General features: G+C 45.8%; 1 protein-coding gene across 3 annotated transcripts; it reads right to left on the minus strand.

The window, feature by feature from the left end:
* Positions 1 to 19,857: 19,857 nt before the first annotated feature.
* Positions 19,858 to 50,525, minus strand: LOC138582177 (uncharacterized). Of its 3 annotated transcripts, none has more exons than XM_069653241.1 (4): positions 50,387 to 50,525; positions 49,254 to 49,423; positions 27,567 to 27,642; positions 19,858 to 27,082 (listed from the first exon to the last, which is right to left on the minus strand). In XM_069653241.1, the coding sequence occupies exon 4, from the start codon at positions 27,061 to 27,063 to the stop codon at positions 25,201 to 25,203; it is 1,863 nt and encodes a 620-aa protein (XP_069509342.1). In that variant the 5' UTR covers positions 27,064 to 27,082; positions 27,567 to 27,642; positions 49,254 to 49,423; positions 50,387 to 50,525; the 3' UTR covers positions 19,858 to 25,200. The 3 variants fall into 3 exon arrangements, with proteins under 3 accessions (XP_069509342.1, XP_069509341.1, XP_069509343.1); XM_069653240.1 differs by lacking the exon at positions 50,387 to 50,525 and adding an exon at positions 49,899 to 49,996; XM_069653242.1 differs by lacking the exon at positions 49,254 to 49,423 and having other exon boundaries at positions 50,387 to 50,517.
* Between the last annotated feature and the right edge of the window lie 21,564 nt (positions 50,526 to 72,089).

The raw sequence follows: 72,089 nt of genomic DNA on the forward strand, positions 1-72,089 counted from the left end.
CAGAGCACCCTCCACCCATCTGGCGTGCTCCAGTAGATTCCCATACTCTGTTTTCAGTTCATTAAGTTTCCGGAGGGCTAACTCACTCCCCGGTAACTTGCTGATTTCCTGGCTTAGGGCATCTTTCTTCTGATTTAGGATGCCTCTCAGTTCAGCCAGGCCATCCCTTTGTTGCTTGATGATAAATTTCTGGTGCTCTTCATCAAATTCTGTTTGAGAGTGGAGGTTTCTCAAGATTAACTTATTATTTTCCTGACACTATTATTGCTGCTTCTAGTTGGGCCTCTTGATCTGCATTATTTTGCTGTTGGCGAGCCAAATCCTCTTTTAATTTTATGATGTAGTTTGCAGATTCTACCTCCAACTCTTGGCTCTTTTGTAATGTGTGTTCCGCTAAACTTAAATCAATCTGGATTTTATTTAATAGTTCAGATTGATTCTGCGCTAAAATTTCATTTTCCTCCTGCATTTCCCGCATCACTCCCGTGTGGAGATACAGGTAGGCCGTGATTCTGGCAATTTTTTCTTTGCTCCTCTTTAATTTTTGGCATCATATATAGCTCACTCAGAGCTTGGTGTAATAGGCCACCGTCCTGACATGTATACAGGTCCATGGTGGTGACCTATTGGGTTATTTCTTGGTGCCAGACCTTTTCATCCTGTTCTGGCCACTCACCTCTGACAAATAGCTTGTGCAGAAGGTGCTCCCTAGCCATATTAATCTCTACTGCAACAGTCATTTTGGAAATGTTCTTTCTTTATTAATTATTTCGGGGTTGATTTAATTTTACTTTTATAGACAGGGACGGTGCTTAGAGTATTTGTTTTGGGAGGTGCTTGTACAGTGTAAGCCAGTATTCACAGGTGAGTCTGCTGTGTTAGATTGTCACGGGTGGCAACCAAACTCAATCCCGGACTTGAGCCCCCAAATTTGTTAAGGATTTCAATCAAGCGACACACACCTTGGTCTCGGCCTAGTATGCAGCGCACGACTGAAATGCTTATCTTTTTAGATTGATTCAATATTGAGATGGTACACCACTCATATCACACCCCCTTTTCAAATACCCCGGGTCACAATGGACCATGAACCAGGCTGGTAGGTAAAATACAATATTCATTTATTTATTTTAAAATTCAGAAGAAATGTACACTTTCTAATATAGGGCAGCAATCACCAATGGGATGATAATTACAATGAGAATGTGAGCAATGCACCGGGTTTAACTTTCATGGGGAACATATACACAGCATAGCAGAGTAGGAGCACTTTTTGATTTAGGACAGATAGCACCCAAGTTAGAATTTCCCCCTGCAATGTCCCTCAACCCACAAATAATCAATTCTGAGTGGATAAACAGAAGCAGCAGGTTCTCGGGAATGAGAAATAGGAAACAGAATCCAAATCTGATCTTCCCCCCCCAAATAAGAGAGAAAAACGGATTTTAAACCCCTTGCAATGTTATAAAATGACACTCGAAAATGGACAAATAAATTATGAATGTGTGTTAAAAAGTTGAAGCAAATATAATTCCTCACTAAAGCAACAATATAAAGACACTAATAATCACAAAGAATGGATTACCAAAAGCATACAGTTCGAAAATGAGTGGCAAGTTTAAAATATGTTGCAGCAAAATGACATGTGTGAAGGTTGCATTTCTTTCTAGTCCCGCTTAAAATTAACCAAACAGTTTTTAATAACAACGGGTGAAATACACTGATTCGGATTGCGGTTTATTGGTTGGGGTGTAGAGGTATATCCCGGGTACAATATGGAAATGAAAGTAAGTCTCTAGCTGGTAAATTGAGAGAGAGATGGAAGGTAGAGTGAGGTTCGTTTTTAGGAAAATAGAGCAGTCAAAAGAGGAATCGGCTTTAAAATTGAAAGGCAAATCTCACTTAAACTAGGTTTGATGGCTAAGAAAAGAGGAACGCCACCCGTGAATATCAAAAGTTACGCTGCAGTTGTAACCCTTCACGCAGTGTACCCCTTTTCTTAAAGGAAAATTAATTTATTTAAACACAATATCGCTGAGGACTTAGGCTCTATGCAAGACAGAAATGAAGAGAAACGTGGCGCTAACACTAGAAATCAAGGGCAAAGTTGCAAGAATGATTTAGATAGTTTTAACAAGTTATCAGGATAAGGATAGGATGACTTAGAGAGTGAGATAAGGACCAAGGCAAGACCAGATATACTATGGGTTCAGATTGCGTAGCGATGATACTTACAGTCCACTTTTAGTTTGAGATTTTGGACCATCAAGGGTTCTTGTCACTACACGGCAGGGCGCCTGGCAAACAGCTGGGCAGTTCTGGTCACCGGATGGCACTTCTGGACTGGCAATTCTGATCACTGGATACTAAAGATCAGCTGGATGGCATGGCAGGTTTGCAAGATCCATGCCGTTAGTGGGATCCGGATGCTTCCCAAAAACACTACAGCTTTCCCCTTTTTAATGGGAGATAAGTGGGTTTTCAGAATGTAGGCCTTGCTGGAGCAGGATCAGCAATGCTTGGGTTTTGCAGTGGGCCCTGGAGTAGGGTCAGCAATGTTTTGGCCTAGTAGCTGGGATCTGGAATCTGGATGGATGGAACAGGAACGTCAGGTAGAGTGTGTGTGTAGAGTCTTGTCAGGGACCCTTATTTATTGTGAAAAATGACATCATCAGAGTATAGGCTGGTCAGAGTTAACTAAGCACACCCCTAAACTACTTGGATTGGGCAGGGGTGCTAGTCTCCGCCTTGCTCTCAAATGGTTGGATTTCCAAGGGAATGATGTCAGGTTTATGAGGGGAGTTTTACAATGTCCAAAATCTCCCACATTTACTTAACTGAAACTCTGATTTTGCCAAAAACATACATTTACACCATTGCAATCTCTTGGCAAATTATAAACACAGGTTACATATTATGTGCAGCACATATCAGTCCAATCCTCAAGTCTGTGGGACCTGGTTTCGCCCTTCTGATACATTTTGGTAATTTTAAACAAGAGAGATTTGTACTAAAATTCCAATTTTATACAAAGATGCGAATTATCCCAAGGAATGTATGTACAAAATGTTATGTTTGCAACATTGATACTTTTCGATTTATCCTCAACACTTTGCATTTTCTGTCCCCAATGTGTCAGTGAGTTCTACCATGTCTCTAAAGCAAGCACGAAGAATCACTTTTAAACTGCAACATTTTTACAATTTTTCAAAGTCTTGCTGCAAAGATAGAAGTCTTCAAAGTTTATTCCTGAAATAGTCTTGGGGAACATAAGGCACTCTCTTAGTTCCTTGGTCCATTTTTTTCTGCCCTTCCACTGCTGCCAACTGTCCTTTCCCTTAGAGCAGGTGGGTTTTCTCACTTCATTGAAGTTATATTGCCCACTTCGCAACTCTGGCTTCCTTCCCTGGGAGCTTTATTGTTTGGGTCCCATTGGAGACAAAAGTCTATTCAACCCCGTAATTATCAGGGGGTTGTCAGTATCTGCTGAGAGAGAGAGCCCTCCTTTTTGTACCACCCCTCCAAGCAGAACCTGTTTTTCAACTTGCAGCTCCAGCCACCATATTTTTTTACCTTTTAATTTCTGATTTTAGATCCAGAATTAAAGCAAGTCTGTTGCATAAAATAACCCAGGTTATATAATCTCACCAGCAACAAACCCCTTCATATTGCCAAAGACTGACAGGCTTTCATTCACCAGTGTACTGTTCCAAAACACAGACATTTGTTTTTCTTTAATTTGCAAAAGCCAATGTTTTTACACGTGGTGCAGCCGGCCTTTCCTTCTTAATTTCAACTTTTCATCTCCAGCAGATTCACACACTGTCTGCAGCTATAATTATTCTCTTGCAATGCTAGAGTTGGTCTGAAACACGTATACATTGAAGCAGGCATTACTCAGCTAGTTAGAGTCTCTCTCTGAACAGCTGAGTTTTGAATACTTTTGCAAGGAAAATGACTGTGTTTCCCGTGTAAGTCAAAGTAAAGTTCCTGGTTCATTTTTTTTTAGAGTTGGTTTGACTGCGCTTGTCAATTCAGAAGTATGCCTGTTTTTTCTGAGTCACACTGAAACACACAGGGCTTAGTAGGGCTTATTAATCACAGTGACTTTACTGAACAAGGGGAATTAGCATCAAAACCACATTTTTTTTAAAGGTGAAAAAGGGTTTCTTTTCCATGGTGATTTTGGCTTTTGCAGCAAAGCAACACTGCTTTTTCCACTTTCTTCCTTTTGTTGATGTCAGTACACATTGGCAATCTCCTTCCATGTGCCCCCTTTTTTCCATCCTGCCCCATGTGTGCTTGGCAGGACGGTGCAGCCATTTTTGGTTGTTGTTGCAACATGCAGTTTGGAGCCATGGCGCTCACAGGAGCCAGTGCAGCCATTTGGCTGTTTCTGCGCCAATGCAGCTTAGTGATGTGGGGCAATGCCGTTGAGTGGGTCAATATATCCCACACATCAACTTCCTGCACTTTTCGGTCCCCCGAGGTCATTCCCACCACAAGCACGTTGAGGCCATACTAATGGGATAAAGGTGCTATACAAATGACTACTACTATAACCTTTGACTCGAGTGACTCATTTGGCTGAAATAAACAGAATTGTTGTCACAGGCCCGACAGACTGGGAATTTTGGGAAAGATACATTAAAAAATAAAAAAGTTATTAAGAAAGTTTTTTTTAAAAAACGGTTTCGGTCGAGTCCCCACTCATTTTTCCAATATAGAATAAGTCTGAATTTTGCTCCAGCGCACAGTCGAAACCGCTGGACGGAATTGGACTAGACAACTTGGTCATGAAGCGTTGACTTGATTCCCGGGGGAGGTCTGGGGTTATTCCATTCAACAGTTTTGAAAATATTTGACCCCCTTCACCTAAAATTATAGCTATATCTCTCATGGTGCTTTGCAGCAGAGAGGGTGACAGGCTTTTCAGAAATTCTATTACTAATAACTTTTGACTTGCTGGATGGATTTAGAAGACATTTTCAAAACAAAGTTTGTCATGGTCCCCTCGACCACCCTACCCCCCACAGCCCCACACCCAAAAAACATTGAATTGTTTGAACAAAACGTGGTAAAATGAAAACATTATTAAGAAAAATAAATTACACCGTTTTATAGATTTCACCCATATAGAAAAAGTGCAGTTTTTAAACAGCTGACACCGAAAAGCGATTGGCAGATTTGGACTAAATAACACAATTTAGCCACAAAGCATTGACTTTATTTCCTTGACTGGTTTGGGGTAAATCCAGCAAGTAATTTTTAAAACATTCGACAGAGAAAGGGATATCCCCTGTGCCTTAAAACCTTTATATGGGGGAGAGCGTGGCGCTGTTGAGCAGCTAGAGCAGGGTTGTCCAGGTCCTGGCCTCAAGGGCCAGAATCCTGATGGGTTTTCAGAATATCCCTCATTAATATTCATGATCAGAAGTGTGTATACATTTAGAATCATTGTATGCAAATGTATCTCATGACTATTATTTATTCATATTTTTAAAGCACACATCAGCCCTTGGGCATCGTGGCGCTTGTTACAGATATTCATTGTTGGTTACAGAGGGAGGAAAGCTTCATGGTTACATAGAAATGTGCATTTAGTTTCATCTTAGAGTTACATAGAAATTGTATTTGAGGTGTGTTTGCCGGATTTGGATAGCTAGAGCCCTGAAGTGATGTGTGAGGCTATATGAAAAGCGTGGTTTTGAGGGATTTGCAAAAGGAGTACAGAGAGGGTTGGGTAGGGCATTCCAGAGTTTGAGCGCAATATAGGGGAAGCCAATGCCACCAGGGTTGGCTCTTTTTATGGGGGGTATGCAGAGTTGGTTAGTGTAGTGGCTCCTTTTGGGGCAGGCAGAGATGTTCTTGGCTATTGTTTCTGATAGGTAGGACGGGGCGGAGAGATTGATACATAGGGAGCATGACTGACCACTGTTAGGAAAGATTTCCAGTTAAGCAAAGTTTTCTCTACAGTTGTGTACCCCCTTTTTTGCTCCTGTTTAAACACCATAGTCTGACTTTGCCAGTGAAGCACAGCCTTCAGCTGCACTCCACTTGGCTTACGCTCACTTTGTTATGGGGAAACTGACATTCCCTTAAAGACAGTCAGTACTGGGAGACTTTCTTTCCCTTAGTCCTTTCCAATGTTCCAATGTTACAACTTTCTGCAACATGTTACAAGTGCACAATGTAGCTTACAGTACAGTGCGCTTGGGTCTTCCTTTCGTTTTCAAAGGCCCTAGAATCCCTAAAAGGATTTTTCAGGAGAAGTGCAGATATGCCTTGGAGAGGGCTGGTGGCAGCTTATCTTTTCGTTTTACTTTAACCCTTTCTTGCCATGAAAACCGCATTTACCGTGGTTGGCACAGAAAGGTGTCCTGTCTTTTGGCCATCTTGCCCCTTTGCCTTCCCCAGGTCAAGCCGACCCAGGGGAGTCCTTATTTGGACATAGATTCTCCCGCGAAACACCAAGCTTTCGCAGGCTTCTGTGTGCCTCCAGGATGTGGGCTGGACTGTCTAGTTTCAATACACATCCTGGGTGCCAGAGAGTCTGGTGTGCTATGAATGACTGGGACCACCGTGATTGGTCCACGTCTGGTGTCCCTGTATGTGAGCAGATCTCCCACCGGGTCCTCTTCGTTTTGGCGCAAATGAGATTCTGGATAAGAGAAGGCTCCAAACACCCATAACATGTCGATCTCTGGAGTTCTCACTGAATGAAGGATAGGATCCAAGTATCCTGAAATTAAGAAGCCCAGTCGAGGAACCGCTGGTGACCTGCTTGAAGGTTTGGCACCCTGAGCACGCTGTTGTCCCGCTAGACACCTCTGTATCTGATTGAACTAGAAAGTCTGCGAACGCTTCGACCCATTAGAATAATGGGACCAACTATTCTCGGCACCTTCATCAAACCCTGCAAGTAAGCCTTCTCGGAAGTGTCCCTGGGCCAACCAGTGGGCTGACCAGCTTGCGCAGGAACTTTGCTCTGACGCTGCTGCCATTTCAAGGAGACCCTTTAAACTTGGTGCAATGCAAGCTATGTGTTCACGGCACTCTAACACCAGATTTCATACACTTGGCATTCCCAGGTCTGGAATAAAAAGAGAGCGCCCAAACCATAGTACATAGGTTTACCGTGTCAACCCAGCCGTGACAACGAACATCGCAGGTGCCTTGCTGCTGTGCCCCTCTGAGCCCTGAAGCCTGCTACAGTGACACTGGCCTGATCCATGAAACAGGAGCAGAGAAATCGCCCCTGTGCCTTTTGTGAATCAATGCTGTAACTTTACCGCTGAAAGTCGCACAACTGCCGCATTTGAACCTGCAACCGAAGTGGACTCGACTGCAGATGTTTGGTCTGGAGTGCGCCGGGGGTTGGTGAGTACTTGCAACCCTTACCGGTGGTCCCTAGCGCATCCAATCACTTTTATGCACAAGTGTCTCCTGAGGGCCACTCTCCTTTCCTGTGTTTGATAGCCTGTTTGATAGCCTGTGCTATCAAACCATTCCCAACTCCTGGAACCTGTACTGCCCTTTTGGGGAGACCCTCCATGAATAGGGAGAACGTATTCTGCATCACCTCATCCACCTTCCTGAGCTGCTACAGACCCTGCAAGAGACCCCGTTTTTACCCTTCTGCACTATTGCGTGCATCAGCATTTGAAAGTACATTTGAGTACTTGTAGTGATACACAAAATTGCAAATTTGCCAATCAGGGCTTTAGATGACAGCATTAGCCGCTGAAAGCCAATAGTTTATTCAAAGTATGTGCCAAAAATGCTGACAGTAGTCTGTTGTAGCACTTCCATTATGCAGTAGTGAGCTACAAGGAATATGCAGGCCTAGTCGGGGTGGTAGGTCACATTATGCATTGTAGATAAACAGGCAGGGCGAAGGCCCCAGCTCTGTAGCTAATAGACATTATTGGAGTGTTTGGAACATTATGGCACCTATATAGCGCTTAGATAGCCAGTCTTAAGCGCTATGAACACTAAGCTATGAGTGCATGCCTTTTAGAGCTTGCTCACATGGGGTTAATTCATCTCGGCTTCTCTTAGAATATTCTGCCTTTCTAACGGTAGCCCTGCATGGCTTCGTAAACAAATCCTCTTTCTCTGAGAAGGCACTGATAAGACATTCCTGAGCTTTCGCGCAGATGGGCTCCAAGTAGGGAGGGGCACAGAAAAGGAGCACAGTGGAAATTCACAGAGTTGGGTTTTTCCATGAGCAAGCCTATATTTTGCACAGGGAAAGTTCTGGAACTGTGCGTCATGGACTGACAGCACGAGATTATAAAAATGCATGCCCACATGACTCAGGTGGGAGATCGATCTGTGGAGCAAGATCAAGTGTCCGGAATTTATGGCTCTGTCGGCACCCTGCAGCGCTGTCCTCTGAGCGGGGCTTGTTACATCTAGTTTATGAGGGCCAGCGTCTCCCAGTGCTGATTGAAGGGGCGTAAGACTGTGTTTCTCTATGTTTTTCTAAGTTCTATGTTTCTCTATATTTTGCATTTCTCGAAGTTTTGTGCTTTGTAATCTTCTCTAACTTGAATCCCAAGATGTTGCTGAAATTCACTGTTTAGAATAAAATACTAAAACTTATTGAAGGTGTCATTTGTCACTAGCATGAGTTCGCTGCTCAGCACAATAGAACCTGTATTTTGGGCTGAATTGGGTAATTTTTGCTCCCAAGGGCTGGTCCCGAGGAAGGTTTGCCCAATATCAAGACAGTACTAGGCTATACTCTTCGTAGGGACTGGACTGCCCCTCAGTTAGGAATTGAACGTTGTAGAACTGCCTAAAGTGTATTTGCACTACTTGCTTCCTTTCCTTTCAGGTTGGGACCCATTCTGTGCTTTTAACCCTTTTAGGCCACTTGGTCTTGTATATATGTATTTTAGTAGGATTTTATTGGTTTAAAAGTATTAGTGTTGATAACTACTGTGTGTTGAAACTCAAAGGCCTTGAATAAATGCATTTGTGTTTTTAATATATATACACCTGACTGGGAGGGATTTGTAAGTGTCCTTCACTCTGTGTGCTCATTGCGGTCTTTCAGTCACCCTCAACCCTCCCGAGACCTAATCTTGACCGCCACCAATGCTACCTTGACTGGTCTGTCTTGTCCAGAAGGTTACCCTGTTCCAAGAAACTAGGCTGGCCTTCTGAAGCTCTGCCCACCAGGTCAGAATTCAGAATTCCATCTTAACAACCGCGTCGAAGCTGGAGGCAGAACCCGTGTATGAATGGGCTGGTGAACAGACCGCCCCTTGACAGGTGCCCGGCAACCGATACCGCTGGTGTTGCACAACGTGAGGTCCCGGCCTGACCGTATGGAGTGCGGGGAAGATGCTTTCGGCTTCAATATGAGTGCTGAAATATAGCTCTCGAGGACATTGTTGCAGCACTGGTAAAAAGCGCTTGGTCAGGCATGTATATTTCGCTACAGCACCATCAATCTTGCAAAAAAGATGCTTTGCATGGGCTGCTGGGTCTACATTGTGTAAATTAACAATCAAAGATCCATACTCAATGTGTGAAACCGTGTTTGCTAGTGTAACACAAAGTTGAATATAGTATGACTTTTTTTGCATTCATTGAATGTGCTTAGAAGGAACTTTGACTTAAAGCAACAATCTTTCCACACCAAAAACAAACACATGACCAGAAATGGCAGTGCTTCTAACATAATAACAAATTCAGTGGCAGCGTGGGATCTTTTTGAAGCTGGATCATTGGCTGAAGTTTACACAGCTAAGAACTGATTGCCACCCTTAGTCCCCACCTGTACTCGCCTCATCTCTGTGCTATATCCCGGTCTGAGTGACTGGGACCCATCGATACAGTGGCAGAGGGCTGCTGAATACTTCTGGGTAGGGGCGAGTACCCGGTTGTATACGAATTGAGCGAGTTACAATTGTCCGAATGACAATTGACCTTTTGCACAATTGACCGAATTTTAAAGGTCAATTAGTACATATATGTGGGGGGGAAACCCCCCCACCGAATCCAAAACCCCTACAACCCCCCACCCAAACCCCTTGTATTATTTATAATACGAAACCAACCCACTATATATATATAAAAAATAAAAGGTCAATTGTGCAAAAGGGCAATTAGGACCATTAAAATTCGACCAATTAGGTCATTTGGTCAATTGTATTCGGTCAATTTGGGTAATACCGAGTACCCACCCATAAGTTGCTGAAGAACAACTGTTTTAAAGAGGGCCTATCCCACACAATAATCTCTGCAAACTAGGACTTCCCGAGGAGGGTGCATGTATGGAGATCTTCTTGGAGCAGTGACTGCTGGAGCTCAAAAGAATGTTCCAACTTTTTTCCACTTAAAGGGCGCACAGGATTTCTGCAGGCCGTCCCACTCCGAGCCCCCTCCCCCACAAACACATGGTGATAGCCAGGCTACAGAATTACCACGATCATGACGCCTTACTACAAATGACACGAGACTCAGGCCCGAACACTTAAAATGGATCCAGGATCGCTTTCTTCCTAGATTACACCAAGTAAATGCAAAGATCCAGACAATCCTCTGATTCCATTAAGAAGAAACTAAACTCACATGGCATTAAGTTTTCCTTCTTCTTCCCGGCACAACTTAAGGTGTACTACAAAGGGATCATGCATCTTTTCGGCAACCCACGTGAGGCTTGGGACTGGTTTGAAATGATGTTGCCCCCTCTGCATCTCCCAAGCAACGCAATGAAGATAGAAGCCTGACACAGGAGCGAGAGCAGTTTCTGACATGGCGTAACCGTGAGCTCCCTAAGTCACCAGAGATGGTTGAAGACCCACCATCGACGGGAGACAATGGATGAGATTTGGACTCCTACACACCCACATTTGGCACAAGGTCATGCCCCGCGATTCCAGATTCAGAACTTGAGTCCTCTTACCAACTGGGGGCTCCGAAGAACTTCATATCTTTTGCCTCTGCTTTTTCTAAGTTACCCACGCAGATAACTGCATTTTGGTTACTTGTGTATGTTCATCACAAGGTTCGGGCAACAGGTGATTCTGGTTGGGTTGAAGTACAGGGTGGTAGGAGGGGGATTGTTGTTTTAATGGTTATCTTTGATGATTGGGACATTTGCTGGGGTTGCGCATGTGGCACAGTGGCTGACTACTTTCTGATGACTATAGTTTTTGCTAGATATGCATGGCGGATGAAAGTTGCTTTCCTTTCTGACCTGGAATGTAAACGGGCTGGGATCCATTGTTAAAAGTACTGCAATACTGGCCCAGTGTAGCTTTACTCACCGAAACACATCTGGCCGGGTCAGAATTCAGGTTTTTCAAGAGCACAAATTATCAAACCGCAGTTCACACTGGCTTGTCAATGGGAGCCAGGGGCATCCTAATATTAGTGCATAAAAGGCTTCCCCTCAGGCTCCCATCAGTGCCACAGGAACCTCAAGGGCGCTTTGTGTTGGTGAGAGGGGAACTGTGCGGTATTGTGTCTATGTACGCCCTTTCGCCCCTGACACTCGACGGCTTAGACGACCTTCAATCGGCTCTCTTGAATAGTCAAGCAGACACTTTGGTCCTTGTGGCAACTTAATGATGTGATTAACCCACTTATAGATCAGAGCCACCTCAGTAACAGAACCCCAAACACTTCCACAAAATTATATACATTCTCAACAGCACTTGGTCTGGTGGATGCATGGGGAACACTGCATGACCAGGAAAGGGGCTTCTCATTCCTCACGGGAGTACGTGGCTCCATGTGCAGACTTGATTACTTTCCCATCCCACAAGGTGATCTACATAGGCTCACGTCAGCTAGATTTCTGACCAGGGGTATATCCGATCACTCTCCACTTATAATGTAATTCAAAACTGATCAAGTCCAATCTTGATCATCTTGGTGTCTAAATAGTTACTACCTGGGCTTGCCGCAATGTGTTAGAAGACATACAGTCTAAGACAGGTTAATACTTCACCTTGAATGAAGGGTCAGTGGACAACTCAGTGTCACTGTGGTAGGATTACAAAACGGTGCTTCGAGGTGAGATGGTTTCCCTTGTCTCCCCACAAAAAAGGTACATGTGCATGAGATACGGGAGGCCTAAGAACCCTCGACCGGAGCAGAAGACTTTCTCGAACCGGGGTCCTCAGACGCGCAGGAGGCCCTTCTCATTGCCTTAGATAATGCCACACAGGCACACTGGGTTAACCGCAGCCAGGTTTACATAGCGGGAGACAGAGCGGGGAAGATGGTGGCTTAGCTTGGAAAGAGGGACGGTGGTCAGACATTTGAGTCAAATAGTTGACACTGGGGAAAACAGGGTCACGGAAGACATAGGGATTTCTGAGGCATTAGCCTCTTATTAAGAGGAGCTCCGTCGTACACGCCACTTCTTGGCCATTCAAGCCGTCATCACTCTTCCACGATTAACAAAATCAGCAGGTGTTAGATTTGGAAAATTATATTAAGAGATCTTGCTGCCATTTCTCACCTTGAGTCAGAGACAACCCCTGGGCCGAATGTAGAGTTTGGAAGAAACACTCCGTTTTTATGCTCACTGAAATGAATAACTTGTTTAAGCACTATACAACTACTGGAATTCTTCCCCCTGATCTCAGAAAGGCCTGTATAGTAGCCATCCCTAAAACCGGCAAGTCACCTGAATCCTGTGCCTCTTATAGACCAATTCCCATGATAAACGGGGAAGCTAAAATCAGGTACTCGTGGACAGCTTTAATAAGGTGATCACTTCCCTGGTTCATCCGGATCAATGCAGGTTTATTACAGAGAAGTCCACATGCATGAACATCCACAGATTGCACATAGCAATATCTCAGGAATCTGCGCTGGCTGATCCGCTTGCTCAGGTTTCGGTGGATTTTGAAAAAGCTTTTGATTCTGTAGAATAGGGTTTTCTTTGGGGGTTATGCACCAGATGAAGTTTGGAGCAAATTATATGGGCTGGATTTGCCTGCTTTATGCTTCACCTGTCGCAGAAGTACAGGTCAATGGAGTGTCTTTCAGGACCTTCCCCTTAGAGAGGGGGACGAGGCAGGGTGGTCCTCTCTCCCATCTGCTGTTTACACTTGCCATTGAGCCTCTTGCAATTAGGTTCAGAATGGATGCAACCTGGTTGGGGTTCCGATGGCAATCTAGGGGGGAAAATAGGGTCTCGCTCTATGCAGATGACCTCTTATTATACATGGGGGAACCAAAACTAGCCTGCCTGCAGATCACACAAACGCTTCAGGAATATAAGGTGACTAGTGATTTTAGGGTGAACTGGCAAAAGTCAATTTTCTTTCTTCTTCAGGGGGAGGATGTAGTTATTCCCTGGAACTGCTCTTGCCAGGTATTAAACACAGGCTTTAATTATCTAGGCATGCAAGTGGGTTCTAACCTTAGAGATTTTACGCATGCAAACCTCCACACCATAACTGACAAATGTATCCATGACATAATCCACTGGAAATCCCTCCCGCTGACAATGCTTGAGAAAGCAGCCCTTTTCAAGATGTCAGCCATGCCCAGATATTACAAAAATGCCCCACTCCATATTCCTAGAGCGGAATTTGAGAAAGTTGATACTACCCTGCAAAACCTTCCATGGGGCGGCAAACTCATATTGCCTTGGTTACAATACAATGATCGGTATGGGAGGGGGCACTGTACTACCCAACATGCAGAGGTATTACTGGGCCAGTCAACTGGCAACAGTAACCTACTGGATACACAGAGATCCCACACTCCCACATATTAAGGCTGAGGTGGAAGCAGGGACTGCCTCCTACCAAGATACTGTATAGTGGCCCAAAGAAATAGTTGCACCCAATCATGATGCAGGACACTAGATAGGTGAGAGAGGAGGCACACCAACATGTGGGTTGCGTAGGCCGGGTGACCCTGGGTCAGCCTCTATGGCTATTTGTGCACCTGATGAAGTTTGGGAAAATGGGCTGTTTAAGAATGTGGGAGAAGTAGCACACAGCATCTCTCCGATGTGATAAAGGAGGGTGAACTGGTTCCCTTTGTTGTACTCCGAACAATACCACCACATGCTATCACATGCCCACTTGCAAGATATCCTGTCCTGTTCTCCTCTTGAGGCAAATTTACTCATAGTGCGTATTTGCACTAAGGTTACCCCCACCTTATACCAGATCATTATGGCCTTGAGGACCAGAGGGTTAACCACTCTTAAGACAAGATGGGAATGGGATGTAGACTTCCTTAAATCAGAAGAATGTATGGAAGCATTGCTGTTCTCAAGGGAAATCTGGAGCTCAGCCAGGATACAGCCGATTCAACTTAAAATTTTCTACAAAGGTTATTATACTGGTGGTGCACTGTACCGCTAGGGTCACACCAACCAAGCTTGCTGTCTGAGATGTAAGGGGGCGGAAGGTACCTTTGTGCATGTTATCTGGGAATGCCCGCAAGTTTAATGCTTTTGGAAGAAATGTCTTGATAAGCTAAATAGTGTCATGGGATGAGTGATCCCGCAAGATCCAAAGTTGTTTATACTGGGGATATAGGGAGAAACTGTTTTTAGTAGATATGAGAAACTATTTCTATCCACTGCTGTTGGCCTGATGAAACCAACTATTGCATCCTTATGGGGGGTGGCAGACCGCCCAAGAATGAGTAAATAGACCACAGAAATGGACATGTGCATCACCCTGGAAAAAAGAATATATAATGCATGGGGTTGTCTGGAGAGAAAAAAAAGTGTGAAAATATGGGGTACAGGGGAGGGTTTGGGAGGAGCATTGTTTATATCTTGGTGACCAGGTACACACATGTAGCCTGCAATTACCCAATCATGTTATGTTTGCTGTTTTGCTTTGCATTTTGTCAAAAGCTTCAAAACAATAGAAATGTGTTGTAAAAAAATAAAGAAAGAAAATCCAAAAAATAAACCTTTTATATCGGTCTTGGTGCTTTGCAGCAGAGGGGCTGAGCAAGGATAATAACGGTTGACTTACTGGATGGATGTTGAGGACATTTTCTAAACCAAGGGTTTGTCAAGGCACCCACAAATTGGACATTTTAGGAAAAATGTGTTAAATTAAGAAAAGATAAAAACGTTTCAGCCTACTTGGATTTATTTTCCCCATAGATAAAATGTCTTTTTTGAACAGCCGTAGCGTGAAAACCGCTTAGGAGATTTGGTCCAAATAAGAAACAATATGGGTACAAAGCGTTGACTTAATTTCCTTGACTAGTTTGGGGTAAATCCATCCAGTAGTTTTAAAAACGTTTGACAAAGAACGGTGTGCCCCCTAAAACCTTTATTTCGGTCCACTTCTCCCACAACTATAGCGATATGTGTGTCCCAAAAGGCATCAGCAAGGCTTTTCAGAAATGAAAAATCCACCTTTTCTTTTTTGCACGATGTGGAAAACATTTCACTTGGGAGGAGGAAAAAGGATGAAATGACATCAGGCTAGAGGTGGGGCGGGGGGGCGAGAGGATATCATGTGAAATGGAGACATGGGGGACCAAGTTCTCAGCGCAAAGGTTTTTCGCATAACAAGGGTTATTCAGTGGGATAGAAAACTAGATTGTGAATGAAAGTGCGTCAGACAAATGGACGAGTGTTGGAGGGCATGGAAGTAGGCTAGAGAGGGGAAAAGAACTTATGGGCAATGGGGAAGCATGGCACGAGGAGGGGGAAACTTGGTGAATGGGAAGTTTGGGATTTTGCACGCTTTTGATGGATAACCGCGGTTATCCGTAGTAAATTGAAAAGGCTATTTTTTAAACCGCCGTTAACAAAAATAAGAATGGGGTGAGGTTACAGCTACAGTGAGGTGGGTGGTAATAGGCATGGCCAAAGGCTATGGCTACTGGGTTACTTTAAGGAACCGAATGTTCAATATGCAAAGTGTCCATGGCCCAACGAAACCTAGTGGGCAACATGTCAAACAGGGCACAGCAAAATGCCACAGCAGAGTGCCCATAAGAAGCCTAGTGGTGTGGCCATGGCCAAAGGCTGGAAGCCACTAGTCATGACTGAAGGCCAGAGCTAGTGGGCATGCCTAGTAAACCCTATGGGAGCAATATGTAGAGTGGCCACAGCTGAAGGCCGTGGGCACTGGGCATGGCCAAAGGCCATGGCTAATGGGACCAGAAGAAAGCTATTGGGGCAACATGTAAAGAGGTCATGTTGAAGGCCGGGGCCACTGGTCATGGGCAAATACAGTGGGCACAGTTGAAGGCCCTGGCTAGTGGGCCCGAAAGACTTGTATAGGGGCGACGGCCAAATCCCAGAGCCACCTAATGGGTCCGAAAGAAAAAAAACAATGGTATAACAAAACCCTTGAATTAACGGGAACGTGCAGAGTTAAGCTGGTCATGACTTTCCACATCCACTGAATTACAAGGGTTTTGCTGTGTTAAATCTTCTCAACTTAACGATGCGAACTCACATTTTTTTAGTGAATATAGATACTCTCATGCTGCGACCCTGGAAATTGTGGCAGAAATTGAGGTTTAAGAGACACTGAATCATACAGACTTCCAGAACCGAATATGCGGTCTAGTCCTCATTCATAACAAAGATATACACTGCAACCAACGCCAGATCAATGTCAAAAACACAACACAGATATACGAACTGCGAAGCGATGGAGGGACAGATATCCTATTCCACAATGAAACCTGGCTAACTCAAAACCTCAAGTTATAGCACGCGATTCCCTACCCAACAAATAATTGAAACAAGCCGAGAAGGAAAAAGAGGTGGTCTCGCCGTTGCATAGAAAGGCCAGCTAAAAATGAAAACAGAACCTCCAATAGACATCCCAAACTGCCAATCACTCCTCCTGCAATTAGCCTAAGACCACCAAACCAACATATCATTCCTACTGATCTACAGACCACGAACATGCAACCCTACCACAGACACTTGTGGACACCACCACCAACATAAAACATACTGGGAGATTTCAACATCTGGTTTGATGAAGAACGCATTGACACACCTAGATTCTAACAAATCAGCTAGCAACAATGCATCTACAACAACTGGTGATGCGCGCCACACACACACACAGCAGGCCATACACTAGATGCAATCTTTTGCACACAAAAAAACCCTGGTCACAACTGTATCTCCAATGCAAATTCTCTGAAGCGACAACCTCATAATATCCTTTGTGATCCACACGGCAATGCAAATACTAGCAAACCTCCCAACAAATCCTCCAATTTCGGAAAAGAAACTGGAAATAAACATTGCTGACCTATACACCAGACTGGAAGCCGCAAAACCATCAATCACCATCTTGGACTCATCCAACATTGAAGAAATAACTGAGACAATCCAAAAATGGATCACAAAAGCACTAGGTGATTATTGCACCAGAAAAACCATTCACCTACTTCCCTAAAGAAAACAATGGTGATATAATTCACACCGGTCATCAGAGCACTCACGAAAACTAACAGTAAAGTGGCGCAAGAATGGAGGAAAGACTACAATGAACAGAAAAACCACATACCAAAGATGGATACGACTATACAAAGCAAAAATACTCAAAGCAAAAAGACATACTACAACGAACGGATCACAAACTCAAGACACCCAGAAAGAGATGTTCAACATCATCAACGAGCTACGAAACTGCAAAAGCATGCAACACACCCATGCCCTCACAAAAACTAGGCAATGACCTTGCAGACCGCTTCAAAAACAAAACCATAAACATCCAGCAAGTCATTAAGAGTATACCCAAAAACACCAACAACCCCTCTAACTAACCAATGGCGGAACCATCTACAAGAGTAAACAACTACCCACCAATTTTGACCTAAAAATCCAACAGCCTAGGAAACAAAAGCTACAGAGCCACCTCTCCAGCAGACCCTGCCCCCAGGCTTATACAAGACTATCCTCATGCAGAAAACACCTGCAGAATATTTCCTCAACCTCTTCAACCACTTACTACCAACAGGAAATGTGAAACCAGCCTTCAAATCTGCATACATCAAGCCACTCCTTAAAGACCCATTGAGAAAAAGTGAAGACATAACCAACTACCAATCAATTTCAAACATCTCATACCTGGTGAAACTCATAGAAAGCTATGTTTACAAACACATTGTGGAACATGTAGAAAACATTTGGATACTAGACCAGGCACAAGTTGGCTTCAGACCCATGAGAGGAACAGAAACAGCATTATTATCAATATGGGATGATCTAAAAGCCAACGCAGACTCCAACGTCAAATCAGCACTAATACTACTATCAGCAGCCTTCAACACAGTCTACCACGAAACACTCAACAAAAGACTTGGAGATATTGGAATTGGCAACGCATTGTTACTTTGACCAAATACGGTCATGGCAGAAACAACATGGCTTACCCCCTTCAACTCAACACCCTGCAGAGCAACTTGCGTAGTCCCACAATGCTCATGCCTCCCCCCACGGCTATTCAACATCTACATGACCTCTCTCATCAAAAGACCCAGTATCACTGGCGACAATTACGCAGACAACACACAAATCATCAACAAAATCAACAGTAGCGGAGAACAAGACCCAACCTTATCAACTGCCTCGCAGAAATAAATAATCGGGTATGTACCAACAGCCTTAAACTAAACCCGGACAAAATAGAAATCATGATTATGCCCAAGGACACGTCGAACCAACACCGTATTCCATGGCGTCCTGAAATAAGAAATCGACTGGAACCATCCGAAGTGGTCATAAATCTCGGAATATTAATGAATAACAACTCAACAGTCGAACCACAAGTCAACACAGTAATAGAAAAAGTACTCCTTCCACATACACACAATCAAGCGGATACTTCCCTTTTTCACCTTCCCACATAGAACACGCACTGTCATTTCTCTCATCATGTCAAGAATAGACTACGCCAACAGCATCCATCTTGGAATGCCACACTACCATACCAAACAACTACAACAAATACAGAACATAGCAGCAAGACTATTCCTCAGACTCACGAAGAGAGAACACATCACACCAGCACTGAGAACCCTACATTGGCTCATAAATCACATTTTCTTCAAAACACTATGCATAACACATAGAGCATGGCCAAGGAGCAGGATTCATAAAGGGAAACATTTCTATATACAAACCAAATCGGCACTAAGGTCCAGCAATGTCATTTGCCTCGAACCTAAACAATTCTCAAGGCGGAAATTTGGTGGAACAGCGTTCTCCTGCATCGCAACAAAACTTTGGAACCAGCTATCAAAGAAAAAACGACCAACAGAAGATCACCTTAAGTTCAGAACATTGGTACATGCATGGCTCTTTAACTCACTGAGCTAAACAGGAAACATAATTGAAAGGAACGGCCAACACATAACAATAGAACCGAAACATGGCTACCCAAAGAAATAAAGCATTCTACCACAAAACACCATAGAATAATATGAACTCGACAGATCAACAGAACCATGGCACAAAAGGACACAGACTCTCCACTAGCCCTACTAACAACTCCAATATCCTGCATACTCACCCACAAACACTTAACAAAACACACTCCTACCTCTACCACAGCAAAAACCTAAAACCACTACAACCAGCCCACACTCCGCAACACCCAACAGGAAACTAAACCACACACAAATCAACCCATACAGCAAACATCACATAACATCTACCAACTAAAAACAAACCAGCAGACAGTAACCATGTTTTTCCAAATTGAGGCTAACTGCATAATATCAGAGCTTTCTGTCTTGATATGGGCAAAATCTTCCTCGGGGCCAGCCCTTTGAGAGCAAAAATACCCTATTCAGCCCAAAATACAGGTTCTATTGTGCTGAGCAGTGATCTCATGCTAGTGACAAATAACACTTTCAAAGTTTTTAGCATATTTATTCTAAGCAGTGAATTTCATATACATTTGGGATTCAAGTTAAAGAATATTACAAAGCATAAAACATAGAGCAATGCAAAATATAGTGAAACATGGAACTTAGATAAACATAGAGAAATATAGAGAAATATAGAGAAACATAGAGAAACACAGCCTTACGTCCCTTTAATCAGCACTGGGAGACCTTGGCTTTTCATAAGCTAGCTGTAAAAACAAGCCCCGCTCAGAAAAACAATGCTGGAGGACACCGTCAGAGCCAATTCCGGGCACTTGACCGTGCATGAATCAAGTCCACAGGACGATCTCCCACCGAGTCATGTGTGCATGGATATTTTATAATCTCGTGCTGTCAGTCACCATGACGCACAGTTCCAGAACTTTCCCTGTGCAACTGGCTCATGGAAAAAACCCAACTCTCTCTGAGAGGCTCCCTGCTCGCTCCTACCCCTCCCTGGTTCCCATCTGCGAAGGCTGAGGAATGTCTTATCAGTACCTTCCCAGAGAAAAGGAAGATTAGCTTGGAGCCAGGGCTACCGTTAGTGAGGCTGAATATTCTAAGGGAAGCAGGGATGTATTAACCCCATCTGCAAGCTCTAAAAGCCATGCACTCATAGCTTAGTGTTTATAGCGCTTAAGACTGGCTATCTAAGCGCTATATAGGTGCCATGATGTTCCAAACACTCCAAAAATACCTATTAGCTACAGAGCTAGGGGCCCTCTCCCTGCCTGTCTATCAACAATGCATAATGTGACCTATTTCATACTAGGCCTGCATATTCCTTGTAGCTCACTACTGCATAATGGAAGTGCTACAACAGACTACTGTCAGCATTTTTAGCACATACTTTGAATACACTATTGGCTTTCAGCGGCTAATGCTGTCATCTAAAGCCCTGATTGGCAAGGTTGCAATTTCGTGTATCACTACACTTTCCCTCTCAATCCCACTAACTAAGCCTTCCCAGCCCTCCTTCCATTTCAGATCCACCAGAGCGCTTGGAGTCCATGAAAATGGCAGCAGTGTGCGGAAGAAATCACAACCAGGCCGACACATGTCTGGGGTTGCTGTTGGTACTCTTGTTCAGAAGAGAATTGACTGGCATTTCAGTGCTGGACTGACCTTGGGCAGGACAAAGACTGATAGGTCGTGGAAATATCTCTTCTGTGAAAGGATGGTGAGCTAAACACTCTGGTTGAGACTCTAACCCAGGATATAGGTCGGAAGAGAGAGACACTCCCAGGACCCCCCTTATTTGGGCATAAATCACAATAACATAACATGGGTGGAAGCTCAAAAGGTGAATGAATTGAATGCTTCTTCTGATCTTTCCTGAGAGTTTGAAACCATTAAAGTATGATGTGGATGTTGGTGGAGTGTGTACAGGAGGGCAGAGCGACCTCTGACGGGTCCATGGGATCAGAGCTTGCCCTCAAGTACTTTAAGACGAGATAGCTGCACTTTGAGGAGGATGGGGTGCAGGATTCCCTTACTCCAACACCAATCAATAAGAGCAACTCAGTAGTTTGGCAAAGGGAAGTCTGTTTAATGACAAGTAAATAAAACGGGCAAACAATGTAAACCAACAGTGATGCGATTGCCCGTCTCGCTTCAACTCCCAAATTCTTCATTCAGGCAGGAACAGTTATAGCAGATTTTCATCATCGTTGACGTGTTACACTCATAAGTTTGTCATGCAATTCTATTGTTCAGAAAAGGTAACTTAAGTATAGGTGCTATATATGCATACGGTAACAGAGTGCGAGGAATGGATAACTCTTATCGGGTGGGCGTCTACGCCCATCCCTCTACATCACTTGTGATAGACGTCACTACAAGTACGACGTCTCATTGGTTCTACTAGCTATAGGACCCTAGATTATTTGGTCCATGGTGATTGGGTGGGTTACACCCCTAGGCATAAATCTCCACTTTAATTAGCAGCATGCAGAATGGACACCCAGGTGCGATGTGCCCCAGGATTCAACCTGCCTCCCTTCCATCAATCAGTACCTTAGGGCTATGTGTCAATTAGTTGGCTGAGGATGGCCTCAAAACTGTAGCTTATCAGGAAAAGTTATGGCATCCTCGGGTTCTGGGTGACATCAGACATTGGTACCTCTTCGCGCTTGGCTGGTCATGTGTTAGGTCACCGTGAATCTGCTTAATTTTCCCCCTATTTGTGTATTTGATTCTTCCTTTAGCCTTGCCACCTGTCTGGGGCTTCCTTATCTCAACCTTCACTGGCTGGCTGCTATGCTCTTAAGTTTTGTTTCTTCGAAGTTGCCGCTCTCCTCCCTTCCTGGAGTTGACCTCAAATTCCTAGGCATGAACTGCTTCTTAGCGAGTTTTGATTCTGCTCTTTCGTCTGACTTTGAGCTAGTATCTGAATCCTGGCCCGTTTGTACTCCACCATCCAGGGCTTAATTCAGCTTTTATAAAATGGAGACACACTAGTATAATGTGCTTCTTGAGGTAGATATATAGTTGGCGCTTGCCGCTCTACCCTTCTACTAAGCATTGCAAGCAGTACCATTTCCTTAGCTTCTTGCATTCCAAGCCTATTTTTGTTGGGAAATTGCTGCTGCATTAATCCTTGTGCTCAATTTTTTGTGAAAATAAACTAGAAACTGCTACAGCCGCCATAGGAAATAGCAAAAGGGCTAAATCCCTTGGCCAATTCCATGGTGCAGCCGAGAGGGCACTGGAGGAGAACGAGACATAGCAGCAAGGACAGTGGGGGAGGCAGACAGGTTAGCAGGGCTGGAGTGGGGGAGAATGGGAAGGATAGCAGTAGGGGGGAACTAGCAGCAATATAAGAATAGACATTTCCAAGATCAGCCATCTAAACAAGCAAGAAGACCTACCATACTGTAAATATAGCACACAAAAAGTGATGGGTTAAGAGCGTAAATTGCAGGGAGGAAGCAGAGGCCACTATGTATGAATTTATGTATATAAAATGGCAACACCTTATTACAGGAAGGACGAGGTTTATCACAGACAACGATTTATACCTACACTTAAAAACATGGGGAATGACGGTTTAACCAAGGAGAGGTTTAGACAGACAAAAACATTGTGGATGTCTATCCAGAGTGGTGGGACATCACTGAGTTAGGAAGTGCTTCATCAGCTCAGCGCCAGAGTACGAAGGCGGGGCAGGAAACGGATATGTTCAGGAGAATTAAGATTGGAAAGTTAAGTAAAATAATGTATGGTTGAATTGATGACCGTGACATGAAATAAAAGTGACCAGGAGGAAAGATTTGCCTTGGGAAAGAGAACTCCTTGCAAGTGGAATGATGTGGGAGTTGGGGCAACAAATTAACAAGCAACCATTTGCAATTTACGTCCATTTCAATGTGTATGGTCATTAGGTTACGGGTGTGGCTTTTTATGCTTGTACCTGGTGTTGCGTCAGATCGATTAACAGCTGCAGGACTCTCTGGAGGGCAGCAATACACATTCAACCATTGCTGATAAAGCACAACTACCTTTTTGACTACAATTGGTGGGGAGGAGGATTTCAGTCCTGGATTGGGTTGCAAAGAACAAGCAGGCGCCACAGAAGATCTCAAGATGTACCTTCAGGCTTTGTTCTGCCAGAGGACACAGATCAGGTGGCTGGAAGGCGGGGGTGCATTTACACTCAGAATCCTTGAGAATCATAATAAAAGAAGAAGCAACACATACCCCCACCTGCAAACTGGATAACAAGGCTGAAAACTGCACCATATCTATTTGAATAATTTGGCTGGCTCTTTCACAGGACAGAGACATTAGAACATCAAAAACAGGACAAATAACAGGTACCTTCGGTGAACACTAGTAGAACGGTACTAAGCATAGTTGTAGACGGAAAGCTCATTGGAAACTCTCTCCAGACATCAGGCAGCAGGAAAACGAGTTTGTCTGCAATCATTTGTGAATATGATGGTTGAAAGCGTGCTTGCTCCTTTTCCAGTTTGGCTTGCAGTCCTAAAATCATCTGAGCACTACCGATGCAGGTGAGGCACGTTTGGGATTGCTGGAAATCAGGCAACACTCTTTTCTACTTCCAGGGCCTAGACTTGGCGGCTCTCTGGGCAATCTGTGCCCTGTCACTTTGTTATCCAGAACCCCACTCATCTCCCTTGACTGAATGGTGTGGTGACTCTTGCCTATATACAAAAAGTGAGGTTTTTTGAGGGGTGGAAAGACGGCTTTGGACTTCAGGGTAGTCCCAGCACTGCGAATAATGCAGCATGTTATCAACATCACATCAATCCCACTGCCAAAGTTCCTGAAGACCGTGGGAAGACATCATTCCATAGGCTTCTAGGTGTGCAAGACATTCACTAGGAGGAAACCTCTTCATGTTGCAGCAGGGATAGGATTCGTCACGGTTTTCAGTTTACAATGTTACTTGTTTTAATTCATTGGTGTATTTTCACGTAGGTTTGCAAGCGTGTGTGTTTCCACACCAAAATAACCCTGGCAAAGTGTTTTTCCACAGTATACAGAAAATGATTTCCTTGCTAAATGTACAACAGGCATAATTATTTTGGAGCAGAAAGGCTCCAGGGTATGCATTATCTATTACAACACAACCGTTTCAAGATACAAACACATATTTAGAACACAAATATTACAATATGTACATATTCCAAAGCAGACCTTTTTCTCCACTGGTTTATTCCGTGCAGTTTTTCCTTGGTGTTTCATGATGTATAAACTGAACCAAGGAGAACAAATACAATCTGAGCAGGCGTTTGGAACGAGGACCGAGAGGGACATGATTTAATTTCCTACCCAGGTTCTTGCCTTGAACATTTGAAACTTGCAGTTTCATAACTAACCAGGAGATGGCAGCAATGACCCACGGTTCTAATCATACATACAATTGGAGTAAACAACATTACAGCAGGGGGGCAAAAATTCAAGTTGCAAGCTACTAGCCAGCCATAGAAAAGTCACTCGCCATCTCAATTCTATACATATACCAAGAGCACTATTTCTTAGTCAACAAAAGTCAAATATCACTAGCCAATCGCTAGTGGCAGGTGCACATTTTGCACCCTGAAATTGACAGTATAAAAGATAATTAATGAGAACTATTTCACACCACTCGACGAATGAAACAGTAGGCATTAGGTAAATCAAAGGAATGCATAAAGGTGGTCTCGGAAGCAGATAATTCAGGAAAGCAGAAATTAAAGTGGCCTGGACATTTAGTTAAAGGCTCGCCTGAAAAGTAGGGCCACCTAGACTACTAGCTAGCTAAGAGGTTTGCCGTTTCCAACTATAAACACAAAGGATAATATCGTAGTACAGTAGTATTTCACATGTTTACAAATCAAACTGGTTGTAGTAAACCATGCAGTACTTTTTCAGCGACTCTTTGCTCATGCTTCCTTTTTCATTTCTACCCATGAAAACTTTAATCTGCGAAAAAGACTTTTCCACACTGCCAGTGCAGACTGGCAAGGCCAGAATATTCAGTACACAAGTTGCTAGCTCGGGCCACTGCCGGAGTTTTCCCACCCAGTATTCCGGTACCTGAAGATGCGATTTCCCAGGGACAGGGTCAGAAACATATGCATTGAACTGCGTGCGTAAAGCCACAGAGTCATCAAAACGGTGAAACATAAACTTGTACTCTTCAAAGTCTGGGGAAAATTCTCCTTTGCGGCAGGGGTCAAGAACCAGCGCCGCATACCACAACGAGGCTTCAGGTACTTCAAATGATTTGGTTGCCGATTGGATATTTCTATACAAGATTGCGTGCCATTTGTCATACATTGTTGAATAAAATCTGCGAAAAGCCTCCTCGACATTGTTTTGTTTCCCAGGTGGCAGACATTCCAAAAGGGCACACGTCACATAGCCAAAGTCGTTGAAAGTGTCGCCCAGCTTCCTCTCAAGCAGAAGCTTCACAGTCACACCAATAACATCATACACTTGGAGGAGGAGTGTGTGCTCGGATTCCAACTGTTTCATTATGTCATCTAGAGCCACAATGTTCTCTTGTAAAAATCTAAGGACACAGTAAAGAGTATTTTTCTTCTCCTCACTATTGATGTGTTCCCTAAGGTCATCGCATTTCTTGCCCGTGGCACCATCACTGAGTAAAAATTCTGTTAATGGTCGCCACATGGACAGTATAGCATTCACTGCACCTAGCACAGAGAACCAACGGCCAAAAGAAACCGCTGGAATCAACTTTTCTTTTACGGCATACGTGGTGCAAAAGGAGAAGTACTTGCGTTTCAGCTCATTTGCAGAACTAAACAGTGCTGCAGAATGCACTACAAAGTCAACTGCATTCTTCATCAACTCTGAGGACTCCAACGCAGCTTTCAAAACACCATCCATTAAGCGACAAGGGTCCTGCATGGGAAAGGCCTTAAACTCTGGAATTCCCCTTGACAGATCGTCGCACACATTTTTCATACAACTGGCAGATTTGCTGCAAATACAGACTACATCACACCAATCTTTTCCGAACTTGCCAAGCAGTTTCTGGAGCAATGCTGCAATTGATACCGCATTGCAAGTGTCGACAATGTCGAAATCAACCATGATAGTACGGCGCACCCAACCAATTTTAGGGTCGCAAAATGTGAAGAGAACGGCCAGTGCTGGCTCACCATGCATCTCTGGAGTTTCATCAATGGTGACTGAAACCTTTACACCACCATGGAGTAACTCTATAATGTGGTCAAGGTCGGTCAGAAAAATTTCATGTAGGTATTTCTCATACATGTCAGTGGTTTTGGGCAACATTGTGGCTGCTGGGGCGTGTCTGCAAAACAGTTTGCCTATTGGCCCATCCGTCTGGTGTAAACTGGCCCCAGATTGCACCAAGGCACGAGCAAATTCATGATTCACATTGTTTTCCTCATCACATTTTCTTTTAAAACCAGTTGATGTCTCAGGAAGGGAAACACTGCAATTTCTCTTTAAACCGGGCAATGTCTCAGGAAGGGACAACTGACGTGCACCACCCTCAACATTTTGTCGGCCTTTACACTTGAGGTGAGTCTTTGAAGAAAGATGCTCAGCAATTCGACTTGCTGTCTTTCCAGTTCTGAGTAGGATTGTCATTGTGCAATACTTGCAAACTAACATCCTGGTTCCATCAGCTTCTTTCACTGAGAATTCTTCATGCTCCCGTGCATACTCCTCGGCAGTCTTGACTTTACGCGGCATTGCTAAGCATCAGTCCAGCCTATTGAGGGAATATACACAAAGGACTAATTAGAAGAAGGGGGAAACCTTTGCACTACCTTTTCCCCTCCCAGTTTATGCCCCACCCTTCCCAAACACCCTACTAGTACCCCATGCTAGATAATTCCCTTTACAAATACACATCTAGAAAAGGCACAGAGCAGTGCTTTTCATTTAACAAACAAACTAGCAACCGAGTCTTGATTCCGGAAACTTCAGCTTAGAAACCACTTTCTGGTAGCCCTCACCTACTCATTTGGGGCCCTGCCTGGTACGCTGCAGAGCGAATAAAAACTGTGGCATGGCAAAATGAAGTGTCCCAGAACATCACCGCAGTGCATGCTGCCCAAATACCGATGCATTTACACCATGCTATTTTGCCCACATGTATGTATGGCTGAGGAAAGGTCAGGTCACAAATACAGATCAATTACATAACAAGTGCTGGAGTGCAGGAGAAAGCCTTGGGTTAACTAGAAACTTACCTGGGTTTATTTTGGGCACCTCACGTCTGTTCCCTTGGTAGCACGGCTGAATCAGCCTAGACTCTTGCTTTTTTTCCTGCAGAAGACAAATGGGTAGCAATGAGACTTCCAGTATGTTACAGAGTATGCTACAATGCATTTGTTATGCTGCATTAATCGTTATACAAACTTAATTGTCCTATCTAGCCCAGTCAATAAATACAGTTTCCTAGGGTAGATGGGCACATTTAACACACTAGGGGCCCTCTGGCTAAACTAAGCCACTGTCAGTAATATGTCACAGAAGCCGCCACATGTTCTCAGTCCGACAATCGACCAGTGGGGCGATGCAGTATCCTGGTGTGCACTAGGTCTACCACCTGGCAGAGGGAGGGAGACAACCAGCCTCAAGAACCTCTGAATAAAGGAGCCTTTCATCAAGCAAAGCACAGCCACAAAGGGAAATCCCCACACCCAAAAAGATATTGTCAAAGATCTCTAAACCATGAACCAGCAAATAGTTCTTACACATACCTGCAGCTCCAAACATACCAACCCACCCTCAAAGACCAAAAAATCCTCCTCTCCTCCCTCCTCCTCCTCCTCCTCCTCCTCCTCCTTTTGGGGTGGCCCTTTGTACCCCAGACCTTAGATCAACTTTTTCCAAATCCGGCCTCCTGCACAAACCTTTGTTCTGGGGCATAACAGTTCCCGCTTTCAGGGCTCACAGCCCCCGTATACAGCCTGCCTAACCTAGTACAGAGCTGGCATTCCAGCAAGTAAAATCTCTCTTACCAACCTAGCAATTCATTGCCATTTAGGCAACCGGCAAGTGTAGATTTGTGTGCCCCTCCTTGCCCCAAGCTCCTAATATGATCCATCACTTTAAGTAGTTGTATAATGACGTGTTAAGTACCTTCTGTGGGTTTACAGGCACAATGCAACCCTCTCAACACACAGACATACACACACTATAGTCAATGCCGTCGACTTTGTGTGCAGAGCTACAGGTTTTCTCACACCCCGCCACACTGAACTTATCTATAGAATGTCTAGTTGCCAAAAGTCCCTAACGTCACCCGAACATCCCACCTAACCATTATACCTTACAAGCTCCCTTTTTTTCTCCCCATATCAGGTCAATCTCCATTTAACTAACAAACAAACCTGCTCGGACAACTATTTTGTGTACCCCAAAAAGTGTTGGGAGCAATAATAGTTTCCATTTCTTCTCCAGACCCAACCTCGCAAACGTCACCCCCACCCCAACCATCTCACCTCAAGCACATAAGATGGACCACAGCAATCTTATCAATACACTATTCTCTGCCTGTGCTATCACTGCCAAACGTGCTGGTGTATACGCAGCCGCATTCTACACCCATTCCTAAATCCTCCATTCCAACAACACAGAAAGGGTTTTCCGTCCATCATGTCACGCAATCCTGCCAGGTGCAAACACAGTCTTTGTATCGGTAATGCAATAACATGGAAACGTTAGCCTCATCTCTGCAGCTTCTCCCCACCCCCTCCCATATCCACATGAGTTGCCAGACTCAACAGGAACTGGCCTCGCCTAAATGATACATCTTGGGTCCTTAGGTTACCAAGGTTTCAGACATCAAGCAGACATAGCTCCTTCCATGGGAGCAGAGGTCTTCACATCATTTTTCCAATGAGCAAAATCATGTGATTTGACCACCAAAGGGCGTGACAATCAGTGTCAATTCCTGGAAAGGGGGCGAGGGGGGGGGGGGGCGCTGCCTCAACTACAATATTGCGTGTTAACCATTATTATGCGTCAACCCCATCCCCTAAATATACTCAACAAGACACTTAATCTCACACTTCACAAAGGCACTGCACTTTCATTATCACTGCCAAAGGGCACCTCGCTGCTGCTTACTCCCTTGCCCACGGTTCTGCCATTAAACAGGGCAACCTCAGAGAAAGCCAGCTCGCTTCCTCGCCCGTCTGTCAGTGATTTTGCCTTTTAATCATTAGCGACTCCTCACATATTCGCTTTTCTACTGCCATTGTTCCGGATACGCCTATCTGCCATGGCTGCCACCATGGTCCTGCTCGCGCAGATTCTCTTTCTTTGCGTGCTCCCTTCACCACTGGAAGGCACCTCACCCCCCCCACCACACCCACACTCCCTAAAGTATCAATTCACTTAACCCTTCTTGCATGGCTTTCTATTACCTTTCTCCATAACTGGTTGGGTACCACCCACCATACATTGCTGTGCCCTACTCCCTGGAGTCCCGGTTGCACCACATGAGCTCAAAAGATGTAACCTTCCAGTCATGAACCTTTAGTTTTGCAAATGCCACACGGGTGGGTGGCATGCCAAGATGTGGGTCCCGAGTGCTGTGCTTAGAGACCCTGGCAACACCCCATTGACACCTGAGGCCAAACACGTCTGGGGTTTAATGTAGTCCTCTGCAGAAAACAAATGCACATAGCAGATAAGGCAGGACTTCCCTTTTGGGAGAGGAGGGGAGAGGGGTGACTTGCTTATGGTATTTCCCATTCTACAATAGCAGGGCAAGCTGAACATTTGAGCAACGTGATGCCAGCAGCCCTGATCAATTCATTTGACCTGTCAAACCTTCAGTTTGACCAAACTAGGGCACCAATAACTGTGAAAGTGTGAGACCCACAGCACACTCGCGAAGATCAGAACGGGCTTCAATGGCTTTATGTGCATCAGACATAAACTATCGGGAGGGAATAGTCCAGAACACAAAACGGGGTGGCCTACCTTGATTGGCTATTTCAAACAGAAGAGAGTATGGTTTAACTGATAAAAGGTGTTTAAAACAACCTTCATTCGGTTGTGGTAGGTTTGGGGGACTCATTTTGAGAGTCCCTTATGGTCCCTTTTTTCTTCTCCGAGAGTTCCCCTCAACCCCAAACATACACAATTAATGTATATAATATATTTAGGTTTGGGGAGTTGGTTAGAGGGTGGGGGAAGAGAGGGGAGGGGCATAGCAGAAAAAAGTATGAAAATCGCCAGGCCTCGTAGGCAACCCAGTTTTTATATTTCGAATATTTCCCAGCCCATAGGTGTTTATCTAACCCCAATTTTGTGTCTACTGCAAATAAAAAGGCATTGAATTGCCTTCTGATAATTCTGTGATCTCTGTTGCTTTAATGTGTTCATGGTAGATGGTGCCCACATTTGGTTAAACGGAAGGGTGGTGGGCGGAAGGTTTTGAATTAATCGGGACTGCTGACATGAGGCTGGCAAAGCCTCCAGAAAATGTTCAGTTTGCCAATAGGATCATGTTCAGCCTGGCCTGCTAGGCGACATCTTTTCTGCACAGGATCAAAAGCGCCCCCAGACATGTTTTGGCATCATGTAGACATGTGGATAAAAATGTCAAGCTGCAAGCTACTAGTTATGCATGAAAACTCGCTGTCTGTTTTGCACATACACAGAGCACACTATTTCATGCTCGCCAAGTGCTCATTATTACTAGCCAATGGGTAGCAGCGCTCAGTGTAAATATTGCTACACACACAAAGGAGATAGTTAAATCTATATGCAGTGGTTTAAAACTAACATGGCCACAAGGTTTTTTAGTTTGCTGGAGTCTCCGAGAACATCCAAGTTGGTCTTACCCAGACCTTTGCTTTATTGACCTAGCCCCAAAGTATGGGAGGGGAGTAACATCTGTAGTGCTGGAAGGGGGGTTACACCTACCACATACCACATGCTCCATGCATCGGTAGAGACAACAGATTTGATTAAACGACCTACTATAAGTGGACTGATAATGTATGGTTTTCCTTAATGTAATGGAGTCTCAGTAATTTGGTTCACAGCACAATTGTTTACCTTTCTCTTGGTTGTGGAAAACTCCTTGGCCGAGATATGGCCAACTTTGGACGGCAGATTACCTTCCGAGGCGCGGTGGGGCGAAGCCTACACACCTACGCCAGCAAGCACTTATGGCATTATCTTAGTAGCAATAATTCTGCTGCATGCTCTTGCCAGGGTACTACTGTGAACTCACCAGCAAACACTTCTTTCCCATGGACAGTGTTGTCAGGCTGACAATATCACCCACCGGTCTAGGGGGCAGGACAGTTGCCCTCCATAGCTTGATCCACCAAGAGGCTTGGGATTTCCCCATCTGGTCTCGGCCTCCCGTCAGGGGATGAGCTATAGCCCCGAATAGGCTAGAGCTAATCTTGCTTTCTTGGATATTCTCCACCAGCCGAGTTACCGCCCTCAGCTGGCGTAGCAGGGGTGCAGCGCTGCTCACTTTGTGTCTCTCTGGCTTCCCCTTCCTCCTCGTGGACTCTGCCATGGATGTGCCATTTGCAACCATCACATAGGCTCAGGAAGAGGGTTGTGGATCATCCAGTTTTTATTAAAGTTTTGCACATATAATCAGAAATCCATAGTATCTTTGCTTCAAAAACGTTCTTAAACCCCTCTTTCCTCCCCCTTAGCCCCAAACTATTACAAGTGATCCAGATAATCCATGCCTGTTGACAGGGCCCATAGGCTTTATAAAAAGCGGACACTGCTGCCACACCTCTGCTCACAAGCTCCCCCCTTCCAGCAGTTCCAGTTCATCCTAGCTTGTCCAATGCCTCCTTTTCATGGTACCCTTCTCCCCTCGAGGACAATGCTCATAATTATTCTAGGACCCATCCAGCAAATCTCCACCCCTTCACGTGCTCGTCCATTATCAGTCTTCAAAGAAGTATAGTAATTCCAGTCCCTTGCATTGTAGTCCCAGTGTATTTCTAATGAACATAAAGCCCATTTCGCAGTCATAAGGCCCCATTTTTCCAAAAGGAACCAATATAGTCGTTGACCATAGCCGTAGGTTTCTCCACCGTGAGACATTTCTCTGAGTTTCATTAACCCCTCTGACGTATCCGGAACCCCGGGTTCCTTCAATCTCTGGGCCACCGCCACCCTTCCCGCCCTGAGCATAGCCTCCCACATTCTAGGATATCTATATTAGTCCTTGTGTGCCGGCAGGACTCCTAATAGTATTTGAAGTAGATCGGATGGGAGGTGCACGTCCTTCACTTCTTCAATCGAAGGCAAATGTTCACACAAATAAATCTGTATTTTTGGGCAATACCACCACATGGGGTGAAATGGACTTATATGAGCTTGTTCCCCTGCTTTCAACCAAACAGTTCCATAGATGTGTTTGGACTAGTAGTTCATGTAGTACTTCGAGTAGAAACGACTATGATTATGCAAGAGGTCAAATGTATCTTTTAATATGCATGAATAACTTGGTGCAAAGTCTTATTTCTCACAAAAACATTTCAGTTTTACAGTTGAACATATAGGTTTACTCATTTATAGAATACTCCCATTGGGAACGGGTCTAGTTTTTACTCCCTAAAAAATAATTTTACTCCCAACTTTCAAAAATAGGGAGTAAAATACTCCCACTTCAAAATCCTATCTGGGGCATGGGTGAGGGCCATAAAGATAGACTGTCGTTAAGCTTGTGCTTCCTCAACAGGGACCACAAAACCCCCATGGTTGGGTGATTTCTAATTCTACCAGGTATGTCTTTGAGCGGAGCTCATAGCAGATCTCTCACCGTGACTGGGTGTGCATCCATGTCCTCCAGGTACGTCCAATACATCCCCAGATCGTCCCTCGTGTGTTCAAGAAGGACTCTCAATTGGGATTTTTTAGAATACTGTGAGAAAATCGGCAAACCAAACCTTCCATTGTCCCTCGGGAGGGCAAGAGTGGGCTCCTTGAGCCTCAGACACTTATTTTGGCACACAAACCTGCCTGCCGCTGCACGGAGATCCCTGAAAAAACTATTGGCGAGTCTTGTGTTTAATGCTGTGAATAGGCATAGGAGTCGAGGGATAATATTCATTTTCACAGCAGTCATCCGGCCGTACCAAGACCAAATAAGAAGGCCACACCTTCATAAGTCTAGCCTAATGGCATCCAGGAGAGGGTCAAAATATAAAGCCGATATAGTTGATAGGTCTCTCAGTAGGAGAATGCCAAGGTGATCAACGTCTTCTCTACCTTCTTGCCCGGTATCTGCCTCCTGTCATCTGGACTGGAACCCAGGGTGCGTATCGGCATGATGGTTGACTTGGTTATGTTAATCTGCAACCCCAAGAAGTACCTGAACGCTTCAATGAGAGATCAAAGAGCAGTAATGGAGTTATGGACCTCCACCAGATAACCCAAAATGTCTATCTGCAAATAAGGACAACTTTAATTGCATTGCACCACGTTGTATCTTTTAATACCCTGCTGTTCCCGAATCGCTATAGCCAGGTGCTCCATCGTGAGAGCATACAGCAAAGGGGACAGTGGGCATCCCAGCCTCATTCCTCTAGTCAAGCAAAATAGAGCGGAAAGACAATCTTTAAACTACCACTGGACTCGCGCAAACAGTGCTTTGTAAAGTGATGCCACCCATTTTCGAACGTTTGTTAAGATGGATTTCTGAACTCTGATCTGGTGGGCAGATATTCAGAAGGCCAGCCTCGTTTCTTGGAACAGGATAACCTTCTGGACAAGCCAGACTAAACAAGGTAGCATTGGCGGCGGTCAAGACTTGGTCTCAGGAGGGGTGAGGGTGACTGAAAGACCTCAATGAGCACACAGAGTAAAGGACACTTACAAATCACTCCCAGTCAGGTGTATATATATTAAAAATACAAATACATTTATTTCAAGGCCTTTGAGTTTCAACACACAAATAAAATCACAGTAATACTTCTAAGCCAACACAATCCTATCAATATACATATATACAAGACTAATGGGGTCTAACGGGTTAATGCACGAAATGGGTCCTCAACCTAAAAGGGGAAGGAAACAGGCAGTGCAAATAGTCTTTAGTCCCTTCTGCATCAAACACAATCCTAACTGAAAGGCAGTCGAATCCCTAAGAAGAGTGGAGCCTATTGCTCAAATGCACTTGCAATGCACACGGCAATACAGACAGGCAAAACGGGGTCTCTTCAAGGGTCTGTAGCAGCTCAGGAAGGTGGGTGAGGTGATGCAGAATAAGTTCACATTTTTCGTGGAGGGTCTCCCCAACAGGGAAGGCAGGTTGCAGAGTTCCGGAATAGTTTGCAAGTTTGTACTAGCAGTGGAAAGGAGAGGGGCCCTCAGGGGCCACGTACGCATAAAAATGAATGAGGGAGGTGCTCAGAGCACTTGGAACTATTAGTTGCTGTGCCTGCCTTCCACTGGAATAATCAGTTTGGTTGCGCAAGCTGCTGGTTGTAGGAACCAAAGGGCCTGTGCTCTCAAGCCCTGCGCCTGGAATAGTTGGGAATTGGTTAGGTTCCCCCTTAAAGGGTGCTTGCACATAGAATGACAACTGCAGGATGTTTATAACCCTATCTGTCATTAGATCATTCATTGTTCATTGTAATCGTTTTTCCCCCCTTTATACCAATATAGATATATAAAGGAAAAAACAAGTGGACCTCCAAACCTTTTTACAATGAACAATGAATGATAGAATGACAGATAGAATGACTGCAGGATGATTATAACCCTACATACAATCGCCCTTTAGGTGGGAACCTAACCAATAGCAAACTATTTGTAAAAATGGATTGATGCGCTCGGGGCCACCGGTTAGGGTTGCAATTACTCACCGACCCCCGGCGCACTTCCGAACCAAACTTCGGCAGTCGAGTCCACTTCGGTTGCAGGTTCAAATACAGCAATCATGCGGCTCTGCGGCTTTCAGCGACGAAGATACAGCGTTGATTCCCAAATGGGACAGTGGCGATTTCTCCGCTCCTGGTAGATGGATCAGGCCCGTTCCGCTGTAGCAGGCTTCAGGGCACAAAAGAGCGCAGCTGCAATGAGTTTGCAAAGTTCGTCACCACAGCTGGGCGACACGGTAACCGCATGTACTCGGTTCGGGCGCACTCACTTTACTCCAGACCTGGGAATGCCAAGTGTACGGAATACGGTGTGAGAGTCCCGTGAACACAGAGCTTACGGGGTACCAAGTTTCAAGGGCCTCCTCGAAACAGCGGCGGTGACGGAGCAAAGGTCCTGCATAAACTGTTCAGCCCACTTGTTGGCCCAGGAACACTTCCGAGAAGGCTTACTTGCAGGTTCTGATGAAGGTGCCGAGAATAGTTGGTCCCACTATTCCAATGGGTTGAAGCGTCTTCGCAGACCTTCTAGTACGATCAGATGCAGAGGGGTCCAGCGGGACGACAGCGGGCTCAGGGTGCCAAACCTTCAAGCAGGTCACCAGCGGTTCCTCGACTGGGCTTCTTAGTTTCAGGATACTTGGATCCTATCCTTCATTCAGTGAGAACTCCAGAGATCGACATGTTATGGGTGTTTTGGAGCCTTCTCTTATCCAAAATCTCATTCGCGCCAAAATGAAGAGGACCCAATGGGTGATCTGCTCACATACAGGCATACCATACATGGACCAATCATGGACCATGGTGGTCCCAGGCATTCACAGCACACCAGACTCTCTGGCACCCAGAATGTGTATTGGAACCAGACAGTCCAGCCCACATTCTGGAAGCGCACACACACAAGGGATGCAGATGCCCGCGAAAGCTTGCCATTTCGCAAGAGAATGCATGGCCAAATAAGGACTGACCCAGGTCTGCTCGACCTAGGGGAGGTGAAAGGGCAAGATGGCCAAAGTACAGGACAAAGAGCCTCGTGGCATGGTCATTTTGGAAGAGAAGGGACACACATTTAGAGATTTTGAATGGTGTATCTTAAAAAAGGTTAAAGGGAGATCTCAAGAAGTAATTAACAGGAAATTGATTCATTTGGAACAGAAGCTTATCTTCCTTACTAACAGCCATGTGACAGGGCTGGATGAGAACATCGAGTGGCATAATATTCAATAACTGGTGCCACTATATATCTTGTGCTCTGTGCTCGTTGGTCAGTGGAGTCTTGCACTTTCTGCTACAACAAACTGATAGAAATATCAGCATGAATTTGTCTTTGTAGATTACCATGGGACAATATAAGTGAGATGCATGTCATTTAGGTATATCTGATACATGATTTGCATGTGTTTACTCAGATCCACTGGGTAGGGTAGTGTGGTGGACAGCACCTTTCGATCTTAAATGAGGTAGAGCCCTTCTTTTTAGGCTCTTTGGCTATCTATTGACAGTGTTCCTGTTATAGGGGCAAGCAGCCCTTTTTTGGGATTTGTGGTGGAGTTCGCATGGAGGCACAGAGCACTTTTCAGTGGCTATAGGACCATGTTAAATTGTGCATTTTTTTAGACTTCTCTAATTTTGGGTTGTCTTGTATTCCACTCTGAGGCGTTTTTCCTTACCTTGTTTTGGTTGGTTGCCACGCAACAACCTAAGTAATTATATTATGACCACTTGGCGGTTGCAGTCACTTAGTTACGGCCCGTTTTTGACGCGTGGCGTCATTGCGCAATGTTGGCCGTGATGACGTCATCGCGTTGCGTGATGACGCGACGGAGGTGGTTCATATGGTGGTTAGAAGCCACAGCTCGGGTGCGTTTCCCGGCATCCTCCTGGACGTGATTGGCAACTCCTTCCTTCCAGTGCAGTACTGGCTCCTTTACTAGGTATACTAGGTAAGAAATGGGGCGTGTGTTGGTCTTTGGGTTTTAGAGGCTTGGTCCGTAGAAGGAGACAAGTGAACATAGATTAATACTGTCTCTGTGGTTCTTTTTTACTTATAGGGCTAGATGCAAGATATCCCTGCCTTGGACCAATTAATTGGAGAAGGATGTGGCCTCTCCTCATTTTTTTAGAACAGGCTCACGAGGTGCTGCCGCTTCTGGTTCATATTGTTAACATCATTAAGATAAAGGTAAGGGACTGATTTTTAGGATCCTTAATGTGAAGATCTAAGAATTTATGGAGGTTGGAAAGTGACTGAGACCCTGCGGGGTTTCATCCCTCTTTTAGGAAATTTACTATTTCGGAGTGCTTGCGGCCTACATTTGAAGGCTCCACCGCTAATGAGCCGTGTCGAGGAGAAGAATTGTTCCTACACCTCAGGGTGAGCTTTTTGTCTCATGGGGCCCTGCGCCTTTGTGGTTATGGGTAACCCTGTTAGAGCTAGTAATGATGCTATAGACTTTTACTGACTACGGTTAGTTTCTTTGTAATTGGTTTTAGGTACCTGGTACTTTGAGTGAATCCGGCTATCTGCTAGAGAAGTGAAGAGCAAGAATAGTTTTTGCTATTAAGGCTGAAGACATTTATTTCTTCAGAGTACTGGTTTAGGTATATTATTTATTGTATACCTTTCCACCCTATTGGTGATTAGGGATTGGCTAGGTTGATTCATTAGACCTACAATGCCGATTAGTAATGTGTTTGTTTTTTGTGTACCCTTAGATTTAGGAATTTGAATTGTGAATGAGAAAGATCTACCTGAAGCGCAAGACTACTTCTGCCCCTGAAGAATGTCCAGTTACCTTTAACATATAGGACAGAAACTTATATAAATTGGGCTTGTTCAACACAATGGGGAATAAGAATAATTAAGTTGCCATTGTTGTTTTGTAATCAAGTATCTGGTGACTTTGATGTTGTAAGGTGGAATACTTTTATGATGTATATTACTATGTGATGTGTATATGTTTTTTTAATGTTTATATTTCTTGTGCTAGAAAGGGAAAAATGAATTAAAAATGATATTTTAGGCAACACTGTTAGTTTCTTGAGCATATAGAATCCAAAAGTTATCTCTCTCTCTTTTTTTATTACACTGGCTTTCACTATTTTTTGGCGTTGACATCAGGGGTCTCACCCCTACAGGCACTGTGCCGCACCCAGCCACTGGGGCAATACCGTCACACCTCCACTCTGTTCTGCACCAAATTGGTAAGCATTTGACCCTACGCGTATGTTCACAGTTATCCCCTGCAGCCCCTTGCTACAGCGCTCCATTATTCATAGCGCTTCCTCTTGTTTCAAGATATTTCGATCACTGTCCAGTCTTTGACCAAGCCACAGCACAAGTGCTCATTGGTAGAAGGATTCGGCCTCACACATGCATCATTGGTCAAAACTAACATATCCGGAAAGCAAACGAGATAAAGGAAGGACCCATGTTCTACAACATTAGAGCAGGTCCACCCAAAGAATACCCAATAGCATTTTAAATCTGGTCATCTTGCAGGATCAAGTGCCCAACTCGGGTAAAGTGAAATTGGAAAAAAACTCTGGCTCTCCCTCTATGTACATCAATGGAGTGTTTACTATTCGAGCTTGGTTCGGTCTCATTAGGGTGTTGTGCTGACTGGAAACATATCTCATTATTTCGGGAAATCATTTCTGGTAAACAAGATTCCCTTTATTATGAGGTAAATGAGCACCTTAAAAAAATCAAGATCACAGATTCTCTCTTGTCTGGAGAAGAAAATAAAGGGAATTTTGAACAGACTGGAGATGAACCTGGAAACACTTGTTTCAAACCCTTGTAAAGTGAAAAGGTCATTGGAAATCTGGGACTGGATAGATTCAATCGCAGATGCAAGATCTAGTAAACCCCCAAACCCATGCTTGAAGATGGAAAAAAAGGTGGGTCTTCTGCCTCGCTATTTACAAAGGTTCCCTGATAGAGCAATAAGAAACAACTTCTTGAGGCTCAGACTTAACGTGGCACGTACTGGAGAAATTTTAGCAAGACGCAACCAAGGGGATCAAGCAAAAAAACTCTGTGAATATTGTGCACCTCCGGGCAAACTAACATTAAGACACTACTTCTGGAGTGCGAAGGTACCTGGGAAACCAGATTGTTGCTTTTCAGATTTGTGGCCAATGAGGAAAGTCTTTTTCAGTGTTTTTCTGGAATAGAATGATTGCTGGTCAAGAGATTATGTTAACAGCAGCAATAGTACAACTTTTGAAAATATGTGCCATTATAATCTAAAAGAACATTCTTTGGTACAACGTTATGGTTGGGATCTCTGTCCCCGGTGATTCCCTTGGTTTGCCGTTTACTGGTTTTCATTATTTTCTCTTTCCTTCCTTTACTATTTTATATTTTTTTTTTTGTTTAGTTATTTTTATGTATATCCTTATTTGAGATTGTTTTTATTTTGGAAAGGTTTTTCTTTTTAAACCAAAACAAATTAAAAAAAAAAACAAATTTAAAAAAAGGTAAAGTGAAATGCCTCTGCATGGCAAGTCCAAAGACCATGCAGATGACCAACAGCCAATTCTAGCCAAATCACGCTTTCTCCCAACAGACCGAGGATCCACCCTGTGCTCGTAAGATTCCCTTTGCACCACAATGAATGGACACTGTCCTCTTGCCTGCTTCTGCATCTATGCCCCCCTTGACACCTCACCACTGGGACCTTACCTTTCCGCTTGTTACTCCCCTTTTCTGTTTTTGTTGCAGAAACAACGTTCAGAAAAGTTTATATAACACAATTAGTTCATTCTCAGTGGTCGCACACAATCTATGAACATTACACAGTGTAGTAAGAAATTGAGCAATAACACTTAGCAAATCATTAAGAATGTACAATATCGCCAAACTGATTTAGCACCCTTTTGGGAGTGTTCAAAATGACCCAGCCAATCAGGAACAAGCCATTTCAGGTGGTAATCTTTAAGTGTGACAGTACTTTCTTCCTCCTGAATTCCTAGGGTATCCCAAACCCACTCCCTGCATGCCTTCGCCCTTGCCTTCTCCCCCCACTTACGTTCTGCTGTTAATTGGCATCCGATGTTCACCCTTACCTCTATGGATCTTTGCGTAACATGTCGGTACCGAACTCCGCTGTTCTTGCCCAGCATCTGCACACCCCCCGAGTCATTTGCAGTTTACCAGCATGGGTGGGGGATTACCATGGTAATGCAGTGCGCCTCCCCAGGTGTTTTCTACTAGCACCAGCAGTGGGGACGAGTGCAATGCCAGCCAATATGTGCCCTTAGCCCTCAAAGGACATGCTTCACCAGGCCATGATTTCAGGCTTCAGAGCAATTCATGGCTGGAATTGTCCCCTCCTGCCCCCTGCAGGCACCCATGTTGAAATATTAGTTCATTCAGAAAATGCACCATAAACTAAAAGAAGCTAAGCAAATTGGTGAGGTGAAGATAACATCTCAGAAATCAATTAGTCTAATGATAAAGAATCATAACAAAAAGCAAATCATCAATAGCTCTGTAGTTCAGATTGGTGTCCCTCACCATAAACATATGAGGTCAATACCTCCATGTAACATGCAACCCAAATGCAATGTCAACCACTGCACCACTCGCTAATAGGATAGGAGGATGTTTTTGGACCACGTGGCTCCGCGCACCCCCTTCGCACTCAGACAAGTCGAGCTCGTGAAACAACTTTAAAAAGGGCAATAAAAAGGAAAACATTATAGCGTTATCTTATATTAACTCCTATTGATATAGAGGGGGGACTAGATGGACACACAAATGTATAAAAGACAATCTGGGGAGTGTGAGAAAGAGGGGCGAGGGATGGAAGATCCTGATCCCTTGGGCCTGGGTAGATTCGAGACTCAGAGAAATAAGCAGAAGAAATAACAGCGATAACAAGGACGTAATCAGATGGTATATGAAGAAAAAATGGATTTAGTGATTAGTCAATACATCTACAGTAAGTGGCTCAGCAAATATTGTAAGCAGCCATTACAGCAGGAGAAACAAGCAAGTTGCTGAGGTTTAGAGACTATTCTCTTCACCTTGCTGAGGGCAATGCCAATCACAGGGGAAAGGAATTGCAAAAGAGGACCCTCCGGTCAGAAAATATTTGATGCATCAAAGGAGAGCTAAATGCTTTGAATTCTAAGTCAGTAGTACACTTTTGACTAAACCACTCCTTGGGGGACAGTTCATAGTAGGCCTAGATCGCAGGTAAGTGAGGCAGCACACAGGAAACACGGAGAGCCATCAAGTACAAAAGCAATTGTACTTTCAATATTTCAGGTAATAGATAGGTTACATGAGAGAACAGGGGTTCAACGTCCTTCTAGGTCCAGCTCCCGCCCTGAAAGCCACCAATGGTCCCATTCCTTCCATTCCACATTCCGTCAGGCATTCCGGCAGCAGCTGACTCTACATGCACAATGCAGTCGACACTACACACACTCAAGAGAACAACCCTAGCATGCAGGATACCACCCCCCCTTCATTATGGAACCAAAGGAACCAGCCACTCTCTCAAGCATACGTCACCACTCAGGACCCAGAATCTACAAATAACCAAAATGCACAACAGGGCAACTTACACTCTAAATTAAACAATACCGCCTGCTGCCCTAGCCTGCCACGCCCGGCCTCAGGCCTGCCAGACCCAAGAACAACTTTCCCACAAAAGGGCATCAACCAGCTTACACAAAAGCAGCAAACCTACCCACACTCACAATCATCAAAATAAACTCAACCTCCTGACAGTGTCGGCCACACCCCATCCTCCGATCTGCCACACACAAGAACAACCCCGCTCTACAAACCAGAGCAACCAGCATACACAAACCGAAATCCTGTCATGCCTACAACCTCTTAAAATCCATGTTCCACAAGCCCAAAAGACACACACCTCAAGTCCAACCGACAAACACCACCACACCAACAAACCATATCGCAACGACACCCACATCCCACAAGAAACAAATGAAAGGTTGGAACGTTTGAAAAGTGACTCACAATACAAAGAACACATAAAAGCAAATGTAACTGCAAGAGAGCAGCATGTTACACAAACACATGTGACTAATCCATGTTCACTTGGATACCTCAACCATCCCCCAAATGATACCACAACAGTCACCCAAATACAGGATAGTCACTTCCATGTTCAGGCGACCTTCCAAAATACTTCAAATTGAATAACTTCTTCATGCATACAATTTTAACTGGTTCCTCTAATAAGCTCCAATCTATTTCTCTACAACAACAAACCTCCAATGCTAAAACCACTGCTAAAGTTCCTGCACATAGGTGCCCTAATGTCATCACTCCTTGACATTAAATTCCTAGAAGCATACAACTCCAACTAACAAGCTGCCACTACCGCCGCTGATGCCAGCTGATTGGTCACTGCTTCATCCTTGTAAACTGCTTCATCTTTGTAATCCTGCTAAGTGGTGCCAGCAGGTGACGCCGGACCCACACAAAGGGCCCAGACTAAGGGGCATGAAGACCCCGTCTGGGTCGTAATGGCCCCCCAGGCTGCTTTACAATGAGGTACGCGATTGTCCATGACTTGTGTTATAGCGCTACCCTGTTTCTACCATCACACATCCCTTATCACTCTTCTGTGAAACCCTCTGTAATACCAACCATTGCGATCAAGCACCCCTTCCAGTTGTCAATGGGGCCAAACTCAGCCTTTCATCCTTCCGAGGTCGATAAATGAGCACCACACACCGTGGGTAATAATAAGCAGCGCTCGGATACCTGAGGGTTTGTAGCGCTATATAAAAGCCTAATTATTATTATTATTATTATTCAGCAAAACGTGCTGATTCGGATATTATACGTTCCATCCTCCACCCAAGACTCAATGCCTGCGGCAAAACGAAACAGCCGCCTGTAAACCCACACAGGTCCTGTTCGCACCACCGGCATGATAAGCATCCATAAACCACACCTAGACTCTCACTCATTGGTGCCCCCAGGATTCCAACCGTGCTTAAACAGCACCAACCGACTAATCCGCGAATTCCCTTTGCGCATGTATGGGAAGGCACTGCACTCGCCTACGCAGCCTTTCACAGCGAAAGTTCCCCTACGTCAAAGATAAGATCTCCCACCTCCAAAGAAGCACAGTGCTTCCAAACGGCCGTTCATTAAGCCGGCTCCTATCCAGCCCACCAGCCACCAACAGCCTGTGTCCCCTTACCACCTATGGTCCATGGACGGATCACCACTGCATTGGGCCAAAATATCACAACCACTGATGCACCTACCTGCCCTACCAGCGCCAACACCCATAACCATCCACCATCACAGGGCCTATTACAGCCCTTGCTAGCCTCTGCCAACCCCTACCTCCGAGCAGCACCTCCAGGGCCCCCAAGAATTCATACTTACATACATACTTGCTAGCCTCCCCCCTTCACTGCACACTTGTCAACGCAAGATCCATGCAAGCCCATCCATGACCTCTTATTAGTTAACAACTTAGACATACTAGCTGTCTCGAAACTTGGCTTCACGCCACTTCAGGACCCACATTGTCCATTGCCATCCTTCCCAAAGACACTACCCTACGCTGTGACAGACCCGACAGTAATGGAGGCGGGGTCGCCTTTATAGAAAAATCGCCACTCGCCATCAGACAACTTAATGCCACACAACTGGAAAAGTGCAACCTTCTCTCCATTAAACTACCACTATCCCACACTGACACCATCACCCTGCACCTGATCAACCGCCCTCCAGGACCGCTCCTCTCTTTCGAGGAGAACATCCTACACCTAATTAGCTCTAACACGGCTCCCCCATACCTCGTTAAAAAACTTACCAGAACTCAATCCTCTAGGCCGACCAGATCTGCCTACACCAACCAATTCATCCAGCCAAAGTTTAAACTCACCAGAGCGGGTGGATCCAGTTTTCCAGTCACCGCAGGGCAACTTTGGAACACACTCCACTCTGCGCTTAGAGCAGAGCAATCTTACTGGCCCTTCCGTAAATTGGTGAAAACTTCAAGTAGATCACGGAATTGGTACTCAAACTTATACCCTCTTTGAATTTTGCCATCTGCCTTGTAACCTTTAATGCAACCGGCACCTTGATACCTCTGGGTTTAGTGCGTAACACAAATGTAAAAATAAATAAATATAAAACATTTCTACTGCATTAACTCAATGTTACAGACAAGTGGACATGTGTTGACAGATGGGAAATTCGCCACATGTTATTCAGTACAAGTATGTTATGCATGTAAAGCATTCCAGAGACTTTCACTGTAGTAAGTTGCCTTTGGGCTGATAGACAAATACATTCATAACAGCATATTCCCCTGTAATGCTGCCAAGGACAGATATGGCAGAGTCGCACAAACAATTCAGTCCAGCTGTCATATAGTTATAATACAGCAATCCTCTTTACACCTAAACACACCACATTGCATGCATAGCATCATGTCTTTAAACTAGTAATCGCCGTTAAATGAAAAGCCGTCTACATTCTAATTTCTATTTGCATACAATGTTATTCTATTATTTTCAGGTTTGTTCAAACTACAGTCCGCTGAAGGCCCATTTACCCCACAGGGTTCGAAATTGCCAAGAGCTGGGAGCTACTTAGCTCCTGGGTAATAGCCAGAGGGAGACTGGTTAGCTTGAAACCAAGTGCGACTGGGAGCTACTTGGGTCATATATATATAAAATATTAAGTGCGCAGGTTTGGCAATGTGTATAAAATAAAGAACATTGGATAATATATATTGCACACAAAGTTAAGAGTTTGCTTCTTACGCACAAGTTAGATTTGCTGTGCACTATTCCTAGCTCCTGGTTCCCCAGAAGTAGCTCCTGCCTAAAGGATGATGCCTGTTACCCAGGAGCTGGTTGCTGCTCACGGTCAACAAATCCTAATTTCAACCCCTTCAGTGCTTTGATGCAATGACAATCAGCGTTACACAAATATTAAGAAGCAGATCATGAAAGGAAACCCCTTTCAATATATTCAAGTCCTGTCCCTTTCCCTCTGGTGGTATAAAACCCCCAGTAAGCCACAACCTTTCAGTTACATGTTCCTGCTTGCAGGCAGGGACCTAGGTGACAAGCTGGGCTGCATGCTCTACCTCAAACTCTTTACTGCTTCTTTGGAAAGAATGTGTACACTCCCGTTGCACTAAAACCCAGTCTGACTTGCAGCTTAAGGAAGGTGGGGGTATCCTCCCAGAGCCCCTGCGGGGCAAGGATCCTGGTTGTGAGTTAATGACAGACTGCTGTCCCTAGGTTAATCTATGCAGGAGATGCAAACAAGGAGCACACACCAGGCCCTGATGGGCCCAGATGAGAAATATGAAGACTGAAAAACATCTGTGTTGACAGGATAACGGGTCGGCTGACACACTTACAGGAGGTAGTGGGGCATAATGTTTGCCAGGGTAAAGGATTGGCTGTATTCACCTAGCATATTTCATGGCGTAACACACAGGAATTATTTTATTTTTTTCAACATAGGTATTTTATTGGGTTTTCAAAAACATAGGAAAAACAACAGACACAGCAATTGTAAGACATAGTACGGCACAATTCATTATCCGCATGGGGGCTCAGATTGTTCGGAAGCTAGGGGTGGGGGTCTCTCTCTCCTAGGGGTGGGGGATGTGATCCTTGTGTGGCCTTAGTTCCTTATTTTAAAGAATTCCAGCTATTGCTACGAAACACAGTCTAGTATAGTCAGTCACTTTGGTTTGGGAAGACAGGTGGTGGTCCTCAGAGATGCTGGGTACGATGGAATAATCGAGGGGTGGAACAGGCTGCTCCGACACCGGTCCTACATGATTACTTTGTTGGCGGATCATTACAGGCACTGGTGGCGAGATGGAAATGCAACTTGGTGGCAGTAGACTGGAGCCTAAAGGATCAGCCAGATACAATGCCAATTCATCAAACAGACAGCATGGAGGAGAAGAAAAGGCTGTACTCACAAATGGGCAAAAAAAGTTAATTTCTACATAACAGTTCTGAAAAGAAGCTCCCTTTTGTATAGCAGCAGAGTGGCCTGTAGGTCAATTGAGATATTTCATGAAAGGCTATTATGGCAAGCACAGCACAGGTTAATTGGAGCCACAATCGTGCCAGAATAACATAGAGCATATATATCATGCTTACGTGTTGACAGGTTATTATGGGGTATTTCCATAGCATCGAGATGCAAAGTGCATGGCCTCAAAGCACTTTAGATAAATGCATGATAAACAAAACATTTCATTACATGAGAAAGACATGTCAAGATAGTTGCAATGGCAAACATGACAGTTTTCTGAGAGGGAGGCCTAACACTGTACCATTATTGTGATGAGATGCATTGCTAGATCAGTGAATACGCAATTGCTGGCATGGACTGAATTTGGCGTGGGCTCATCCAGATAATATGGGGACTTTGCACTAAAAGAAGGTAGAAGCAACATGTATAAAACCTGACTAACCCTAGCCTAGACCAAGCCACTGATGGCAAGGAGGTGCCTTGATAATGTCTGGCCATCTCCATTACCCCAACACTGCCACCATTTAGACTTGGGTCTCTTCTGGGTCACAATGTTCCTCCAAGAGCCCCTGCCCTGGAATAGTATAGTCCTGCATGAGCGCACCAGAGTGATCTGTGAATGGTGACTCTCACTATATCGAAAGTGCAGTCTTCAAAAATGAAAAAGAAAAGCTGCACCTTGCCGGGAATGATGGGCTATCCCCAGACTGCGGACCATGGCAGCATCTGTGTAGCATTTGGGAACATGGGCCCGACTCCTGTTCATCCAATCAGTCACCCGACAGCAGAGCATTTCTGGGTATCCAAGAGTTCTTTGCAATGACTAGATCATAGAAGACCCAAGAATGGCGGGGTCTGCACACCCATTCCAGTCCGGGGCTGGAAATCAGCAGGATGCATGCTGGTACTAAGAGGGAGGAGCCTACTGACACCAGGTAGGCCAGGAAGCATCTTTTTTGGACATGCCAAAATAAGCCTGTCATGCAAGGTGGGATTCACTCAGTAAGAAATAGAGAAGGAGTAGGGTCATGGGGTGGGAGGATAATGCTTCTCTCTAAAGGTAGACAACAATAAACCCGAACGTCTGCAGGATTGCCAGCCACCAATGCTGCTTCTCTGTGGGTCCCACAGCTCTCAACGTACAATGTAGTGTAGCAAGGACTCCACGCAATTCTAGCATTTGACCAACGAAGCATAATAGGGTGATTTACTTCCATGCGTCTGCCCAGAGACTCGAGCAGACAACTTCAGTGAGGGTCAACTAAGCATAGCAGAAGCTACGTCCAGTCCTATAGACAAGGGGTGTATCAGCCACCTTTAGGCCCTAAAAATAGGCAAATACCCCCCAAAAATTACAATAGGGAGTAAAAACACTAAAAAAAAAAAAAAGAAACAGCCACATAGGACCTTATGCCCTTGCTTTCATGCACACAGCTCCATGGATATGTTTGGACCAGTAGTGTATGTAGTTTCACAGAAAGAAACTACTATTATTACTGCCAGATACACAGAGGTAAGTAAACATGCATCTTTTAATGTGCACGAATAACTAGATACAAAGAAAAAAATGATTACTTCAAAACTTCTGTTTTTCAGTTAAAACATTGTTTTACTCACTTGGGACATTTACCCCCTAAAAAATAATTTTACTCCAAACTTTCAAAACTAGGGAGTAAAATACTCCCACATTAAACTCTTATCTGGAGCACCGGTTACGTCTGTAGGATCCCTTCCCGTTTCAGCTCGAATTTCTAAAGACTGGGTGACAAGAGTTGGGACTCTGCCAAAGATATGGTACTAACCCCAGTTGCCAGCTAGCACTTTAAGTGTGAAATTATTTCATATGTAGTATGTACGGAACACGTACAGACAGACACCCATCAGTAACAGTGCTGTGAATGTCACCAAAAGCTGTATTAGACGGATGCTATTTGCCATCTAGTCTTTCCAGTAAGTGGGGCATCCAGCGATATAGGCAAGATGCTATCGAAGGATGTTGATATAAATACCATTTTTGAAACTATTATTTATTCCTTATTCCTCCTAGACCATTATCTATCACTGTCTCCAAATATCCTAGACCTGCAGTTAGATTACAAAATTAACACAGTCCTAGAATACATGCGACATGCCTTTTGGCACCAGGAAATAAATACGGTTGAAAAAAATTATATTTATTTCACCGATATTAATCACTTAAAACTCAATTCACAGAGTGCTGAACTGAAGGCCCACCCTACACACACCAGGAATCTCGGGACACTTCATCTGCCACATTGCTGGCCATTGCCTTCTGGGTGATGCTAAACCGTGTGGATTGGTTTGGGCAAAAACTGATGCTAACCCAACAAAATAGTGATGACCGAGCTTAATTGGCAACTCATGGCAAGAGTATATTTTCATGTCCTAAAAATTGTACCCGTTGGTAATATAAGAAAAAAAATAAACACATGCATCCCTAATGTCTCTATAGATGACTCCCCTGGGCTGAAATCTGAGGGGACGGGGAAGGATCTCACGTCGCTTCTGCTTCATCCCCAGCCTTGTGGCGAAGATATTACAACCTGCCCCAAGATTCACATCATGGGATGAATCGGGTGTCCCAAACGGCCATGGTTGACTGGTCATGGTGTCATGCGTAAGAACATGCAGTATGGAGGAGCGTAATAAACAGAGTAGGTCAAGCTCACAAGTAGGTCAATGCTTGCTGCAAAACAGAGCACTTGGGTAGCAGGGTGAGATATAGAAATGATGTTTGGCGTCAGCAGTTACTGAACTCTACATAATCACCCAATGAGTAACAACAAGATGGTGAAAATGAGTCGGTAGCAGAAAGAAACATGGTGTGCCAGTGAAGAGATATCAACAGAGAGATGTGGCAAAGTATTGATGGTAGACAGGTGAAATAAGTGAAAGGTATAAAAAATGCGACTAGCCCAAGACGCGTGTAAAATTGCTTTATGCAAATATTTTTTCTAATCTGTTTTGAATTCTTGTGCGGTTTGTTTTTTTAACTCACAAATTAAACGTACCCTCTCTCACAATGGGAAGCTCCTGGGCAGGAGTAATTGGCGGCTGAAGGAAAATCTCTGACACGCATGAGCCACGGTAAGGTCCAGCTCCATGAATCCCAGTTTCCACAGGTGTGAACTCAAGGCCCACCCCACTGCTCACAGCTGCGAGCAGGTGATCACGGCACCATCTAGGTTTCAAAATAAAAACGCACATGAACAGAAAGCCAGCGGAGAAGCATAACTTTGCAGTGACCAAATTCTCTAAAACAACCATCAGCAGTAACAGCTCCTAATTTTATTTGTTCGCTCCTCATTATATCCATTCCCGAACAGCGAGTATGTTAAAATGGAATGCAGTGGTTACTATTAATGGGGCAGCAGGCAGTCTTGCGTTAGTGTGTTTAGAAATCCCAAAGCCTACGATCATGCATTGTGGATAGCTCAGGGACACAGAGCAATGCAATGCTACACTGCCCGTAAAGGGAAAGCAACGTATCTGATATCATTGCATCCTCTCGAGTAAGGAGAGATGTATACTCGGTAAAATATGGAATGCAAATTATGTTCAGTAACCAGGGCACACAACTGACAGTAGTATAACAATTAAAAATAGTATCTCGAAGGCTGCTGGAAAAGAGAGAGAGTGGTCGGATTTGTTCTCACCGCTGTGGCTTCTTCTGTACAAGTGATGGAAGCGATTCAAGCGAAAGGAAATAAACCCCCCGTACACCTCCTTGTTTTCACGCAAACACGGCCGATCGCACCGCCCGCCCCTCGCCCCCAGCCAATCGGAGCTGCCCTTGGCTGACGCTCGGTGTTTCTAATCACCGCTCTCTGTCTCTTCTGCCAGCAACAGGAAGTGTGAATCCGATGCTTTCCGGTTTACTGCAGGGAGAAGCCATTCGGCACGGGTGTTTTTCAGTTGAAACCGAAATAGCGTTTGCCCGTTTTGGGACATTTCATTGTAGCGCTATAGCGAAGGGAAGGGAGAGCTAGCGTTTCGACTCACATGTCTGGTATGAAGCATTCTATTGTCAACGAATGCAGGTTTGGAAGTTAGACATCATTACGCACAAAGGAGCTTGAATCTCCTATGAATCTAGCACATAAATACGGTTCTCACAAATGGGAATCCTCCCTTGCTCACACACCGCTTTTCACAGGCAGAAACGTCTCGGAACCCGACATAAGGAGTGCAGGAAAGAGAAGATACAAAGCACCCGCATTGCAGTCAGATTTCTCCCTGCTACGCGTGTGGTACTGGAACATCGCAGATTAACTGTCTCCCGTTTCTGCTTGGTGTGATGGCGTGCAATGTGGGGAGCCACCCATTCGCCCCCATACAACACCAATCAGAGCAGCCCATCCCCGGCTTGGTCTAAGCTCCGTCCCTAGCAGCCACTCCCCGAATCAACCATAGAAGAGATAAAGACAATTCCCGGTTTATAACTAAGAAGACGACTTTTCTCTCATTGCTGTTTTTGAGTTGAAACCGTAATATTAAAAAAATGTGCAATTTCGTTCATGCAGCTTCTTTCCACACTGAACATCATTTCCAATTTAAATCACTTCCACAGCAGTGGTGCACCCAAAATACTGTTGGTAATCCAGTGATTATTAGTACATTAAGGGATCCATAGACACACTGTACAGTAGCTGGCTACCAGGGTAGCTCAGCAGGTTGAGAGACTGTTGCTGAGATGTTATATATGCAAAACTGGTCGGTAATCGTATGACTTTTTGCAAATCCTCATTAAAAAAACACAAAAAAACAAGTGCTATACAATGTGGTTGACCAGGGGATGGGTTGGGTTGGTTGCTTGCTTATATTCATGGCGAAGGTGGGAGTATGTCTGCCCCTGTAGTGAAAATCAAAAGTTGGCACCCATGTACCCACAGTTTAATTTCTTAATTACTGCTGGCAGAACTACAGAAGCATTTATTTTTTCAAAGAAAACTAGTGAATGCAAGCATAATTTTTCTGTTTCAAAATTACTTTTGTTTTTCTATGGAAATATAAAATGCACATTTGGAAAACAATAGTGCGCCTAGCACGTAGAAAGCCTGCTTTCAGCAGTGATGCTGTTACAGGTTCGTCCTGCTCCTGACGACACCAGTGTTCATGTAGCTCCCTCACACCGTCTCTGGCATTCCAGGCACTCGGACACAAATAATACACAAGGCCACAAGTTGGGTGAAAAGTGTTTTGTTAACACACACCAGTGCTTCGGAGGGCTGCATTAGTTTCTGCTCCTCCCAGGCCTGCCTCAAACTTAGCCGCACGTATCATAATAACAGGTCATTTCGCCGAAGAGAGGGAATAAAGTACATTTCATAACGGTCAGGCTGCTTCTGCTAGGCCTCCTGTAGCAGCCTTGGGACTTGAGCCAGCAGCTTCATCACTGTGTACTTCTCGAAGAGGAAGGTCTGTTCATGCCCATCTACGAGGCCTACGGCATTCCACAGGTCAGCTGGTGTGCTCTGCGACATCGCTTCCATGGCTGTTCAGTTGTCAGGCCAGTCTGTATGCCAAATCAGTAGGCCAGTCTCCCTGCATCAGATGTTTCATAAACCAAAAGAAAGTGCAGAATCAGAAATGTAACATCATGTAACAGATGCCCCCTCCAAGTTCTATTCATGGCCCATTGATTCCCATGGTGTTCCTTTCAGACCAGAAGAAAGAAAACGGGCTGAACGAATAGTTACTGCAGACGCGCGAATGATGGCTGGTGAAAAGAGCACAGCGCAGATTAGATCACTGAGCCCCCACCTTCCCCCGGCGAAGCTTGGGGCTCGGTATAGCCTGGTCAGGGCTGAGGCTGGCCGGGTCCCGAGATACAACCAGACATCTGATGCCGGATCTCAGACCCGGCAAGATCCGGCCCATTGACCAGCGCTGTTTACATAGAAACGCTTTTTAAAAATGTTGACCCGAGCCCCCTCCTCCACCCGCATAAAGCAGACAGCCGAACCAAACTTTGGGAGTTTTTGAAGAAGACTGGTGCACTATTATGCCCAGTGCAGGAGAGGTGAGTATGTTGGGGCTGTGATGAGGTAGATGGGGATTAGGGGTAATGTAGATGAATGTTGAGTAATTCAGACATTACCTCTGCGCTTATTCATCCCAGCCTTACCATCTGAAGTTCTGACCAGAACAGTCAAGATACTGCACACCCACTGAATCTTTAATATAACCACAAAGTAGCATACATGTGCGGTTGTACAGCTGAGGCAAACCCCTGGGACGGACAGTCTGTAATGCTGCGCAAACGTATGTGGTGAAGCCCAAGTAACAGCCCTAACATATGAAGAAGTGATGCCCCCTAGCTGAGGCTACTGGTTGGGCGTGAGGAGAAAAGATTGAGCGGTGTGACTGAGCTGCCTCTGCTGTGCTTTCAGCTTGAGCAGCACAGGTCGCATTGCCGGGCCCAAGTGAGGCCTCTGAACTTCCTGCATCACTGCCGCCTCCTGGGTCAGCGGTCTCCTGAGGGCCATGTGTGATGCATATTGGGAGAGCTCTACGTGCCCTTCAACGCCCCAGACAATCATCACCTCGCTTGCTTAATTTCCCTGAATAGCCATACTCCTGATTTGTGTGCTTCCACACCCTTGCAAAGTGTGCATAGAGCAGTGTGCCAGAAACTCTTCTGCTATTATAGAGGAGTTCCTTGCAAGTCTGCTTGCTTGGTGCTTGAATGTACATTTATGGTGGGCCTTATTTCTGGGGCGCAGGTGAAGTTGTTTCTGTCTGCTTTCCTTACGTAGGTGCTCCTATGTTAATGGACATTGCTGATCCAAAGTATACCTGACCCTTATTTATACTCGAGCCCTTGCTGTAATTACACATAGAGTGGCACCTTGCGGTGGGTGCGGTGCATAGTACCCTTGTTTACTGATATCGACCCCAGTAGGCCTGAATCTTCCGGTGGGGGGTCGCACGGCCTTTGGATGCATTTGTGATATACTCACTGTTGTTGGCTTTCACATTGGCGTGCCACACTGCTAGTCCTCGCACTCCTGTCCCTTTTGCTCCCCTTGCTACAGGAGTTGTTCCTTTCCATTGTGTGATCAGCTGTGGTGAACCTTTGTGCAAGAGGGTGAGAGATGATGAAGGGTGCAGCGAAAAAATAGAGCTCCACGATCATTTATTCCAAAACCACTCCTTAAGCACCTGAAATTGCAAGCACCGCTATTTCGTCAGTCGAATCTATTGAATCATGTGAATTCACAGAAATGCAGAGCATGATGACCTGTATGTAGGAATGTTTTTCTGCTATCAATAATAAGCTGAACGACATGAATGGCATGATCTGTTGCATCAAATCTCGCCTGGAGAAAGCAAACCTATGGCTGACTGAGGCGGAACCAAGGTGGGAGTAGTGGAAGACTTTGGGCCTCATTACACGGATGGCGGTAAGGATTTACCGGTACCGGTAAAATACCGGTACCGGTAAATCCTTACCGCCTTACTACGAGGTCCCTTTGCGGGTTGGGGATTTAACGCCTGCTTTTTGCAGGCGTTAAAAACCAACCCGCAAAGGGACCCAGGGAGCTAATTACGGTACCGCAATTTGCGGTACCGTAATTAGCGCCTTCCCCATTCCCATTAAGCCCTATGGGGCAAAAATGGGAATGGGGAAGGGCAATGGTGGAAGGGGGAATTACCGCCCCGCCAACCTTGGAATGGGGCGGTAATTCCCCTTTCCGCCAAGGCGGTGCCGGTATTTTACCGGCATGTACCATGGCGCTAATAGCGCCATGGTTCTCCGCCATCCGTGTAATGAGGCCCTTTGTCTTCTCATTGAAATCTGATGTCGCCTTATATAAGCAAATTCAAAGTACCATGACCGAGATGCAATCCTGCATGCTGCCTGCAAAAATGGCAATAAAAAAAGAGGCTCTGTGACCAAGGTATGAATTATGCAATACTATTCCCGGCCAAGCTATGTATTGAGTGCAGAGATAAGACATACTTCTTCACAATTCCTGAGGAGGCCATGAACACTCCGGTGGGCCGTGACACTCTTCATTTTGCCTTGAATCTTCGTCTGCACATGCTCAGATTCCCACCTTTAACATCCACTGACAATCACGACCTGTTCAATTGCAAGTGCCCACACTGTGTTGATGTGACATCATCGTGTTTATAGTGATATCATTGCACCACTCTCTTTTTGCTATTTGACTCAGGAGAAATATTGATGTTTAATACTGCATACTTCAATGGTTTGTTGCAGGGCCTGTGTTGACACCTCTGCGATAGCCTCCCAATACAGTGTTGCAAAGTTTGTTGGGTCGATTTGTTTGGGGGATCCATTTTCTCAATTGGGGGGAGGATGAGGTTGGGGGTGGTGGGATCATAGTTGGGGTTCAAAATGCACTTGGTCATGCTGTAACAGTTCTATTGATTTGCAGGCAATGTTTGAGGAGTGACTTGAGACACATTTTCTTGCGGGTGTTTTGTAAGTGGGGGAGTGTCAGAGGTCTTGGGAATCCTGTTAAGGGGCGGAAGCTTATGCTCCACGTTGAATGACACAAAGCCAAGCTTTCGTTCTTACAGGAAACCCACGCTATAGCTGCGGAATGTGAGGGTTTTTCCAAAAACCTGGGCAAAAACAGGTTTTACACCACATACTCAATCCAGTCTAGGACAGTAAGTATTTTGCTCCATAGTTCGCTCCTGTTCAAGCACAAGAAGGTTAACGCAGATCCTCTGGAGTGATATGTTATGATTTATGGGGAGCTGACTGGAAGGGAGATGATCTTCCTGAATGTGTATGGTCCTTATTTGGATGACCCTGCGTTCTATGCTGAAATCACGGATATGTTAGCTCTCTTTCCTCTGATACCTGTGGGTTGGAGATTTTAATAACATCCTGGATGTAAATCTAGATAGATCTGGCCGGAACTCGAGGATACTTATGAAGGCTGCTGGTATGATAAGGGGCAGAATAGCTGAGCTGAGTATGGTGGATACATGGAGAGCTATGAGAGAGCATGTTAGAGGTGGCGGCCAGAGGAGTAAGGAACCTTGTATGTAAGGCGGACCCAGATCAGGACAGAACTGCACCAGGGGAGACTGCGCAAACCGAGCGCCTGAATTCAGGATAGAGACGCAAACTAACCAACCCTACTAACAATTTCCCTTTCTGCATACACCTCTCAATCTCCAAACCAAACACAACCAAAATCTGCAGCACAACAAACCGCACAAACTTCACTACATTGCAACAACAAAACAAAAACACACATAGTCTTGCACAACATTGCACAACGACTACCGGCCGCAAACACCCCAGGCACAGCCAACGGACCCACCGGGCTGAGGCAGGCCTAAACCGCACATCACTGCTCTCTTGCACATTTCCTGCCTCCTCCTACTAACTCAACCTCCCCTCCTCTTTCAGAGCCGCCAGAGCGCCAGGGGACCACTCCAGTGGTGCTAGTGCGCGGTATAAATGTCCTTTAACATTAACATGCAACCGTGCATATTCATTCTAGTCCTCAGTGCATGACTTTTCCTGTATAGAATTGTGGCTTATTTCCGATGTCCTTCTCGGTGGTATCACAAATATGAGTGTATTACCCTGGACATTCTCTGACCGTTCCCCTGTTCTAGTTACTTTTCAGCTGGATGGGCTCCCTAGACCCCATACCAATTGGCACTTTAAGTCTCATGCGTTATTAGATGTTGCCTTTGAAACCAATCTCCGGGACCATGTCCATTTATATTTTGAGACAAATGAGGGGTTCAGTTTCCTTGTTAAGTACATACACTGTGGGAGACCTTCACGGCCTATATCCGTTGCATTGCGATAGCCACCGAGTTTGGTGTTTTCAGGGCTATTTGGCAAGATATCAAGAACAGTAAAGACAGGCACTTGGAGCAACAACAGTCAGCCCCCTTCTGCCACGCTTTCAAAGGTTAGAGAAGCGCTGGACACATTTAGGGACCAGCCAGAGAGAGAACTGAAGTTCCTGGATGCCCCAGTGATGGGACATTTCGAGACGTTATGGGTGCGGGTGAACGACCGGGTAGCTTGCTGGCTCCCACAGTCCATCAGGCAAATGCGAGCTGCTGCATTTCACTCATTAAGGACAGCTCAGAGGTGACCTAGTTCACAAGCTAACTGAGGTTAATAAAGTCTTTGGGCCTCATTACGACCCTGGCGGAAAGTGACTGACCGGACCGCAACAGCGTAAATAGCGTTTCCGCCATTGCACGAAGGAGCAAAGTGCGGCTAATTACGACCCATCGGGCACGAGCATTACGCCATGGCGGAATCCGAAAGGCTGCGATGGCGGAAATGACCCCAAAACGGCCCTTACCGCCGCCGTACGCTGCACCAGGTGCAATACCGCCACCCATCTTAGCGGTCACCGTAATGAGCGGTCACCGTAACGAGCGGGCACCGCAAATTACGGGCACCGTAAATATACGGAAACGGAAGTAAAAGCATGTGGCCGGAACGGGAAACAGCACGCCGCACAACTATAAAATCCGAATCCCAACACAACCATTAAAAATCCGACCCTGACACACATCCCAACCCGTTAGCAACCCCAGTTAAAAAAATAAATATGGGAAAGGTAGCCAAGAAAGCGTGTGATCGCAAGCGGCAGGTCCACTTCTCCCGAGAGGAACTGACCGTGCTCACCGAGACCCTCCAGGAAAATGCCGCCGTCGTCTTCTCCAGTCAAATGACCAGGACGGCCCTTGCCAACAAGAAGGCCATATGGGCCCTGGTGGCACAGCGCGTAAGTGCGGTGGGGACAACACCCCGCACGCCACAGCAATGTCGCAAGCGGTGGGACGACCTGCGGATCCGCGTACGCAGCATACTTTCTGCGAACAGGAACATCGCCACAGCTACCGGGGGGGGTTCAGAGTCGCCCATCAAGTTGACCCCCTGGGAGGATATCTGCGCCTCCACCATAGGAATGGAGAGCATAGAGGGAGTCGGAGGGATGGAGAAAGGAGTGCCGACATCCGGAGAATCAGGTAGGTTGGCCAAGAGAAACAATGCGAAATCCACAAAACACGAACATGTGCAGTACCATGTGACCCCATAGTGCAATACATACTTTGCCCTGACAGCGCCCTCTAAAAGTCAGAATGAATAAACAAATCAATCAAGATGCCATAAACAACCCCTACATGTGCAGCATGCACCCCCTAACTGCAGGCAGCCAAATGAATGCATCCTCAATCCACACGAAAATGAGACCACCTCCAAGGCCCAGTCCCAAATCAGCCTCATGTACCACCCCAATGCATTTGATACGTTGCCATTCCAAATCCGACAGACCCATAACTAACGCTCGCCCCTCTTTACTCCACCACAGGGTCCGATACCAACGACGAGCTGCAGGACACCCCTACCAGCACGCCTGCAAAGAGGGCCAGGACCAACGTCCCAAGAGCCTCCACCTCAGGTGCAAGGATCAAGACACGGCAGCAGCAGGAATCAAGTGGCAGCACACTGGAGGGGACTGCAACAGGCACCCCAGCAGCCAGCAAGTCCACAACCCCAGCACCACAGGTCCCCCCAAACAACGTATCTGATGGCACTGCCTCTGGTGGTAGCAGCACCATAGGTGACACAGCTGTCATGCCAGCATGCTCCGACACGGAAAACAGTGCTGGCGACGTAGGTACCATCCATGACCTTTCCCAATCCCCCTGCATGTTCCATCCCCTACACCATGACGAAACCACGCAGGGGCACCCTGAAGACGACGACTGGCCAACCCCCACAAGTCCTGTGCCAAGGCAACATGTGTTGAGCAGCCCCCCTGTCACACCACCGCAAATGTCCATGGCCCAGCAGAGGCAACAGTCCCTCGACCTGCTGATCGAGCAACAGCAGGAAGTGTCCACGCTACTCAAGGACCATGCAAATGAATGCGGGGGTTCCAGGGCAGCCATGGAAACATCCACCGAGACACTCAGGGCACAAATAGAGAAAAGTAGTGAGAGCCTCAGGGGAGAAATGGAGAGAAGCACCGAGAGCCTGAGAGCACAAATGGAGAAAAGCACCGAGAGCCTGAGAGCACAAATGGAGAAAAGCACCGAGAGCCTGAGGGGGGAACTGCATGCGACGTCCAAAGACGTTTGTGCTGAACTTGCTGCTGTGCGCCGTGTGCTCTCGGAGCTCTCACAAACCCTCAGAGACATGCATGGACGCGAGCAGGCAGAGACATCATCCGTGGCAAGTTCCGTCCAGGGCAGCCCCCAACGCAGATCTGGCAGGAACCTGCGCTCCACGGGCAGGGGTGCCCCTGATACCCGTAGAGGGGGCTTGCAATAGCGTCTACCCACGGACAGCATGCATATTTGGACACTGGTGTTGGGGGGGGAGGTAGTAGGGTGGAGGGGGTGTGTTGGGCTTCACTGGGTGGCGGGTCCATAGGGTGTATAAATCAAATCACATTAACAATACAGCACCTCTTTATCATCCAATGACATGTGTGGACATTGATATTTGCGTACGAGGCCTTCATAGGCGTACAGTCCACAATGTGCCTGTACTACACACACACAGTGCCACAGGTCCCCTTTCCGTGTAATAGGCACCATGCGTGGTTGCTAGAAGCATGCATCTATGATGCTCTGTCGGATTGCACGTGCATCCTGTGCCTCATGGACTCCTTGAGGTGCCTCCACATCCCCACCCTCATCATCATCATCATCTTCAGGTGCATGCAGTACAGCGTCAGGGGTCATGGGCACATTCCTACGTATGCACATGTTGTGCAGCATGACACATGCCATGACCATCTTAGAAACCTTCTCATGGCTGTACATGAGTGCCCCGCCAGACCTGCTGAGGCTGCGGAAACGAGCCTTCAGTAGGCCGAATGCCTGTTCAATGACCACACGGGTACGTGAGTGGGCATGGTTGTAGTCCTCCTCATGCTCGTTCTGTGGGTTCCGGATTGGTGTAAGGAGCCATCTCTTCAGTGGATACCCGGCATCACCTGTATGAGACGAATAAAGGGTGTCAGTGGAATGATAGTGCTAAGTAGCCCCCCCCCCCCTCCTGCAAGGTCATTGACGCATCAAATGGGCCACGATGTCATGCATGGAATGAGACTCACCGAGTAGCCAGGATCTGTGCCCTGCGTGTCGCTCCATGTAGCGTGGTATTCTTGTGTTCCTCAGGACCATAGAATCATGGGTAGATCCTGGAAATCTGGCACAACAATGCGTAAAGATCTTGTTGGAGTCACACACCATTTGCACATTGATTGAATGAAATTGTTTCCGGTTGCGGTACTGGACCTCCATGGCATGTGGGACAACCAATTCAACATGGGTGCAGTCGATGGCACCAATGCAACCCGGGATGCCGCCAAGTGCATGGAATCCCACTTTTGCGTTGGTAATCTCCTGGTACGTGCGTGGTAGTGTGATGTGGTCGTCGGTGTGCTTCAGGAGGGCATCGTGCACTTGGAAGAGTGTCCGTGAGAACAGTGGCTGTGAAATGCCATGCAACTGTCCCACTGTGTGCTGGTAGGTGCCTGTGGCCAGGAAGTGGAGTACAGACACCACCTTCAGTAGGGGTGGGATGGCGGTTGGGCTATCTATCATGCTCACGAGGTCAGCATGTGTCATGTCCACAATGGCGATTATGGTGTCCCGGTCCAAACGGTAGAGGGTGTGGATCTGCTCAGCAGTGAGGTTGAACGGATCAGCTCGGAGGCGTGGGATTGCGGGCCGCCTGCGTGGTGGTAGTGGCAGTGCTTGTGGGCCTTGCTGACCCTGCCTTGCCCTCCTCCTCCTCCTTCTCCTCCGTCTCCCCTGTGCGCCCGGTTGTTGTACCTGTTGTTGTTCGTCGTCTTCTTGTAGTTGTAGCACTTGCAGTGCTATCTGGTCCCCCAGGCCCAACATCGCTAGTCCTGCCGGTAGCATTTTGGAGTGGGAGTGGTTGTGGGAGGGGTTTGGGTCTGCTATATATGTGCTGTCGGCCTGTATGGCCTCCACCTGTGCTGATTGAATGAATCTGTGGCAGATGCAATCCCTTCTGGCCGAGCACGTCCCGCACGTAAGGCTGCATTTGGCCGCATGGCATCTTGGGATTGGAATCATGTATCAAATCCCGATGGCAGTGTGATGTACTTTGACTGATTTTCATGCTATGCTCCCATTGTTACACATGCTATAATTGCAGCCGCTTACATACCTGTGAAGAGTCAGTGGTATGTAGGGCTCGATCGATGGCCGACCCTCATGCAGCACAGTAACGTACTTCACCGACGGGCGTGGCGTCCCATTTGTGATTGCAGCCAGTTAGCATTATGACACACAGCCGCACTACATTGATGTAATTGTGAATGCAAGCGTTCACAGAAGCCTTTTCGACGTAATGTTGCAAGTGAGGAATTCGAAGGCCAGCATTTTTGGTTTTGAAGTAGCGGCGAGGATACGCCCACAGGTCTGGCTGGAAATGTAACGTTCTATTGTAGAATGTCCTTGGGACATGGCCCATAACGAGCAAGCAATGAATGATATGAATTGAATGGGATGCGCAATAGCGTAGTGGACGATAAGGCAGGACGTTCCAAAATCCATCTTGCTTCACAACACTACAGATCCGGCCAGGAGCACAGTGGTTTTTGCAGACTGCATTACGCACAGACGCGATGGAAGTTTCACATATTATGTGAGTGAATATTCATGCGTTTTCATTGCGGGATGAGGGAATGATGAATGGATGCATGGACAGATGATTCCATTTAGGGTCTGCCATGTACATGGGTTTTTTGAATCACTCCCCTTCCCCTGCGCTATGTGATGCAAGGCTGCCATAGTGGGACTTACGTCTATCTGCCCTTGTCGGATCCTCCCTGTCTCGACGCGCCTTCATACACTTGTGTCTAGGCACGTTACTAATCCCATGTCATGGGTTCTATCTTGACGGACGCATGCACAGTAACCGACGTTGCCAATGGTGTATTTACCTCGATTGATTTCGTTATGAATCGATACTGATTTAGGGGTGTGTATATTCCTTTGGAGTGGGCTAGCATGCATATGGGTGTGGATTTGGTGTGTTGAATGAAGATTGTAATGCATCATGAGTCCCGTAATGCAATCGGTTAATTTGTGTTTCATTTGGGTGACAGGTATCTCCTGCCCTATTGCAGATGCCATCTCTACGCCACTCCTCCAGATGGGTTTTACTCTCGACACCTGCAGCTTCGGGTGAATCAGTGGAGCACCATTACGATCTTATGGGACGATCGCCAATGGGCCACATGCCCTTACGCTGTACTGGTGGCTAGGTGCAACATTTCGGCCTTTCAGCTCGACTAGTGCCTGCCTCATGGGACGGACCTGCGGTTCTTGCCGCTTCCATGTTGCCTTTTGGAACGTTGATGTAGGCCCTGTGTGCCATGATGGTACAGGGCGTCACACAAGTGGAAGCTGGTCAATTATTGCAGATGCAGCCCTCGGTGATGATGGATGTTTTGGTGTTATTTTGCAAATTGCTGTGGGGCCTTTGTCATTTGGATGTGCATTTAAATTGTATTCCGATATTTGTCGTGTTGCGTTATTCTTTGCAGGTGATGTGGCGATTTTCGATTTGTGGCGGTATGTATTGCGAGATGATCTGCATTGTGTTCCGCCTTCTGAGTTGAGTTGTGTGGTACAGTACTGGCCGCGTTTGCCTACGTAGCACAGTATGGTCACGGATAGGGGCTGCCATTGTGACTGTTTACATGATGTGCTGTTCAGGGGCGGGGGATTGGCTTTTGGCCGACTGGTGCCTGTCAGCCAGGTCGATTGGTGGAATGATGGGATGTTCAGAATGTGGCTGGTCACAGGTGCCTGTGTTTGCGTGCGTTTGTTGGAGGGGGACTGGGGTCATGTCCATTGGAATAGCTTCTGTATTCATGCCATCTGTGCCCTGCAGCTCCCATCGGCCCCTCTTGGGATGAGCCTGGCTGCTCAGTCACTCTGCCAACTTGTGTGGTACATGCTTCTGCTGATGGTTGGTTTGTTTACTGGCAAGAGTACAGGGCTGGTGCAATCCCCCTCAGGATGCTGTTTTGGATGTTGCCTTGCGCTGGTGGCAAGCGATGGGGGACTACTGTTGTTTTGTGTCATGTGTTCTTGATTTTCATTTTGATGTATTGTACCTTCACATGCCTGTGCTGCATCAGTACGGCTATGGTGACATGCCGTACATGGATGCCCACTCACGGGGCGCTTTGAGCCCCTGCATGCATTTCTACGTTGGCATGCATGGGTGAATTGTGGATTTCACTGGTTGCATAGTGTGAGTACATTGCGCCTGCCAGGAGTTGTGCAATGTGGCCAGGGAGTGGAGTACAGGCACTCAGTGGGCCATTTACGGTTGGTTCACGATGCCGTATTTCTCGCCATGGCGGAATGGTACTTTACGACGTGCTTGATGGCGTTCAGTACATGTCCGCTAGGGTCAGAATTCGCGTACCGTTGCGCCATGGCGGTGATTCCGGTTTTGCAAGGCGCGCGTGCGCGTACTTGGTGCAGTTAGCGTTGTCGTTCACTGCGGTGTCGCTAATGGCATCGTACTTTACGGTGACGGGTCATAATCGCAACGAGCGGTGTTCGATGGCGGTATTGCATTTCCGCCATCATTTTTCCATTTCCGCAAGGGTCGTAATGAGGCCCTTTGAGATTTTCTGTACTGATTTATATACAACACTTGCCCTCCGGCTGACATTGACAGATTTCTCGACGATCCGCCACTCACACAATTATCACCTGAGGCTATGGCTCAGCTGGATCTCCCCATCTCCCTGGAAGATATTCCTCGAGCAAACGATCCTTAAACTGACGGGAAAGCCTCGGGCCCGGATGGCCTCACTGCTGAATTCTATAAACATTTAAAGTCTTCCCTGTTTCCCTATCTTCATAAGGTGTGGGTCGTGGCCCTCGAGTTGCAAACGCTTCCTACTACCATGAGAGAAGTGGTCATCACCGTCCTACAGAAGCCCAACAAACCTGCCGAGGACTGGGTCTCGTACCATCCCCTTTCATTAATAAATTCTGATGTCAAGGTTTTTGCTAAAATATTAGCTACGCGCTTAGCTCCATACATGTCTCACATAATTCACCCCGACCAGTCGGGTTTCATCCCCGGGTGTTCGACAGTGCTCATTTTGCACTGGTTCTTCAATATCCTTGCACAGATAAATCCAGAAGCCCAGACAGTGGCGGCACACTTGATATACAAAAGTCTTTTGATTTGGTCTTGTGGCAATTCATGTATGCCGTTTTGGAAAAATGTTAATTTGGCCCCAATTTCACATCAAGGGTGCGACAGCTTTACACGTCGTTGTTTGCACGAGTTATTTCGAATTGGTGCTCTAAACTCCACATGGAGGGCTGCCCTCTATCGCCCTTGTTATTTGCCATAACCTTAGAACCATTGGCAGATCTCATTAGACATAAACATAGGCACAGAGGCATTCAAACGTTTGACAAGCCTGAAATCAGATCCCTTTATGCGGATGATGTGAAAGTCTATGTAAGGGACCCGCAGATCCACTTGGCCCCGATTATGAGCAATGTTCTCCCGTTGGGGGAACTGTCTGGTCTACGTGTAAAATGTACTAAGTCCAAAATGTTCCCGCTGGCGGGCAACTCTCTCGGCTTCGCATGGGCCCAATCTGAGATGAGACACATAGGGATTATAGTAACTAGACATCAGCTACCTTAGTTACTCACAATTATGCTGAATGCATGTCACATCTCTCACTTCTGCTTCAGGCATGGGCTCGGTTGCCACTGCCCATTGTGAGTAAAATAGCTTTGCTCAAAATTATAGTTCTCCCAAAACTCCTTTACATTTTCCAGAATATACCACTATGGCCTGGAGCGGAATTCTTTAAAGGGCTGGAAGTTAGCATCAAGACGTTCGTTTGGCATTCAGGGACAGTGCGCCTAAAGTGGGACACCCTGACTATACCCTAGTCACAAGGGGGGTTCGCCAACCCGGATTTCAAGTTATACTGGCAAATAGCGCGGGCGCAGTTTGCGGCTTTTGGTTTGTGCAAGGTGCACCCAACCTGCATGTTCAGCTCGAAAGGTATTCTGCACTTGAGCGTGATATTGGGTCTCTGGTGCTACCCCCTATGTTTGCAGACCCTTGCCCATTTGATCCTGCAATTATGCCGACTTTCAGGTGTGGCTTGTCCATACCATATTACCTTCCCCTTATGGAATTGTATACCAACCCTTCCCAAGGTAGATGCTGCTACTGAGCGGCAGTGGGTACAAAACAGATTTAGCTTGTTGGGAAACATATACTTAGATGGGAACTTTATAGCTGCAGATGATATCCCGGGGATTGCGCAATATAGATCTTCACAGTGGCTTCAATACATTGGTCTGCACCTAGCACTTAAAGGACTGTGGGCGGAATTCCCAGTGGAGCCTGATAACGACTCCATACATGGGTATATTATGGCTGCGCATGGCGCTCAAGGCGTCATCTTTACTTTATATGGCATGGTTCAGAGCCATGTCCCGAGGCTGCTAACCACGATCCGATCCAAATGGGCTCGAGACATCAATCTGGATATAACTGACAGGGTCTGGGGCGACATGTGCACACAAACCCGTGAGGTTTCTTACAATTCCCGATTGCGCTTAATAAAACTCATGGTATGCACAGGTATCATTACACCCCGGCTCGACTGAAACTCTTTTCCCAAACGAACACAGGCCACTGCCCTAGATGCAGGGAGGATAATGCTGGTCACTTTCATATGGTGTGGAGTTGGCCTGGGCTTGATGGGTACTGTGAGGAGGTTTGAGCTGTACTTACTGAAATGACCGACAGCAGATTTGTGGCTACTCCCATGCATTGTCTATTTCATGTGTTTGAGAACTTAGCGGGCCCGATGCGTAAACTTGTTAGTCTATCCTTGATGCTTGCAGTAAGGTCTTTATTTCTGTATTGGCTTAAAGCCACTGTCCCATCGAATGATCAGTGGCTGCGGGCTGTCACTTGGGCCAATGATGGTGAAGACCAATGGGCGTCCTTGCAGCTGGTGAGTAATCGACGAAAGATATATGGCAGCCCTTCAAATCCTTCCTACTAAATACACAGGAGGACTCCTTAGCAACCTAATATACCTCTATTATGTGTTCTATTGCCGCATCAATCGTACCTCGTGTTTGGTTGCTCCTGCTTATGCCACCACCTTTTGTGAATAATGATATCTCCTTATCTTTCATTTTCTGTTTATAATTGTACCTTTGCTGTTACTAACAGCTGCAATGTCATTTCTACATAATATTTTTGATATGCAATACCACATGCTTTAATAAAAAAAGTTTACAAAAAAATATATGAGCCTGCAACAAACTGCAAACTGCAGTGTTGCGCTTTTGGTTGTGGATAAGGTGTGGGATGGGATCTCCCCAAATGAGGGTCACCAACACATCTGAGATGGATTAACAGTTCTATCAAAGAGAACTAGACGTCAGACATTCCAACAGAAACTGCCAGCGGTGTACACCGTTCTGGTGGATGAAACAGGCATCAGATCCCTTACTTTTCTATGCAGCCAGTATCTTTGTAAACCAAAAATGGTCCTCCTCTGTGCTGCTACACATTGTAACAGCAAGGGGTGACAGACACACATTTTATGTCATGACCGGAGGCTCATACTATGCTTTCACTCTCTTTACTCAAGCAGCCAACAATAAAAATATAACCTCCAAAAAAAAACTACCTTTCCCCCAGAAAACATGGCCAAATTGTAGTTCAACTCAAATGGCCAACAAAGTTGTTAACATCTGACATGTCCAAATTATCCCAGTCCATAATTACTCCTCAGCTTGTTTCCCCTCATATCGAACTTTCTCTTTCTTTGCTTCTCAAAGAGCAGTTAAGTTCCCTTTCTGCTTGATGTGGTGAGGCGTAGATTGACTGATCCGTTTGGAGCATAGAGTGCTATTTCTGTGCGTACTAGTGCAAGTGTTTAGGTGCAATAGTTCTTGCAGATCACTGTGTATTTCCTTTTTTCATGCGTCACAATCATGTTTTATTGGTGGGGGTGTAACAAGGGTGGAGTGTGGAAGCCGGCACTGCTGAAGTGCATGGAGCACAGAAGCCCACCACTGAAGTGCATGGAGCAGATGGTGTTCTCCACATCGTAGCCCCCGGGTGCATGGTGCTCAGCAATAGAGAGCATAACACAGCCTAAGAAGTAGGCAGAGAAAGAAAGTCAACTCTCAGACACAGGTCTACACCACAGTGAGGTAGACCATAGGCAGCAATGGTCAAACTGGGCCCGTGAAAGAGGGCAAGCAGTCTAAAATTCCCAACACAGAATCGGCTTGCAGGGCCCAAGATCTCTCTGCACTCTGTAATCAAATCCTGGACTTGAGGACCTATTTGTTCCCCACCCAAGACAACCCTTTCTTGGATTTCTGAGTGCATCATCTTACTGATAGGCACTCAGTTGCCAAGGCATGTCCCTGCAGAGTGTTGCACCATTTGTGGAGAACCGAGAGAAATGCAACAACGGGTCTGACAGGGACTTTGACTGAGTGATGGTTGTGAGGAACCTGAGGGCATCCTACCATCGCTCCTGGATCCTGACCCTGGAGGTGGGTATGCAAGGGAGGATCACCTGGGTGGAGGGTCTATGGGGAGTGGAGGAAAGGTGCATTTAGGTGAGACATGGTATCCTCCTTTCCCTTGTCAGAATGCACCCTGCTCTCCCTCTACCTTTGTAGGTTATCAGTCTTCGCCATTGTAACACACTCCGACTGTCACATTTGCATATCCCTTTAAGACTGGGATGAGGAAAAGGCAACTAGGAGTAATGCACGCTACCCTCTGTACACACCACTTTTGTACTTGGATGTGGAAGAGGACTGTAGAACACTACTAAGAGGGTCAGGCATGTCCCATTGACAGAAGTAATCAAGGTCAGGCAAAGGAGTTGCACCTGTAGCCAATTAATGGTTCACAGGCGCATATAAAGAGAGGGCCAGAGAGAGACACAAGGAGATCCAGCTAGGCAGGAGAGTGCTGCAACCCCAGAAAAATGCCAAGGCCAGAGCAGGCCACAAGAAGGTCAAAAGCTCTGTAGAGCCCTGTGCCGCGGGTCCTCCAGTAGAAGTGGGGGACACAGGAGTCTTCCATTTTCCGCCAACAGCTGCAGGAAAGTTTGCAGTAAGCGTGCGCTGCTGGCCAGAGCTCCCGGAGAGAGAGATGGAAGTGAGCTAGAACCAGAGAGGAAAGTCAAAGCATCCAGAGGAGCGACCACACACTGGTGAGTGACGGAGAGATCACTCAAGCCAGGTTGCTCCAGGGGTTTGGTGTCTGCAAAGGAAGATGCTGATCAAGTAAAAGTATGTAACAAATGGGTCTGGAAACCAAATAGGAAATATTGAAACCCGAACAAGCAGCAAGTACCGCACAAGTGAAAGGAAAGTTTTATGTACATTTCTGAACGCATTGAAATCAAGTAAAAATGCTTTTTGAACTGTGAGAAAGTACAAACCAAGTCTAATGAAAGCCTGGCAGGTGAGTGAAGCACATTTGAGAAGCAATATGGGATAGTGTGAAAGCAAGGTGGTGATAGAGAAATACCACGAAGTGAAGTGTGTTAAGGTCACGTAATTGCAGAGTCAAAAGACTGTCAAAGTAAAACCAATGTGTACATGGACTAATGACACAGTTGCAGAATGGAAACCTGTGTTGGCAAGGAAGTCCAAGGAAAGTCAATGAACATTACAATAAGCCATGGGTTATCGGTTGTGTGACCTGTGATGGGTGGACTGTGTGCTCCGACAACTGTGCCTACACTGAATAACTCCAACTTGGAGTGAACCAAAGAGGCTGAACCTGTTATGCCTAGTAAATGTTCAATTGACTAAAAGGAAGGCGAATAAATAGAGCTGGTGAAAAGCCTGCAAGGTTACAAAGTAGATTTGCTAAAAAAGTTGAATTGACTGTGAATTGAAATTCAAGAGAGCTATCTTCTCGGGGAAGGGAACCCTGAGAATTAATTGTGTGGAACTTCATTGCACTTGGGGAAGGGAACGCTGGGGACTTTTTGTGGAACTCTGTTGAACTTGGGGAAGGGAACCCCAGCATTTTATTTTGGAACTGTTTTGAAAAGAGGAAGCGGAAAGCAAGCCAGGAGCTGGAAGAAGCTCAGCACCTTATTTTGAACACTGTTTCTTTGGTTGCTGACATCCCTGCATATTATATATATTTAGTTGCGAGGGCAAGTATAGGTTTTGGACACAGACAGACTTTTGAGTTGAACTTTATGACACAGACTATCTATAGTTTCTTTAGGTAGGAAATCCCACCTTAGCATAGGGCAAGATAAGCCCAACTCCATCCTGATATCTAGGAAATAAAGCTTTGTATTTAGAAAAAGCGAATCTGTTGTCTGTGTCCTTCTTCATGATGCCTTCACATGGCCCAGAACCTCAAGAGAGTCATCAGTGGACAACATGGTGAAGAAAGCAGTGTTTGTGGGGATTGGGCTCTCCATCAGAAGTTTGACTTCATGAAGGATTTTATACCCTTCTCTGAGGGCATTCGAGCCAGCAGGGCAAAGAGGCCACAGATTGAAACAGATCCCTGAAGGTACTTCAGAGCACGTTGGCTCCTGCGGAGTCATTGAGAAAGGCCTTCCTGGCTAGCCATGTAGGTGCAGAAGACAACATCTTGAGCCCTGTGGAAGTCAGACAGGGCACAGTCTTGTTATTGTCATCCTACGTTGGTGAAACTGACGGGTCAACAGACACCAACACCAGCAGAGACAAACGGAGCCACAAAGCAAAGTGACGCTCCAGCGACCAGGACAATCAAAGCACAAGCGATGAGTTCAAACTCATCAACTGCACTCCTTTTAGTTGGAGTCTCCCTTCAAAGTGTCAGAGTACATAAGGAAGAGGCTGCACACACACCCACGACACAAAGGCCAAGAGTGTGTTCTGGTCTGGGTATGGCAAGGATATTGAGAAGGCCATCGAAAGCCTTTCAGGACAAGCTTCTGGACATAGTGGGACCACTCTCAAAGATTCTGGAGATGGGTGAAAAGGTAAAATTGAATGGAAAGCCAGTGAGCACGGATGTCTTGGTGGAGCTGTCCCAGAGGGCCTTCTGCCTGTTGGGGACTTCCAACTATGCAACTGCTGCAGAGAAGTGGAGATCACACTCGTTAAAATCGATCTGAAGCTATGGGAGTTAGCAAACCCAATGCAGCAGCAGCCAAGAATGGCATGCTTTTCGGGGATTTCTTTGTTAAGGATATAGTAAAATTAATCAATGCACATGTTGCTGTAAATAAGGCTCAGAGTTCCATTGTTAAGGTGGTTCTCCCCTCAAGATGATTGGGAAGGATGGGCATGGTCATGGCTTCTCGTCCAATCCTGATTTCAGCCAAAGTCTCCAAAGTAGAACCCATTCTTTCCTTGCCAGGGAAAAGACAGAGACTGGAGTGGCAGCAACATGCAGCAAGCTGCCAGAAAAGGTGAGAGCATATGGAAACTTGTCTCCAGTTTAGGGCAAGACTGTGAAGTGCTTGGCAAGCCGGTGCACAACCTATGGAGATGCCTGGAGACCACACAGAGGTTTCGCCTGAAATTTCTCCATCCACTTTATTTCTCAAGAGAGCAGCTGGATCTAATGATAAAGGACAAAGGAGGTTATTGAACTGGCACAGAAGTAGGCTGTATTCTCTGCACTGTTTGGGGTAGGGATCATTGTAAGCAACCTATTTCTAGTGAAAAGAAGCAGACGATAAGGCCAGTCTTGGACGTCATGGCCCTAAGTGTGTCGCTGATATGTCAGCATTTCAAGATGTGCGGAATCCATCTGCTCAGGGACATCATGCAAGAGGGGGACTGTATGGGGCACCTGGATCTGAAAAATGCATACCTGACAGTCCTCATATTATTTATTTTATTTACTTTTATTTTTGACAGCAGAGGTTCACAGTAGGCGCATTCATTAAGGCAACAAATGTGTATAACAGGGACATTGTGGAGCAACACATTGATCACAATACATGCATCGCAGCAATGTCAACAGAGTGTCACATGAGAGGAGAGGGAATAAGAGTTCATGATGTAGGAGTAGTGCCTAATGGGGCAGGGGACAATCCAGACCCTGGTGTACCTTCACTTTGTTTGTTAAGATACGTAATAAATTCAACCCAGATGTTCTTAGGGCGAAAGTGAGGGGGGGGCATGGTCAGGTATTCTTCCTCACAGTTTCGTGACCAAGTGAGCAAGCGCAGCCATTTGTGAAAGACCGGGTGGAGGAGCTTTTCCAACTCTGGAGTATACATTTTTTGGCTATCATACAACTTATGTTCAGAAATTTAGCCAAACGTCTAGTGTCATCCCTTCTCCTAGCTCCAAACAGAACTGTTAAAGGATCTGCATCAACCAGAGTTTCAGTAATTACAGTGAGTGTTTCGAAAATGCTTTCCCAAAATTCAGACAGTCTATTACAGGTCCAAAACATATGTAAGTGATCAGCTTCTTCCGCCCCGCAACGGGGGCAGGGGTGCACCGTGGCGTCGGTGAACCTCGAAGTCCTATATGGAGTATAATAAAGCCTGTTTAGAAGTTTGTATTTCATGGCGCGGTGACGGAAATTGAGGGAGACTTTTTTGGTGTGTAGGCACATTTCCCCCAGACCCTGTTGGATATTTCTAGGCCGAGTTCAGTTGCCCATTCATCGCGTGCCCTGAGAGATTGAATCGGGGTAGTGTCCTGCAGGATCTTATATAGTGAGGATACGACGCCACAGGCGCCACCAGAGTTAGCAATATATGCGATCGCCGGATTATCTGGGGGCTCATCTGGAAATGAGGGCCATTTAGTGCGAAACGCGGCCCGAAGTCTATAATATTGGAGGGTCTCTAAGGCGGATCTGGTGTGCCCTTGTTTCAATGTTTGGGGGTCAATGAACCTGCCTTCGGGGTAGAAGTCAGACAGTGCCTGGTATCCCAACGCCCCCCCAGTGTCGGGCCAAAGCGGTGTCATTCATGGGTTCCAGGCCGGGGAAGGCCCACACAGGGAGCCATTTATAGTATTGGGAGGACTCAGTTGTCGGATATAGCAAGCGTTTCCAGGCATGAAGGGTTGTGTTGATTGGATCAATAGGAGAGTCAGGTGTGTAATGCTGATGCAGTATGAGGGACATTATGTTGATGCCAACGGCTGCCAGTCACTCAAATTTGACATGCGGACACCCTGGAGAGCCAGGGTACCAATGAGTGGTGTGTTGGGCCTGGGCCGCACTCCAATAGAGTATCAGACCCAGAGCCGTGAGTCCCCCATGTTTGTATGGAAGCGCCATGTCGGTCCACTTCTTGCGCACCGCGCCCGAGTGCTAGAGGAACTGTGCACATAATGTGTGTAGTTTGGTGAAGTATTCCCTCCCAGGCCATACGGGTACGTTACTGAAAGTGTAAAGAAGCTTGGGAAGTAGAATCACTTTAATGAGGGAAAGCCGACAAGCAATGGATAATGGAAGAGTGCGCCACCGTGAGATTTAAGTCTCGACTGTTTGTGCTACCGCTGAATAATTATCGACAAGCAAGGTGGATTTGGTTAGGGATATCTGAACACCCAGATATCTGACACCATCCGGGGACCAGCGAAGGGGGTATTCAGTGGTGGGTTGTTGGGTAGCTTTAGTAAGCGGGAAGATCTCAGACTTTGAATAGTTAATTGTGAGTCTGGAATGGGAGCCGATGCGAGTGATATCTCTCAGTATAGGGTCAAGATGGGCTGTGGGATTTCTGATGTATAGTAGAACATCGTCCGCATATAGGGATATAATTTCGGGGTTATCTTTCAGTCTT

The sequence above is a fragment of the Ambystoma mexicanum genome, chromosome 3q, assembly GCF_040938575.1.
Source record: "Ambystoma mexicanum isolate Mex_15411 chromosome 3q, UKY_AmexF1_1, whole genome shotgun sequence".
In the NCBI taxonomy this organism is placed as follows: domain Eukaryota; kingdom Metazoa; phylum Chordata; class Amphibia; order Caudata; family Ambystomatidae; genus Ambystoma; species Ambystoma mexicanum.

What these genes read in the sequence shown, in the direction of transcription:
- LOC138582177 (XM_069653241.1), bottom strand. Translation starts at nt 27,063, where the DNA reads ATGCCGCGTAAAGTCAAGACTGCCGAGGAGTATGCACGGGAGCATGAA.